The sequence below is a fragment of the Cannabis sativa genome, chromosome 3 (assembly GCF_029168945.1).
Source record: "Cannabis sativa cultivar Pink pepper isolate KNU-18-1 chromosome 3, ASM2916894v1, whole genome shotgun sequence".
In the NCBI taxonomy this organism is placed as follows: domain Eukaryota; kingdom Viridiplantae; phylum Streptophyta; class Magnoliopsida; order Rosales; family Cannabaceae; genus Cannabis; species Cannabis sativa.
The window spans coordinates 50,181,096-50,242,043 of record NC_083603.1 but is presented as its reverse complement, the minus strand read 5'-3'; the positions used below and the strand labels follow the sequence as shown (position 1 = coordinate 50,242,043).

Sequence of the window (60,948 nt, the reverse complement as noted above, 5' to 3'; positions counted from 1 at the left end):
GTAATGGAGTTCTTAAAATACAAAAAAATTACAACCCTTGTAAATTATATTTCACCAAGTTAAGTTCTGATAAAACAAGTCTACACACCACCGATCTCTGAACATTCTCATGCTATCGTCTGTAATGTTGTCCAAGGACCGATTCATCATTAGGTGTTCGATGTACTCAAGTGCATACACCCCGCAATCACCACTGAAAAATTAACAACAAACACATTTACAGACTGAACTGCATTTAAAGAGTAATGGCAAATGAAATAATAATATACTATATTAACAATTACCTTGTTTTACTTTGGGGAACCACCTCACTTGGCATGCGTCTAGCATGCATTGATCTGAGTTGGCTACTGTCCCCTAAGTCCACATTCAGAATGTTGTTGTTCACTTGATCATAATAGCCAGTAGACCTCAGCAGATGTGGAAACAACTCAGTCTAAGGTAGCATGATGGCATCAAACTGTGCGTCGGTGGTGCATGATAAATCATTATCGTACACCCGAATCTGCCACATATCAATATCTACCTCAACAACAACCCAATGTTTCTGATGATCGAAGTACAGGACGAAGTATATGAAGTTCAAATCCTTCAAACATGGCATGTAACGGCTCTCCATACCCAGATAGTACTTGTTCACTGCATCTGGCCATTCGAACGTACTTCTGTCACCAGTCTGGCAGCTCCAAATGCCTATGAGGAATTGTGGAAGTGTTGTGTCCAAAATCACACCTGGCTGAGGGTACAACTCTGGAAAATGATGGCGTCTCCTCCTCATCAAGTGTGATATGGCATCTATGTGCTGCATAAAAAAAAGAGAAGATTAATCAATGTCGTAAATAAAGTCGCGAAACGTCGCGAACAATGTCGTTAGATAAATTTGCCGAGTGTCGCGACAATGTCGCGACATGTCGTTAAACAGAACGTACTAAAAATGTGACCATGTCGCGAGAATGTAGTGAAAATGTCGCGACATGTCGACAAATAAAACAGAAAGAAAAAACTTCTGTATCAGCAACAATGTCGCGAAAATGTCGCGACATTGTCGCTAACACATCGACAATAAAATATATGTTGCAAAAAAAATCAAAAATACTAATTAATTATTAAATACTTACATCATCGTGAAGCCACTCCGCCCTAAGAAACAAAGTTGTGAAGAACTTGACATCGCCAACACCGGTGTGCACATTCCTAGGTCGGGCATTGGGAATGTCTCCAATCAACCACCTCTTGAACGTACGAAGCAATCTACGGTTTGCTGGTCTCTCCGGGTCTACGTTCTCTGGAAGAACTCGCCTCTTTTTCTTTTCCGCAGTGTAGTCGTTCAAGTACTTTGGCGGCTTCCTCTTCCTCACAAATGGTACATTTTCTGGGGGTCCAGGTAGAAGTAGGACTTCGTCCTGTGATTGTGTATCCCCAATGGCCGTGATAATTGCTTCCAATGGAGTTGACAGTGCCTCGTTATCATCTGTTTCCCAATCTTCTGGGAAGACATCTTCGTTATCACTCTCCACTTGTTCCTCATTTTGCGGTGCAGGTGTGGGCTCTCCAGGTGTGGGCGCTCCTTTTACCATAGCCATCAACTCGTCCATCTTAGCCAGTAGAGTCTCCTTCAGATCTTTCTGACTCTCTGTGAAGGACCGCCTCATACTGAGATGGCTATTTACTAACCCCGTCTGTGCCAACATGACGGCTTCCTGCTGGGACTCAAGCTTCTCCAGCCGGGCCTCAATGCTATCCAACCTCTTTACAAGGTCAGTGTCCACAGTTGTACTGGTTAGAGCAGAAGGACCTGCTGAAGTAGATGACTCGTGTACTTCAGGTGCCGGTGGTGGTGGAACTAAATTTGCCTTTGTCACGGCCTCGTTGATGGTCTTCGCTTGAGTTTCAAACACAGACTCCTATGTACCATCAACGTCTACCGTTTGTTCTACATCCATCTCAAAGCAAAGAGGGGCTTTACCCTCATTAATACTCTTGAAGTATGCCTCTTCACTGGGCCGGGGAAATAAGCACTTCTTCACCACCAACTGAAACAAAAAAGAAAACACAGAATAATTAAAAACTGTGAAAAGAAGTCAAAAATTATGATAATCGCAAAAAGCAGCACAATGTCGCTACATGTCGATAACATGTCGCGACATATGTCGCGATAAGCGATGCAGCAATTTCTTTTGCGACATCGCATAATGTCGCTAACATATCGCGAACAATGTCGCAAATGTTCATTTTCAATAAATTTAAAAAAAAATACAGAACAGTAAAGAAACATACCCGACTGTTGAATAACAGTGCAATGTCGGTTGCCTTAACATCTTGTTTCCGTTGGCCCTCCGGTGTTTTCCAGCTCAACATTCTGGGGAACTTGGTCCCGTTGCAGTGGGCATACTTCTTCCCCAACTTCTCAATTGCTTCGTATGCCCAGTACTGAAAGGCAGGTACATAGCCACTAACAGTGTACTTTGCCTCCTGAGCAATCTTCTTCCCCTTCTTCTTGTCAACATTATCCTTGTAATGTTGCATATTCTTTCCTAATGTCTCCATCAGCTTACGAAAAGCGCGCTCGCCCCACGGATACTTAAAGAAGAATTCGAGATCGTTAACAAACTTCAACATCTCAGGCCAAACTTGGACATTGCCCTCCTTTGATACTAATACACCTTCAATGAAAGCGATCAGTCCAAGCTTGTAGGCATCATCTTTATCTTCGCACCTCTCAAGTTGGAGCATAAGGGAGTCCAACTGAACAGAACTCTTCCCTTCAAAATAAGTCCGAACTAGATGGTCGTTGGACTTGGCGTGTATTTCCTCGTCTGTAGGGGCACTACCCATAGGTAAGCCAGTAATGAGTCCAAACTCTATCCGTCCGAATCTCATGTCATTTCTCCCTACATGAAACCAAACCTCATCCTCCTTTTCTGTGTCCACTTTCATTTTTTGTAAGAGGAGGCTGTGGACCAACGCGCCGGAGAAAGTCAACTCTCCAGCTTCCCAAAAGTGTCCGAAAGGACTAGCCTTCACTGTGTCAACCAAATCCATCTCAGTAAACTTGGCCTTGATATATCTGAACCTATCTGTACCCCGATAGGTAAGACGTCCCGTGAAATGAGAGGAAATTGGAAGTTTAAGTTCAGGAGCCATCTGCAAAATTGTCAACAAATTTGTTAGAAGTATGTCGCGAAACATGTCGCAGTATGTCGCTATACATCGTGAAACATAATCCTAATCAAATCGCCAAATATGTCGCTAATATATCGCTAATGAATCGCTAAACACAAAAGGAGGATGAAAAACTAGTCCTATGTATAACTGTTATATATCGCTAATATATCGCAAACATGTCGCCAAACACACATACAAGTCGATAAAAATCATGAAAGTAACGTACTAAATGCAATATCGCGAATTATGTCGCTAGTATATCGCCAACACGTCGTGAAAACCACGGTTATCAGAAAATCCCCAACTTTTCTAGACGATATCGCGTTATGTCGTGAACATAGTCGCGATACGTCGCAAATTTTGCACAAAAACCAGAAAATATACCAAAACAATGAAATTCAAACGAAATCAAACAAATTGAACATAAACTAACTACATTACTTTAAAATGAAGCACAAATAATTAAAAAGTAATGAAACAACAAAAAAGTTTAGAAAAATACCTTTTTTTATTGTTTTGGATCTGGGTTTCGTTTGGGGGTGTCGCGAAATGGGGTTTCTCGATCTCGTCTCCGGTGCTAGCGATATCTTCTGCTGGTCGTCTGGGGTTTCACGATTTCTTCTTCGAAGAGTTCGCGATGTCGTCTGAGATGGGTTTCGCGATTTCCTCTGGTCGTCTGGGGTCGGGTGGTGAGGGGGTGGTCCGTCAGTGGAGAAGAAATGGGGTGGGTGTCGTGGGTGGTCCGGTGAGTGAGGGGTGGTCCGTGAGGTGGTCCGGTGAGTGGGGTGAGTGGGCTGTCTGGTTTGAGAGAGAGAGAGAGAGAGAGAGAGAGAGAGAGAGAGAGAGAGAGAGAGAGAGAGAGAGAGAGAGAGTGAGAGAGAGAGAGAGAGAACTGAGAGTTAGAGGGAGAGTGAAAGTTTGAAATGGGGAGGGTAATGTTGGGATTAAAATTAATTGGAGAGTATTTTTTTTATTTTTTTTACCTAGTATATTAAAACAATATATGCTATTTTGAAGCATATATTGTCAAATTTCCCATTCATTACCATATTAGTAGCACAAATAATTTGAGCAAATTTTAAAAAAAATTATTTTACATTATTTATTTAACTAAGAAAGTTTTGTTCTTAAATTATATAATATATGATACAATACTCTAATTTTTTTTTTAGTTTTTAAATAATTATAGAAAATTTAAAGACTTATTTTTTTAAAAAAAAATGAAGCTCGGTTTGGTCGGTAACGTGAATTAAAACGGTCAGTTTTTTTTACATTTATATACTGGTCGGTCGATTTTTCGGATTATGACCATGAAAATCGAAAACCGAATTTTAGATTTTTTGTGTGTAAAAAACCAATCAAACCGACCGTTGCTCACTCCTAATGGGTACCATAACTGTAGATTAGGGCAAGTCCAATGCATTAGACTCTTCGAATGCTTGGCAGGTGCTGTCAAATAAAGAACCACGTTTGTCGAATGCTTTAGCTAGGGGTTTTTTCTGTGGGGGTGGTGCAGTTTTTGACCATTTTTTCAAACAAACCTGCACATGCGGTTTTTCTAATTTCCCAAACCACACCCACACATCGAAACTAAAAAACTGCGGAAACCGCACCGCAAAAAATAGTACAGTGCAGTGCGGTTTTTGCGGGTTGGACTATCACCAATAATTAAACTACTACAAATACAACAAAGCTTGAGAAACACTTGTTAAAATTACCATAAAGCTTGAAAATAAATATGAAAAAAAAATTAAGTTTCAATAATATAATAATTAGTGGATTTTGGGTTGGACATTCGCATATTAGACCTAAATAAATATAAAAATTAGTATTTTTATAATGTGCGGTACGCTGCGGTTTGAACCGTACATTAACAATTCAAAACTGCAAACTGCACTGCACCACGTGGTTTAAGAAAAATTCAAACCGTGACCGCACCGCAAAGAATTTTAACCCGCATTTTTTTTTGCCGTGCGGGCAGTTTGAGCGGTTTGACGAACACCCCTAGCTTTAGCATTGAAATAAATTATCAAGGCAGTTGTTGTTGTGAAAGAACGACATATGAGTAATTTTTTAAAAAAATTAAATAATTTAATACTCTTAAAAGTTAAAAAAAAAATATTAAATATTGTTTGAGACTATTGTGTTAATTTGTAGTGTTGCATAACATTAGAGTATTTTAGAATGAAGATGCCACAAATAATGCTCTTATATTGCCATCGCATTATGTTATAACTATACAAACTTACTATCATCATTTTCTCTTTTTCTTATTTTTTTGTTTCTTTCTTCAATGTGTCCCCTTTACCTAGACATAACCCCACGTAAACTACTTTACTAAAACATCTCCCTTGTTTCTCTTCACTTCTTCAAAACAAAACAAAGATAAAAATAAAATAAAAACTCTCTCCGAGATTTGGAAGAAGAAAAAAAATGAACCAAGGAAGAGGCAATGTGCCCCACGTAGTTGTGGTCACATATCCAGCTCAAGGTCACATAAACCCACTTCTCCAATTTGCTAAAATCTTAGCTTCCAAAGGCCTAAAGGCCACTCTAGCAACCACCCATTACACTCTCAAATCCATAACCACCAACACCACCACCACTACCACAGCGGTTGGATTTGAACCCATATCGGACGGCTATGATGGTGGCGGATTCGAGCTAGCTTCGAGCTTAGAAGCCTACTTGGAGTCATTTAGAGCCATGGGGTCAAAGACTCTAACAGAGCTTATTATGAAGTTTAGTGAGACAGATTGTCCTGTGACTTGTGTCGTTTATGACTGTATGCTTACTTGGGTGATTGATGTGGTTAGACAGTTCGGTATTGTTGGTGTCGTTTTCATGACAAACTCAGCTTCTGTGTGTTCCTTGTATTGTCGTTTAAATCGTGGGGAATTGTCGTTTCCTGTTGAGAAGGGAAAAGTAATTTCTACTATCAAAATGTCTGGACTTCCTCCACTTGGGTTTTCTGAGATGCCCAGTTTTCTAGCTCAGCCTGGCGATCTATCTCCTTATTTGGCTCTCATAATGGAAATGTTTCAGTTATTAGATGGTATTGATTGGGCGTTTTGTAATAGTTTCCAAGAGCTAGAAACTGAGGTACTTCTTACACTTGTATACCTTTATATAATAATAGAAGAACAACATTTATATGATATTTAAAAGAAATAAATTATATTGGCAAAAGGAAACTGTGGTTGTTGATAGATGACTTTAAAGATTTTGCTCTGTAGTTTATTATTATTATTTTTTTTCCTGAAAATATCTGGTAATGTAGAAAGAGTAAGAAAATGGGGGTTAAAAAAAATTACAAATTAATAATTATAAATTATTTAACATGATCTTTCACATCAAGGACAGATAAGCATTCATTCATTGCAAAGTTTTCTCTCCTTTTATGTAGACTCTTATTTTTTGTCCTCGTAGTTATATGTAAAAAATTGATCGTTTATTAACAAGCATGGGTGTTTTCTCATAGTTTTACCTTAATTTTTCATGTATGGACAAAAGGGTAATAAATTATGCAATATATAAATTAAAGTATGCCACTTTTTAAGTGTGTGAGTGAAAAAATAGATAAATAATTAACACTATCGAACCAAATGTTAATATTTAACAATCACTCTATATTATATGTAAACACATAATTCTCATTTGGCTGTTTCTGTTGACAAAAGCTGATGGAAGCCATGGTAGGACTTTGGCCCTTAAAAATGGTTGGTCCAATGGTGCCATCAGCCTATCTAGACCAACAAATCAAAGGAGACACAAGCTACGGAGCCAGTCTATGGAAACCAACAAGCTACAAGTGCTTAAGATGGCTTGACACGAAACCACAACACGCGGTCATATACGTGTCGTTTGGAAGCATGGCAAGCCTTTCAGCAAAACAAGTTGAAGAGATTGCATGGGGCTTGAAATCGATCCAGAGGCCATTCCTGTGGGTTTTAAAAGAGCCTGAGAAGAAACTCCCTAAAGAGTTCCTAAGTTCAATAGGTGAAGGTGAAACTGAAGCGGGAATAGTTGTAACATGGTGTGACCAACTAGAGGTGTTAGCTCACCAGGCCGTCGGTTGCTTCTTGACACATTGTGGATGGAACTCGACATTGGAAGGACTGAGCCTCGCTGTGCCTATGGTCGGGGTGCCACAGTGGAGCGACCAGCCGATGAATGCAAAGTTTGTGGAGGAGGTGTGGGGGGTCGGAGTGTGGGCCAAGAGAAATGATGAAGGGATTGTGATGAGAGGAGAGATAGAGAGAAGTGTGAGAGAAGTGATGGGAGGAGAGAAGAGCGGAGAGATCAAAAGGAATGCCTTGAAATGGAGAGAGGCTGCTGTGAAGGCTATTAGCACCGGTGGAACCTCATATAAAAACATTGATGGTTTAGTCGAATTTCTAAAAGCGGAGAAGAATAGAGGTTGAGACTTTTGGTGGACATAATCTTCAAGAAATTTGAATAGAACTGTGATTGTGATAGTATGAATTTGTTAGTGTTATACTTCTCTGGGAAAGTATTTTATTTGAAAGAAATCATGAGATTTATTCAATGTGTATTCATAAGCTTAGAATTGCATTTACATTTCTATAACCAGATGTGTATTGTAGAGAAACTACAAGCCTGAAAATCAAGAGAGAAAAATCCATGCCTTTTTCTATGGTATAAGCTCACATCTTACAAGAGTTGTTGTCTTTACATACTTCACCCTGAAATGAGAATTTCAAACTGTTAAGCATTTCAAATAAGAAGGGCTGTTTTCTTCAATAGTGCAATCAAACTTCAAAGAGCAAGAAAAGGAAAATCTTAATATGCCTAACCTTGTTCTTTCGCCGTGCTTCCATTATTTGTTCTAGAGGCGGTCGCCCTAAAATCAAAACCAGGAGACATACTTGTAAACATAAATTGAAGAAAAGGAACTAGTCTATGTGATGGAATAATAATGTTTAGACAATTTAATGTACCCGTGATCGGAAGACGATACTTAGCCCAAACACCATATACAGCATCAGCTATCTTCCCTATCTAAAAAAATGATACTTTATAACATTAGCCACAAAACCAAGATAAACCAGGTGTAAAAGTCTATGCAAGACTATTATATACTTAGAACGAAAGTAACTTACAGGTTCATATTTGGTTATGGCATAAACCCATCCAAGCCCAACTTCTTCATATAGTTTTCTAAATGCCTGGTGAAGTTTTAAATATTAGATTGAAAAATGAATAGATGCATTTTCAAAACAACAATTGTAGCTATTCTGTTTCAAAATTTAACCTCTATAGCTTTGTAATTTTGTGCAAAAACTCAAATGACTTTTAAGGTAACAAGAGAGACTTACTTCAACATCTGTGACTACTGTTCCATCAGAGAGAATTGCATGAATCTTTCCCATTGCCTAAACAAATAAGACAATGTTAATATTTATAGAGTTTATCTCCATGGGATATTATGATCAGTACACAAATAACATGTGATATGATAATAGCTTGAGTTTCAATTCTTGGTCACTTACAGTTTCAAAGTCAAGTCCCTGATTCTCCTGTGGAGAGTAATCCTCTGAACAAATGTCAACAAATTTGATGGTGCCATAACTTTTATTCCTCTCCCTAAGCATATTCACCTAATTAACAATACAATCACCTTAATTTCACACAGAGAATCATCATCAACAACAAATAAAATGAATTTGTTTTTTGGGTTTTTGAAGGCGCAAAGTACAAACCTCCCTCATGCAAAGTGGACAGTCTCCATCATAGAGCATTTTGATTCTCCAATTCTCTGGTGAAGAAGATTCTTCATCTTCTTTCTTGGAACTTAAAGGGTTTGAAGCAACTTCACTCACTGCCCGAATTCCCCAATTGGGTCCTAACAAACCCAAAAAGAGAAAAAAAAAATGAAAATATAACCATATTTATCCAAACTAACTGCTACCCAATTGAGAGAATGAGCAACTTGAACTTACTTGATTGGAATACAGAAATTGGGGTGAATTTCAAAGGAGAGATCAGATGTGATTTGGGTGTGAGAGAATGAGAAATTGAGAGGAGAGATGGGTTGTTTTTGGTTCTTTTGGCTAATGCAGAAATAGCACCTGCTCCTCTTAATGCCATTAGTTTTGTGAAAACAAAAGAATACCTTTAGCAATTAACATGCAAATGTTTTATGTTTTGTTTGAACTTAGGAATGGAAAAAAGAAATGCATATTTTCTTTCTTTCTTTCTTTCATAAGGTACAAAAACTAGTTATATGCTTAACGTGGAAATCCAAGCTTCACTCCATAACAGTAGCAAACAAATGGCCCTCCTTATGCCACATGGGATCCTTTAACACTTCCCTATGCCACGATGGCATTCCTCCTAATGTCGTTTGTCAGAGATTGTGGTGTTGTACTAAAACGGGACCGTAGCAATACTCTATATAATTCCGTTTCCAAAAATGAAAATAATTAAAAAAAAAAAAGGTCATTCTATTTCTTAACACTAATTAGTAATTTTTTATTAAATTATTTACGTACTTCATTATACCAATAAATAGGATACTTTGGGTATTGTTAATATTTCTCTTGCAATCTTACATTAATATAAGGGAAAGCACATAAAAAGTGTAGGTAGGATCGGTCTAAGCATAAGCACGTTAAGTTTGCGCCTAAGACCTATTTATTTTAAGAGCCTAAATAAAAAAAATATCTTTCAAAAAATGAATCTTACAAATATATTAGAATTTGGATTAACTTTTACAAAAATACTATTATACGGAATTTTTTTCAAAAATACTGTATTTTTATAAAACAACAGTGAAAAACAAAACAGAACAACTAAAAACAATAGTGGAACAACTAAAAAATAATCGTAGAATAACAGTGAAAACTTAACAAAGTACACAGTATTTTTTTTAAAAAAAATTCGCCCCACAATATAAAAATAAAAAAGTTATAAATTTTAGTATGTGGTGTAATTATCTCTTTTGAAAAATATATATTTTTTTTTTAATTTTTAAAAATACTATTTATCTTTATAGTAAGAGTCTAATTTTTCTTTTATCTATGTCTCATTTCAACTCAGGATCAATACTGAGTGAGTGTAGGCACTTTTTTATAGTTTTTATATATATATATTTTTTTTCTATATTTATATATTAATATAAAGGGAGTATATAAAAAGTGTAAGTGGCTTTGCATAAGTTTTTCTTTGTATTTTTTTAATTCTTTGAGAATAATATACTATAAGAAAATATATTATTTAACTAAATTTAGTTTTTTTAATAATCTCACATTAAAAGTAATTTTTTTCTTCTGTCATTTAGTTTGTCTCAAAATTTATATTTATTTTTCATTGATTAATTGATTAAATTAGTCTTATTCTATTTTATAATTTTTTTTAAAAAAAAATTAATCATAGTAGTTTTTTATAAAAATTTAAGTGATTATTAATGTTATGTATAACATATAATAATATATATTATATTATTTATATAATTGTATAAGATTCTTTATTATTTTTAAGTTTTTATTTAATTAATTTAATTTATTACTATATATTATTAAAAAAATATATTAGAAAAGATCAAATTTAATTATAATTACTTAAGTCTAATGTTTTTTTTTTCATTTCTATTTTTTTTTGTCTTAATGTTTCAAGTATTTCTTTATTTTAAATATATTATTATTTATAAAAAATGTAAAAAAAAAAAAAATTGATAGAAAAATTATTAATTTTTTTTTTCATCATGCATTGGAATGGTCTTTCCTCCCATTTCAAAATAAAAAGTGGTGAAAAGAACATGCCATTGAAATAACATTTCAATACTTAATATGTATCCAAACAAAACAAATAGAATAAAAATTATTTCTTTTCCATTGCATTATATCTAACCAAACGCCAGCTAACAACCTAAATATTTATAATTACTGTAAAAAAAGTTGTTCTTAGTTAATATTTGTTTTTGGAATAAATTCACTAACTTTATTAACTAATCAAATCATTAATAACAATAGAACGTGCTTCAGAGGAACAATCCTCCAACCGAAGCACACAACTTGGAGAGAAACAAGAATCTCTGGCTAAGCAGTGAGCCAGCTTGTTTGCAGATCGTTTGACAAAACAAAACTCAACATTGTTTAAAGATAAAAGCAAAACACGAACATCATGCATTAGAAGACCAAAAGAAGAAGACATAGAGATTTTACTTTGAATAGCTTGTATGCAGACCAAGCTAGCTGACTCCAAAATCACTTGTCCCCAAGACTGACGATCAATCCAACTTAAAGCTTCTTTTATGCCAACCATCTCAGCAATTTCAAGTTGAACACTCCCCAAATGACCCCGATTGAAAGCTTCCACCACATGGCCATGGTTGTCACGAGCTACATAACTAACCCCAAACCTGCCTTCATGCTCAAATAAAGCGTCATCAACATTAATCTTGATCTTTTTTGAAGAATTTCTTTTTTGACCGTCTTTGAACTGATCAAGTAGATTTCTTGCAGATGTAACCACATTTGCAGCAATCTAATTTTTTTGCTGCCAAACAAAGTCATTTCTGGCACACTAAATGACCCAGCTGACCATAGCCGCCTCCTCCAACTCACCATCTCTTCCACAGCATTGCAGCACCAACAACCAGTTGCTGAAGTTAACATCTATGTCGCTGCGAACATCCACACTTGTCCTATTCCAGCAAGCTCGAGCATAAACACACCCAACTAAAGCATGAAAAATAGTTTCATCCGAAGTGAGACACAAGGAAGAAAACAAAAGAAATTACATTAAAAATAACATTTTACCTGAAACGACATGTCGTATATACACGCCCTAGCGTATGACAAAAATTTGGCAGCCAGTGCCAATCACAGCGGTTGAAGTTGAACTCATTTCGGTACTGCGACGCTCTCTTGATTGATCTTCTCTTTCTCTCTCGCTCGCCCCACACCTTAACCCTTCACCAATCATGGCTTTCATCCTCAACAAAACTGCTGTTGGCTCTCAATTGCGGTCTCACTTTCAGGTTCTCTCTCTCTCTTGCTGGTTCTAAATCTTTCCTTTCAACATTCAGGGAGCAAGAAACAATGCCCTTTCCCTCTCGCGTCGCCAATTTCATGTAGAACCAGGAAAGCGCAAACTAGCTGTGAGATCTCTCTCTCTCTCTCTCTCTCTCTCTCTCTCATTGTCTATTTTAGCTAATTCATTCTGGGTTCTCTTCGAAAGAATTTCATATCTTTGTAAAGAGAAAACGGATGAAGTTTTCCAGTTTGTGGGTTTCCTATAAAGCTTTCATTTTACTAGTTTAGGGAATATATTTAGCCCAAATGGAAAAATTAGGATTTATTTTTTCACCTTTGATTTTGATTTTAGAATGTTATAACATTATCGCCGGCTAACTTGGGTATCGATTTGCTTTTGGGGTTTTATTAGCTCATAATTTTAAGCTGAATTTTCTGCAGCTCTTGGCTGAGGACCCATCTTTAAAGCGATTCAAGTCACATAAGCCTAATGTGAGGCGACTTATGAGAGTGGGAGATGTACTCACTATAGTTGTTGTAGCAGGTAATGTTTTTTATTTTGTGTTTTTGCTAGAATTCTAACTTAGTATCTTGGTTTTGTTGTTAATGTAAAATTTAGCAGAGCCAATGCCATTATTCTTTCTTTTGAAGAATATAATTTGGTGGTCCATGCCAATGGCTGGCCTGAACTTGTTGTGCTTCCATGATTTTTAGGCTTTAGGAAACTTTTTTGGATAGAGGTATTATAGAACCAACAAGAGTGGGTGCCATAGAAAGGAAATAAACTTGAGATGGTTCAACACGATTGTGGTAGTGATCTTTGGAACAATTCAGATTCATTAAAGTTTGGAAAATGTAAAAAAAAAAAAGTTTGGAAAATGTGATGGAATACTGCAATTGGCCCTAGTAGTGTACAGTAATAGCATCTGTGGTGTTAGAGGCACAATCTGTGATCATCTGTTAAGGTTGCAATAGATCAAAGAATGAAAGTGAGGAAAAAGAAGATTTGTAACTTAGATTCATTGTGCATAAATGTGTAATACTCGCAATTGAGTATTCATCTGTGACAACAACTTTACTGGATCATTAATAAGCTTTCACAAAGAAGTTAACTTGTTTGAGATAAAATATCCTTTTTCCTCTTTGCAATTAATATAAGTTGATAATCTAAAGTACACATGTTTTCCTCCACCCATGGCATTAAAAGACAACAAGAAAATTAAGAGTAAATAGAAAGATGTGAGGGTATAAGAGGATATACCCAATAGAGGAACCGTTTCCAAATTCTTTTTAGCTACTCGAAACCTTTTTTATCCACTTCATTGCATGTTGCAACTTTCAACCTCACATTTCCAGCAAAAAAACAAAAACAAACTTTCAATCTCTCACATGTAATATGATGTTTGTTTCAGGCTGTTGCTATGAAATATATACTAGAGCAGTGATGCGAGAAGAGGCTCGAAAACAAGCAAATCCGGAAAATTGAAGTGCATAATGATGAGTTTATGTGTCTCTCTTTGGCCTTAATAGTTCAGGCAACTATAGCAGGAATATTCTGACTTTCAAATGCAGAAAAAATGGCTACATTTACTTGATTTGAATTTATGTTTTCCAGCCTCTTTCTTAATAAGATTTGTTGTAGTGGTGTACTTCAAACTTGTCAATGAAAGCAACAAAATGCTTTGTTCTTCAAATGAGTGTTCTAAAAAATAATAGCTTTCTGGCTTAAGCCTTAACCCGAATGTGAATGTGAGTTTTTTATTCTCGTTATTATTGGCTTCTTGGGTGAGATGTTATGTTTTTTATACCATTTTAGTGCTCCCTGGTTAAACGCTAGTCATAAATACATACATACATACAGAAACTTGATGGGACCTATTTTCTTGCCATGGCAGCATTCTAGTCAATCATTGCTGGAGAATGATGATACTATAACCAATAATGATGCTGCGTTCTTTTAACTGTAAATTATTTACTTGGATAAATTTAAAACTAAATTACCATATTCTCAAAATCTTTCTTGTAGTTTTTTTGCCTCTTACCAGCAAACCTCCTTAAAATCAGATATGATGACTATCTAAGCTTTGTGTCCTCCCATACTAGGAAATATGGAAAATCGTGAATTTGTGCACAGAATGTAGTACTGGCTCCATATTGTGTTTTTTAAAATTTTTCTTTTTTATGGGGGAGTTGGTTTAGTTGGGGTTGGTTGGCTACTAATGGGGGACAATAATTAGGTGTTACAATAGGTGAATACATTTTAGTGTCGAATTTCCCTTTAAAAAAATATAGATAAAAGAATAAGTACCAAACAAAAGGGTACATTCAAGAATACAGAATAGGTTCTAAGTTAAGATTTTGGTTCAAAAGTTTGTTTGTAGGGGCAATCCATATTTTTTTTTTTAAAAAAAAAAAGAAAAAAAAAGTCGTACGGATTTTTTTTGTGGGCAATTCATTCAATCACTTCCTTTTATCTTCAAACCAGATTTAACAAAATTTGTAATCACATTATTTTTCACTTAATGATCCATATTATTTACATTTATGAATATTTTCGACAATTAAAAAATATTGTATACTGTTGTAGTAGCACTTTTTGGCAACTCAATTTAGCATCAGTCTAGTTCATTTTAGTGTTGTGCCTTTTGGAATGAAGCAATAGAATTTTGTTCCAGAAATTTTGTTAAAAAAAAAAAACAAGCAATAGAATGGGAGCCGTGTGTTTTGTAAAAATAATCTTTATGAAAATTTTTATTAGCAAAATAACTTATGGTCGCAAAATTACACTGTGCGACTATAAATGACCATTATAGTCGCAAAACGACTATGAATTTACACTATACGATCATCATGATTGCATAGAGTAAATTAAATAAAGTTATTTTGCAAATTTTAGTATTTCAAATGGTTAGTTTGACAAATTTTTCATGGGAGACAATGATAACCGAGTTATGACAAGGTGAAGAAGTAAATTTTCATTCTAACAATATACATTATCCTTTTATCCCCTCTTTAGATTTCAAAAATTGGATGTGTATTATCTCTGTTTATCATTAAATATTGGAGAAACACAATATATTAAGATAAAATCAAGATCTTCTCTCCAACTTCCTATCAGTGGATCTTCTCTCTTCTGCTTCTCGCCGTTTTTGCTGCCTGCAAAGCACAACACAGTAATTAAAAATTAGACCATAATATTTCAACATCTTCAATAAATGTCGACAAGGTATAACCAATGAAATAAAGAGTGTCAAAAATTAAACCAAAGTGTACAATTTGAGGGTGTGTGCGCGTGTGTCTAGCATTACTGTTATGGATAAACAGTAGAAGAAACACCATAGCTGTTAAAAGTCAACCTTTGATTTGAAGACAGAACAAAAGCATAATTTGGGTATATCATCAAGTTTCAATGTGGTAAAAATTTAAAATGCATATCTGGGAAGTCCGCGTAGGAGTTTGATTTCAGAGAAGTTTTTATAGCAAATTTTGTAAGGAACACCACATTTGCAATTAAATCCAAATAGCAAACCAAAATAACGGAAAATGTTCTAAGATAAACAGATCGCTAGACCTTCCGCAGTATTTCATAAACTTACGCGAAAGCCATATATCCAGTGCCTGCATTAACAGCTGATAAAATTGTTGCCTGAGCTCCGACAGTGGATAAAGAATCTTGCACTACTGAAGGGAGAGGATTTCTTCTGTCACCATCTATCTGGAAAAGGGGAAAAAAATTAAAAAAAAAAAATGAAACAGTGTCATCATCTCTTTTACGAGTGAACATAACTACCCTATATGCATGAATTAGAAACAAACCTTATCCCACTTTGACTTCTTGTTCTGTCTACCATCCCGGGGAACGGCATCAGCAGATGGCATTGCAGAAAACAGCCCAGAACCAGCAACCGGTGGAACACCTAAAGAAAATAGCTCAAGTTAAGAACATATTCACTTACTAAAAATCTAAATTGGTGCCTTAGAGAAGAAATTCTGAATTTGGATGTATTAAAAAATCATACTATAATGAAAGTTAAAAGCCAAGTACTTCTCAAACCTGGAACAGGCAAGTTAATTTTGGCTGCACTAGAAATAATTCCAGGTTGAGTGCCTCCTGAAAGAAATTCAACCTTTTGATTCTTTTTCCGCTCTTGCTCCTTCCTATCCATCTCACGCCTTATATCAGCCTCTGCATTGTAAGCCATCCATTATAAGCAACAGATCTAGATTAGGCTAATAGAACAGAAATTTCAAATGTAACATCCAGAACATAAAATATAAGATGTGGCTGAATTTCATAATTTAAAAGAAAAACGTAGGGTATGTATCACAGCAGTTTCCACCACCAATTGCTACACTAGAAAACTAAAAGATTATCCACTCTGACATCTTAGGGAATAAAGAAATGACTGATGCATACGAAATAGATATTTGCAAAACCAGCAAACAGCTTCTAAAATATTTGATCCACATACTAAACAGGTCCTGCCTCTTTTTTCTTAAAAGAAAATATTAAAAGAAGCCATTGTATTCTAGAAAATTAACTATCAAGATATAATTAAGTGGAAATTAAAATATAGCTCAAGAAAGATCATACGAAGGCAGTAGTTACATCATAGAAGAATAAAGGACACCATGCAACACATACATATCCAGACAGGCATTCTCATGCAGACAGCTGTTATAAGGATTGTACAGACCTATCTCATCGTAGTAGTCGCTTTTGTCATATCCATGAGGGTCAAATACTTCTTTACTGAAGCAAGATCCTATCTGGTCAATATCTTGATATCTCACTGCATGCAGCAGGAAGTCTGGATTCCGATAGTCCTTCCTATTGCGCACTTCTGCGTTGAAGCTTTTCCCAGCTTTCTTATATTCAAGAAATTTATTTATTTTTCTCTGCAATAATTTCAGAGAAAAGCGTCAAAAGAACATAATTTCTAGAGCACCATATATAAGCAGCAACCAGAGAGAGAGAGAGAGAGAGAGAAATCTGGAAGAAAAAAAGATAAATACTTACTCCTTCACACAATAATTGGGCAAATTAAAATTTCAGCCTACACTGGAGGTTACGAATTTAATTTTAGTCAAAAAGACGAACACTGTAGCAAAAGGAAAATTGTAACTTAAAAGCAGCAACATTAGAATAGCAATATGGAAATACATAAAAAAAAAATAAAGGTAAATAGTGGCAAGCTGCATAAAACCACGATTTTTTGAGGGCATAAGTATCCATTGTTTGTAAAACTATAATATTCTTTCAATTTCGTTTAGGACTCTGTTTTGAATTTATTAAAAAAAAATTGAAGTAATTGATACTACATGTTTCCGTCCAAACCAAATACGCTTATATGTGTCCAATTTAAGACAATAACAGAATCAATACTGATGAAACTGAAGAAAAATTATAGTTTTACAAAATTAGGTACTTATGTCGCTAAAAAATATAATTGCGCTTACAAACTCAAAACTTTGAGTACTTATGCAACTATTTACCCTAATATAAAAAACTACTGATTTTAACAAAGATTAACAATTTTTGCAATTAATTGAGTAATGCTGTTCCAAGAAGTATATACAGGTCACACTTATCAGGTAATGCATTAAGATGAGAATTTCTTATTTCCCAGTCTAACAACAAATTATACTGCAAAAATACTAACAACAAAACACAATCTCAACAAAAACTGGAGTATCACAACACCAAAAAAAAACATAGATATGAACTCTTAGAGAAAATGAAAGAAAACTTAAATTCAATAAGTGCAATTTAGGAACCAAAAGCTCTGGAAGAAGGAACTTTACCTGCAACTCCTCTGAGCATTTTTCTTTTGGTGGTGGTGGAAGGAACTTATCTAATGGATCAACCTCCTTATGTTCTTCTACCATAGACTCCGTAGCACCTCCAACTTCTGAATCATGCATTGCATAATTCATTTTATCAGATTGTGATGGATCTGATAATTGAGGAGTTGCTTGATTACTAGGTGTTGGAATTTGAACTGTTCCAGGAGGTGTTCTATCATGGAAATCACCTACAACAAACAATTTTAGCTGATTAGACTCACATATTGAAGATAAATGTGGAATAGCCCACAACCACAACATTAGCTGTAATAGAAAATATCATTTTATTCTTTAAAAATGAGTCAACAACCAAAAGAAAATACATACACACATACAAAGAATTTCATATTGCCTTCATCTTTCTATGTTTTTTTTTTATAATTCCCTTACGATCTTAATTTTTTGCAAGCACCTTATAGTATCACAGAAACAAGAAGAAGAGATATGCCCTCATCAGGATATATTTTATAGAAGAATTACAAGAGCATGAAAGCAAATTAGGAGTGTAAATAAAATCAAGCAGATATCTAACATTTTTCACATATATAGTGAACTAATATAATACTTTCTGTACATAAAAACCATATAAAAGGAAATGCTTCTCCTAAAGCCACCACTGATGGAATCCCTACTACTACATAATGTTCATGAGCTTACTTTATAAAATCTTTTTTAGTTTGTAGCTTATTAAACGATCTGCTAATGTAGTGGCCCATAGCTTTGCTAGGTCAGCTATTTTGTATCCTGATCGTACCTTCAGTATGGAGTCTGTTCCTACTGATTTGTTACCTTGTTTGGAAACTGAATTTGTTGGTTAATAAAGTTAATATTTTCCAGTCAAAAAAAACTAAGACCCATTGCTTCTAAGGAAACCTAACTCATTCTCAATATTATTACAAGCTCAGCCAGATATAACTACCAAGCACAACATGTGACATGATAAAGATTCCAAACTTGAATAGTGGTATAGAAACATGTGAATTATAAATACAACCTCAGCAAAAGGACCAGAACAAATAACCCTCACAAGTAACAAATTGCAGAAAAAATGCATAAGGAAAGAAAGGCAACAATGTGAATAAAAAATAGATATCAAACCACATAACCCACACTAAGTGATAGAAAATTCGTACCATTTACAGATTGTATATTTGTACCATACATGACACGATCACTTACTTCTATTTCCCCCTCCTGCAATCAATCAGCACCAAAATCAAAATAAGTATAACACTAACAGCATTCAACAACCAGCAGCAGAAACTTTGTAAGTTTGGCCATGCATCTATGTTGCTCAGTCATGCAACAGACCAAACAAAGGCAGCAACGTGCACCAAGGCTTAAAAGAAGAGCCTCTGCTATAAATAGCTCAATTGGTCCCCAAGCTCACTCATCTAATTCCCTTCAGTTTACACCATCAATAGAGAGTGAGCTTCGAAGTGCCAAAGAGAGAGTGAAACAAGTGCATGTGCATTGAGTTTCTTAGGGAAATACTATGTTTTTGATCCCTTTAGTAGTTTATTCCACATTTATAGCTTCATATTTAGCTCACAAACTCCTGACAAAAAATAAATATTTAGTTCACAAACTTACAGATTCATGTGCATTGAGTTTCTTAGGGAAATACTACGTTTTTGATCCCTTTGGTAGTTTATTCCACATTTATAGATTTATATTTAGCTCACAAACTCCTGACAAAAAATAAATATTTAGCTCACAAACTTACACGGGTTTCGATATCCCTCAATCACATTCACCCACTTCAACATAAGGCAGTGGATCATAAGCTACTACAAATCACGATTATCATCCTAACGTAGAAAACTCATGTAAGTATCCACACCAATTGATTCAAATTGCCCACTGAGTGAATGCCAATTGCAAAAGCATAAGTATATGATAAATACTGCAAAATGTTTCAGATAATTAATAAACAAAACAAACCAACTCCTTTGCCTAACTGACCTTAAACGCACAAATGTCCCTAGTTTTGACCCAACCAAAATCCCAAACAAAAATGGGGAACAAAACGTTCATTATTACAAAATTTATAGGCAACCCATCAAATTTCCCATCATTACATAAAAGTGACAAGAAAAAGAAAATACCTCAGCTTCTGGAGACATTGCAACTTCATCGTGACCGTAATCGACAATCGCAAGCTTTCCCCTTCTATTATGCGGCTGGTGCTGATGTGGTGGCGGGGGCGAGGTAAACGAAACTTGAGCTTGCTGTGGTGTGGAGGGACGAAACTGATTTTTACTGGGAGTATAATTCTCATCATTAACATCTTGCGGTGTATTATCATCATTACCAGAATCACCAGCCACTGTTCTATCATTATCCACCATAAAAGCATCTTCAGCAACATCTCTTGGGTCTTTATCATCGTTGTCTTGAAGCGATTCTCGTTGTTGTTCTTGATTGCTTTCATCTTCCTCGACATCCTCCATCTCATCATCCTCATCCTCGTCGTTGTACATGGAGAGCATAGCAATACCCTCTGATTGCTTCTTTCTGGTCGACATGGGAACTAGGGTTTGGAGATCTGGCGGATACAACAAAATTGAGGTGTTGAATGAGGACTTGAACTAACTTAAAACACTTTGAGTTTGATTCGAACAATATTAAATATTAATATTAAGGTATTTTTTCTCATATAGCTTTATTTAGGAAAAACTTTACTTTTTTACTCTCATATAAAAAATTAAATAGAAAAGGAAAACTCAATTTTTTTTTAAAAAAAATACGGTCTCTACAATAACCAGGGTCGGCCCTAGGCATAGGCGGGCTAGGCCTGTGCCTAGGGCCCACACTTTCCGGGGGCCCAAAATAAGTTTTATTGTATAGTATATTATTTTATTTTAGATCATGCATGTTTAACTTTTACTTAATTATATATAAAGATAATATATAATTTTATAAGTATGGTATAATTATTTTATGGTTGTATATAATTTTATTAATATGGTATATACAATTTTTTTATAATAATATTATATTATTTTGTTTTATTTTTTATTGTAAGTATATATATTTTGTTGTATGGTATATGAGATATAACATGTAAAAATATAGCAACCATTTCTTCAACATCCATATTCTTTGCTCCCTTCAAACCCCCAATAGTTCTAAGTTGGTGACACAAAATACCAAATGTTTTCCTATCCATACGAGTATTTTCTATACAAGCTAAGTCACTAGCATGTATCATTCTAAAAAGATTTAGTTGACGTAATTGGTGCCTACAGAAAGAACTTTCAAGAAACATATTTCTACTTATATGTCTCTTACAACAAATAATAATTATTTAGAGTATGAAAAGAAGTGTCATCTTATTTAACATCTCCATATATTGAAGTAAAATTGCTACAAATCTTTTTTTCTTTGCAACCAATGGAAGATGAGTCATATCTGCATCAAGTTTTGAAATAGTAACTCACTTATATGCATTACCAACTATGTAGAGTAAAAAGTATGTAAAAAAGAAAAATCACAAAAAAAAAAAAATACATTTAAAGAAATTACACTCATCAATAAAAATCTCATAAACAAACGATCAATTTTGTTTGCATACTTGACTAGACCAAACATTTCTAATTATGTTAAAACTCAAAGTTACAGCAACTTCCTTAAAAGCTACAGTTTAGAGTAAACAAGTTTAAATTCTTTTAGGGAAATAAAATTTTCAATTAAAGAGAATGACGTTTTTCTTTTCTATCAATAAATGAGATAGGTTTCTTATTTGTATCATAGTCAAGCAAAAAGATAATTAAAAGAATGAGTGATAAAGATGAGTAAAAGAGTGAGTGATAAAGATGAGTAAAAGGGTGATGTACTTATTAAATAGAAGAACACAAGTGAAAAGAAAGAGGGCACTGAGTAAGTACTAGAAAGAAGAAGAAATGTGGATCTTACAAAGATGAAAAGCCTACAGTGAATCATACAATGATCCATTATATCTGTTATATTCAGAAACAGAAGAAATTCGAACTTATATACAACTGCAATATCTATACAAAAAGGAACCGATTTAGCCCCACTCCAAATTGACCACATTCCAGATAAGCAAATAAAGCATGAGTAAGGCACAAAATGCTTAATTTTAAACACTATACCTTAGCCAGAAATTATCTTCCAGTATGTATGTTAGCTTAACATCCAACATTAAATTAGTCCATCATTGAGGACATAAAAATATCTGACCTCCAAATTTGGAGGAAACCCCAAACCCGAGATAAAATTAAGGTATCCTTTAAACAAGGAAATTGCCATCATTAGTGGCTTACACTGAATAGTGCTGGAAAGATATTGTAGTAAAAAAAATACACAAAATAGAAGAGACCCTCATTTATCAAGATATCATTTCACGTATGAGTATGAAAACTGAGCACTGGTGATAGTACTACGGTAAATCAATTGTATTTTACAATGTAGAAAACAAAATCAAAGTAAAAACCATGTATTATGTCTTGGCTCAAAACTTGAAATCACCATAAATATCAATGAAACATATCATTGCCCCCAACCCCTGCTCTGCTTGAAGGTTAGGCTGTAATTTCAACTCGAGCAAGAACTGAATCCAAATACAAACCAAACAAACAAAGAACATAAAAGAGAGCAAAAGCTTTTTTTCATTTTAGAGAAACAGAGCAGAATGAACATAATCTCAGCTTTATATGTTTAATTGTAAACTTAAATAAAATAAAAGTAGATTTTTAAATAACTGAGATTGAAGGGTTTATAGGTCACCATCTACAAAATGATCATTAAATCTAAGCATAACAATTCAATTCATGAAATTCACACAAGCACAAATATATTCCACAAAACAAATCTCAGAGTCAATTCAATAAACAATTATACCATCACAATTCAATGAAACAATCAACAAAAGCATCTCATCTAGAATCTTTCACTTTCCAAAACCCTCGTCCCCAACCAGAAAATGAGAGAGAGAGAGAGAGAGAGAGAGAGAGAGAGAGAGAGAGAAATACCTGATTTAGCAAGAATTGGTTGATGGAAGGAAGGAGATGAAGAGCAGAGGCGGCTAGGCTTGGTTGTTCTTCCTGTCGGGTGAGCTTTCCTGAGAAATGAAACTGTTATGTTATCAAGAGGAGAGGTGGATATTACCTCAATGTTGAGCCCATGTTGAGCCCATAGTAAAATGACTCCCCAGACCCAGCTACAAAAATAAAAATGTAATACCAAACATGGGTTCGGTTGGGCTTTAAATTAAGTAAACATGTATACCAAACAGCCCATAAAAGTAAAAAAGATAATCAAACTCATTCCTTATTCCTATTCCCTAATCCCATAAATAAAAACACGTTGTAATCTTCAACAATTCTATATTTGGTGTAAGTTAACTCATAGTAAATTCTTAGTAAAGTTGGACTTAGTTGATTCTATATCTTTGACACACTAATTTTAAATACAATACATTTTAAATATTGACATCAAAATTATAATACAGTGACTCTTAAATCTAATATCTTTTCCATTTGAAAAAAAAAATCTAATATCCTTTTTAAAATTCTACAATAGATTCAAAATACAAAAAAAAAAAATATATTAATTAAAACTAATATCAACTATTGCAATAAAGATAAATTAAATCTCAAAACATAATCATAATTCATAACCTAACAATCTCTGTTGGCTAATCACTAATTTTAGTCGTCGCACACACACATCTTATCTTACCTATATAATAAATACCTATCTAACAGAATTTCTTGTGGTTTAACAAAATACTATTAAAAACTTAGTTTTAAAGATGCTGTCAAATACTAACAACAATGCAGATGCAAAAGAATAAAGCATAACTGTTCACATCTTCTCTAAATAGGTTATTAGTTGGTAGTTATTCAATGAAGTATTTTCCATTTTGGTTCAAAACTTCTCTAAACAGCTCATTACTTTCAACGAAGCATTGCCTTTTTTGCTTCTATTACAATGCCAAATCAAATTTGAAACAACTATAAAGTATCTATCCAATCAACAACAACGCAGCATTGCTCCACATTGAATGCAAAGTAACTTATTTGTCACTATGAGAATATTTCCACTTTAAGTTGCTTAGAAACACCATAAATTAAATTTTATTTGGAGAGAAGTTTGTCAATGTCACCCAACACTTAGTCAAAACCAATACCGTTATTTCTCAGAACCCCGTAGTACTAAAAGAAAACAAAATAAAAAAATCCCACAATAATATCTATTTACGAACTATTATTAGCCATGTCACAAGGAACCAATACCATGTTATTCGCATGAAAGAACCAGTAATCCCATTGAACCAAAATCACAAAAACATAAAAGTTTCTTTCATTTCAAATGGAAAAAGATTGAGAACAAAATATCGGAACCATCTCCACTAGAACAATATCTTGTATGATTATTACTAGGGCTGTTCATTGGATCACATCCAATGTTTTTGGACCCATCCAGATCCAATCCAATTACACATTGGATGTTGGATTTCTCCAACCGATCCAATCCAATACTTTAGGCTCAACCGAACCGAACCGATCCAATGAAACATTGGATTGGATCGGATCCATCCAATACTTTTGATCCAATATTTTTTAGATTAGATTGGATCCATCCAATATTTTTAATGCAATATTAATTGGATTGATTGGATCCATCCAATCCAATCCAAGAGTAGAACTTGATTTTTTACCTAAAGAGCTAATATATTAGTTCAAAATCACACTCTCTGGAGAATAGAAATATGATACATTTATATATATATATATATATAATACAAAAAACTAAAGAAAACACTTAACTTTAACACTAATTCATTCAAATTTAATGTATGATGTTTCGTGGATTAGTGCTCCTCACAAAACAACTTGTCCCTATTAATGCATTCTGACAAATCCACCTAATGAAACCCTAATAAATTTTCTACAATTTTTTCTTTTCTTATATAATATCATGGAAGCCAAAAACATATTATGAGGTTTGTGAAAAAAACAACAATTTATCAAATGCTACAGGTCCTACATGCTCCTCTCTGGTACAGCATAAATCATTGTGTATTTTGTAATAACTTCTTAAATTCTAGAGCATAGAAGAAAATACATTCATTAAAATATCATTCATTAATAAATATGATAAAAACTGAACAAGCTTGAATTTAAAGAAACTAATTATAGCCATTAATTTTGAGATTGATATGAGTGAGTGAGTGCTACAAAAAATATATTTACAATCAAATATGTATCCTGATTTTTCAGCTCATCAAATTAACTATTATTGGTCACATCTTTTGACCAAGTTAATTAGACAGCTTAAGGGATAAAAATGAACTAATTAAGTCCTGATTTTTGGGCTTAACTATGAAAAATGAAAAAGAAAAAATTAAAATACCTGAGTTGCTTGCTGTCGTTTGCGAGGAAGAAGATATGTCTCCGTTAGATAATAAAACTCATTCCTTATTCCTATTCCCTAATCCCATAAATAAAAACACGTTGTAATCTTCAACAATCCTATATTTGGTGTAAGTTAACTCATAGTAAATTCTTAGTTATATTTGTTATATTTGCGGTACAACTACCGTATGCGGTACAGGTAGCAGAGCAGATGTGTGAAAAATGAGAGAGAAACCCATTATTGTTAAGTTTAAGTATGAAAAATGAAAAATAAGAGAAAGTTAAAAACCTGAGTTGGGCAGCGAGCGAGTCACGGTCGTCGTCCACCGATTCGCTGGGCAGCGAGCGAGTCACCGTCGCCTTCGTCAAATAGCTGGGCAGCAAAGATGGATGAAGTGAGAGAGAGAATACGATAGAGAGAGAAAGGGGCTGATGAAATTCACACAAACACAAATATATTCCACAAAACAAATCTTAGATTCAATTCAATAAACAATTGTACCATCACAATTCAATGAAACAATCAACAAAAGCATCTCATCTAGAATCTTTCACTTCCCAAAACCCTCGTCCCCAACCAGAAAATGAGAGAGAGAGAGAGAGAGAGAGAGAGAGAGAGAGAGAGAGAGAGAAATACCTGATTTAGCAAGAATTGGTTGATGGAAGGAAGGAGATGAAGAGCAGAGACGGCTAGGCTTGGTTGTTCTTCCAGTCGGGTGAGCTTTCCTGAGAAAACTCTTGTGTTATCAAGACTAGAGGTGGATATTACCTCAATGTTGAGCCCATGTTGAGCCCATAGTAAAATGAATCCCCAGGCCCAGCTACAAAATAAAATGGGGTAAGTTGAAAAATGCCTCTTTTATTCATCAATTAATCAAATTTACCTCTAATTTAATATTTATTTGAAACATACCTCTTTTATATGTATTGTACCTAAAATACCCTTACATAAGAGAAGAGAATCACATGGAGAGTATCTTGAAGTGACAGGGGTAAAATTGGTACAATGTTTAAAAAAAGAGGTAAAAATGATAGATTTTAAAAAAGAAGATAAAAATAAAAGAGGATAATATAAAAAGAGTATAGAGTGTAATTTCCTCAAATGAGGAAATTACACTCTATACCCTTTTCATATTGTCCTCTTTCATTTTTACCCTTTTTTTTAAAGTCTATCATTTTTACCTCTTTTTTTAAACATTGTACCAATTTTGCCCTTGTCACTTTAAGATACTCTCCATGTGACTCTCTTATGTCAGGGTATTTTGGGTACAATACATATAAAAAGAGGTATGTTTCAAATAAATATAAAATTAGAGGCAAATTTAGTTAATTGATTAATAAAAGAGGCATTTTTCAACTTACCCCATAATAAAAATGTAATACCAAACATGGGTTGGGCTTTAAATTCCCAATCCTGAGTAACCAAACATGTATACCAAACAGCTGATTAAGTAAACAAGATAATCAAATTATAAATTAATATTTTTTTATATATGTAATAAAATAAATATAAATTATATAATATATGAAGAGAGGGGTTTGAAATTGAAATTGAAATTCAATCCCGATGCATGCGTGAATGATGTGATGTTTTATTTTTTATTTTTTTTTTATTTTGGTTTTTAAAATATAATATATTTAATATTATAAATTTATAATATATTTATTTTAATATTAGATGGTATTGGATAACTATTGGATTGGAACAGTCCGTTGGATCTATTGGATTTACATGTCATCCAAGAACCGACCGATCCAATATTAGATTTTCAAAAATATCATCTGATCCAATCCAATCATAATTGGATATCCAATTTTGGCGGTCGGTTTATCATTGGATTGGATCATTTCTGCACAGTCGTACACTAACATATTCTCATTTTGGATTTGTTAATAAATCAAGGGTAATGCTGTCATGTCATATATTTTAAATATTAAAAACTGAAAAATAAATTTGAACAAATAACATAATTAAATTGTATAAAATATTTAAAATTAGACATTAAAACTGCGAGTAAATTATGGTAAAATTCTTAAAATTTCTACCTCGCTAATTATTAATCTTTAAAACTCAAATTTTAGCGGTAAAATTCCTTAATCTTTAAAACTCAAATTTTTGTATAATTCTATTAGCAATTTGCTATTTCCATCTAATTTTAGTTGTTAGTTGTCAAGGTAGATTGTCCACGTGTACACGACGTACACGTGGCACAATTTTATTAGAATAACTAATTTAATTATGTAAAAAAAAATTGAAATAACTAATTTAACAATAAAAATAAATTATTTTATAAATAAAAGTAAATAAACATTTTTTTCTTTCTCATTTTTCTTCTTCCTTCTTATCCATGTTTTTTTTTTCATCTGCTTCTTCTTCATAGCAACACTACCATCACCACCCCCTCACGAAATACATTTCTCACTCAAATCCATTCACAAACAAAACAAAACTAAAAAAAAATCAAAACAACTCCCCAAAATCCACAACCACTACAACTATTACAAATTATCAATCATAAACTCATAATAACATTCAATCTCAATCTCATAACAATCTGCAAGATATCAAATATCAAAAGGGTTAAAAAAAACATGTGATGGATTAAAAAGTCTTTTTAGAGACAAGACCAGTCTCCTTAAGTAAAAACTTACAAATTCATTCCAATAATTCCCAAAATTATTACAATAAGAGTATTTATATTGCTGAGAAAAAGAAAAAAAATACCTCTTAACAGAATTAGTTGCTCCACTCGCTCTCTTTGAGTGCCTCTCCTGTTGGGTTTTATGCCCTAAATAAAACTCTATTTCAATATAATCCATTTTATTCAACATCAATAAAGAAACAAAAGTATTTTTCATTCATTTGTGTATGTTTTGGTTCATCTTATCAATTGCTTGTCTATTTGATTTATAAATTCATCTAAAACCCTTTTCACATACTTGATCCTGTTTATTGTGTTGTCAATACATTGGAAAGTAAACATGACTATGTGAATAAAGATTCCTAGATTTATCAGACACATGGTTTTACTGATATGATAATCTACAACAGAGTTTACTTGCATTTGGTATAATGTTATGTTCTTTCCAAAGCATTGGTTAAAGTAAAGCTCAAGTTGGGTGCATAGAGTATGCATCGGAAGGGACCGATATTGAACTTTGACATAGATTTATCAAACTTACCGTAATATCTATTCAAGTCAATATCGCCTAGTTGATCCTAGATCAAATGATCTAAATCCTGATATGATTAGGCTCAATCTCAAGAGTGTTATTCATGTTATTTGATTTGTTAGTTAAGCCTACTTTTGGGTCAGGGTGATACGTACATTTTGGGAACACGATAATGCAATTGAGTGGGAGCGCTAACATAAATATGGAATCTATAGCTTCTATCTGGCGAATAGAGAGTAAAGGATGATTTCCTTCGAGCTTGACCAAACGAAAATAAATGGTGGAGTACTCATTTCACATAGCTGAAATATCATTTATACGGGGTTAAGTGTTTTAAGGATAAAATACATTGTAGGGTGTCACGGTAATTTAATCCCTTTACAGTGTAGATCATTCATATAGAGGATCATTGATCAAATTAGGATTATAACAATGGATAACTAATGACGCGTCTATATGGTGGAACATATAGAGCGTTCTATATACTGAGAGTGCAATTCTAAGTTCTATGCGTGGATTCAACGAAGAATTAACAAGTCAGTGAATTTAGGTTATAAATTCTTGATCTGCTTATTGGAAGCTCGGTTATATAGACCCATGGTCCCCCCACTAGTTGAGATAATATTACTTGTAAGACTCATTTAATTGGTTTTGATTAATCAATTATAATTCTCAATTTAGACTATGTCTATTTGTGAATTTTTCACTAAGTAAGGGCGAAATTGTAAAGAAAGAGTTTTTAGGGCATATTTGTTAATTAAGATACTTTGTATGGTTCAATTAATAAATATGATAAATGACAATATTATTTAATAATTACTTATAGTTATTAAATAGTTAGAATTGGCATTTAAATTGTTGAATTTGAAAATTGGCGTTTTTGAGAAAATGAGATGCAGAAATGATAAAACTGCAAAATTACAAAAAGTGAGGCCCAAATCCATATAGCCATGGCCGGCCACTTTTATAGGCATTATCATCTGATATTTTTATTATTTTAATGCCAAATAATTCAAACCTAACCCTATGTGTAATGCTATAAATAGATAGTGAAGGCTTCAGGAAATTTACACTTAACTTTCACATCTTGTTTTCTTCAGAGAAAAACCTGAGCCTTCTCTCTCTAACCTAGCCGCCACCTATACCCTCTTCTTCCTTGAATAATTTCGAACGTCTTAGTGATAGAGTAGTGCCCACACACAGCAAGTGATACCTCAATCATAGTGAGGAAGATTGTGAAGAAAGACATTCAACAAGAAGGAGATTCAGCACTAAAGAAAGGAGAGAAAGAGATCCAGGTTCAGATCTTGATAATACTCTGCGACAGAAAGGATACAAGGGTTAGAGATCTGAACGGAAGGAGACATTTTATTCTGCTGCACCCAATGTAAGGTTTCTCATACTTTATATGTGTTTATTTTATAATCGTTTTAGAAGTTCATATTTAGGGTGTTAATCAACATACTTGTGAGTAGATCTAAGATTCTGGTAAAATAATTTCCAACAACTGGCCTCAGAGCCATGGTTATTGATTTGCTTGCAAGAAATTTGGACTTAAAACGATTTGTTTGTGTTTTGGATGGTATCATGTTGTTTTGTGTGTTGTATGATGATTGATTGATGTTTGTGAATTTTTGTGAAAAATAATTGAATATCTGTTTCTGGAATTATTTTTATTGGATAGTTTAGAAAAAATTAAGCAATTTACTTTTTTACAGAACTCAATTTCGATTTAATTTGAATTAGTTATGATTTTTTGAAGTTTCGAAAAATATCAGAGTGATCACCTAACACACGTGCGCGCGGATGGCCTATTTCCTCGGCCAGACGCGTGTTAGGACAAGTTTTGTCCGAAGCAACACGCGCATGGGGTGTCTGAAACCCCATTCCGCGCGCGAAAATCATGCTGGACACCTCCAGCGCCGAGCTTGCTCGGCCGTGCACCCTCCCTAGCGCGCGCGGACAGTACGCAATGCATACTGTCCGTACAGCTCGCAAATTTTTCGTTTTTCTTCGATTTTTCATGCTATTTCATGGATTTAACTTCAATTTTTTGTGTAATTTTGTATTTTGATTTTTACTTTTCAATTTTCAAATCTAATATCAGAAATAAATTAATTTGAATTTTTTAAATTTAATTTTAGATATTAGTGTAATTTGAATTTGAAAACAAGTAAAAATCTATCTTTTTGCTTGATTTTATATTTTATTTTTAAATTTGATTATTTTATCTTATTTTTTAAATTTAAAGGTCAGATATTAAATATTTTTTAAATTAAATTCTTTTTTAAATTATTTGACCTTATTTAAATTTAAAATAAGATTATTATAATCATATAATTTTAAATAGAAGTAAGATATTTTGCTAACTTTTAAATTTGTTATTTTTTATTTAAATTAAATTATAAAATCTGAATTTTTTTTATATTTAATTTATAAAATAACTTTAAAAATTTAAAAGGTGGTTAGCAATTATTTTTGAAATGATATTTAGGGTAGTTGAAACCTAATTTTTCAAAAATTGTAGGTTTAATTTTAATTTTTTTTAATTATTTTATTTAAATACCGAATTTTTTTTTAATTATTTAAATATTTATTTTCGAAAATTATTATTTAAAATTAAATAATTCCTACATCCAACTATCCAATTCATCTTGTTGCAGGAGTATGTATTTTAGCTTGTATGTAAGTTTTATAAAACTTATTATTGCTTGATCTAAATTGCCATGGTTAACTTGTTGACAGATCTAATGATCTGATTTTAACCCATGGTTCAATTGTCAATAGGTCAAGTAAATAATTTATAACAGGTAAATTTTACAATCTTCTTTCATCTGTGTATGACCTAGCAACATGATAGGATCCATCCAAATGTGTGCCTGTGTGAGCCTATATGTTTAATTCTGTTATAGATGCATATAGGTTGTTGCTAAATAAAATATCATAGTTTTTTGATAGATTTTATTTAGGCCCATTTAGTTTTTGGGCCTATTCAATTAATAACAGTTGTTCATTTTAAGGTTAAATTCCTCTCTTTTAGGCCTTGTGTGAGAGTTGGGGGCCATAGAAGTGGGTACGACATACTGAACCCAGCTCCCCCTCACACGAACTACCCCAATTGTGAAGGCCCATTTGCCTGATTTGGATAACTGTACTAGGTTAATTAAATTAGTTTAACCTAATAAAATTGATTAGCAACATAATTAATTTCATTTATTTGGAATTAATTTAAGAAAAAACATAGTTTAATGAATTATATTCTAAGTTAAACTATATGTATTTTCTTGTATTTAATTAAAGATAGAATTATAACCAACTAGATTCTTTCTGAAGTTTAATTTAAATTTTTCATTAAATATTCCTACTTAAGTTGAAAATTAGTTATCTTTAACTAATCAACTTAAATCTGAATATCTTTTGAATTTCAAATTTCAAAATTAAGTTGAGGAATTTTAGGAATTGGTTATTAAGATTCTTTAGATATTTTTTAAGTTGATATTTTTTCAAATATTAACTTAAAATGGAATATTTTCAAATTAAGTGGTTACAACTTAATTTTATATTTAATTAAATCTAATTTGAAAGATATTTAAGTTGATTTTTTAGATCCTTCTAAACAACTTAAACAAGATATTTTCAAAATTGTTCCATTATTTTCGAATTTAAATAATAATTGAAATTTAATTAAAGTTGATTTTTTATTTAAACCAACTTTAATTTTTAATTTTTCATTATTATAATACGGAATAAATGATTAAATAAAATACATATTTTAAAATAATGAGCTTTAATCAAGAGACATTCGATCTCCATTGTTGGTTTTACATAGCTTTTGTTTTAGTGAGTAATCCTTCCTAATGGAGGAACGTTCATTAGCAAGTTAGCACCGTTTAATCTCGAAAGATAAGTAGCTTTGTAAGTGTTTTATATGGTATGGATCACCCTAATGGTGGCGACTATATTTGGCTTACAAAATATGGAACAATGGTGGAAGCTCATAAGATAGAATTGCCTTGACTCTCGCCTAAACGGGACAACGCTGAATTCCAATCTTGATCGAATAAAAGGTTGCTAGAATGATTATCATTTTAGATGAATTGACAACTCTATTCAATGGATGATGGTTTGACTCTCGCCTAAACGGGACACTGTATCAGTTTGTTGAAAACCTTGGAAAATAAACTATGTTAGATTTAGTATTTTTATAACATATGTGATTATTTGTTATTTTCTGAACATGTGTATGAATTTATGACCCAAAACCTTACTTCTTTTTTATTGATGTGTTGTAGTGCCAATATGAATAACCCTCACCCCGATCCACTCCTAGTTAATATCTTAGCAAAAGAACTCTATAGTGTGAAAATGCATCCTGGTAGTTGCATAAACTCGCACCTGTTGATGATGAATCTGAAGTTCCAAAAGGCAAATCTACTAGGAATTGATTTATTAAGAGAACAATGGGTACAATTCATTCTTAATAGTCTTCCTCTGGAGTATAATGAATTTGTTGTTTCTTACATGATCAACAATTTCAACTCCTCCGACATGGACAAGCTCGAAGCAGAATTACGAGCCCATGAACGGAGTCTGATTGCAATGGGACCTCCTGGGTTTGTAAATCTTAATCAGAGGGAAAGGATTAAGCATGAAAGCTCTAGCAAAGCTGCTTCTTCAAGTACAATTATCAGACATAATCTTCTATGTTCGAATTGTAATGAAAAGGGACATCAAGAAGAACGATGTCCCCGGCTTCTAAACAATTCAAACGAAGGTAATGCTTTTGTCTTTGAATCATGTGTTTTAGAGAACGACAAATCCACTTGGATTGTTGATTCTGGGTCTACTAACCATGTATGTTCTTCATTGCAGTTGCTTGAAACTTGGGAAAATCTGCTTCCAGAAGGGTTAAAGCTTAAAGTTGGTAATGGCGAGTTAGTGTCGGTCAAAGCTAGAGGAAAAGCCCACATCAAGTTTCAGCAAAGATTTTTAATTTTAGAAAATGTTTTATTTATTCCAAACTTTAGTAGAAACTTGATTAGTGTCTCATGTTTGCAAACACAATCTTATACATTGAATTTTTCGAGTTCTTATTGTTCAATTTCTCGTAATGGATTTCAAATATGTGTTGCTTCCATGGAACAAGGGCTTTATGTTTTAAGACCAAATACACAAATCTCACTAAATAGTGAACTTTTCAATGTAGCTAAACCTAGAAACCTCAAAAGAAAAGAGATTGATAATGATGATCAAACTTATCTATGGCATTTACGTTTAGGTCATATAGGCTTTGATAGACTCAAAAGGCTAACCAAAGACGGTCCATTGAAAAATGTCGTCTTAGGTGAATTGCCAGTATGCGAGTCCTGCCTAGAAGGAAAAATGACCAAACGTTCTTTCTCTGCAAAGGGAGAGCGTGCCAAACAACCCCTAGGGTTAGTGCATTCAGATGTTTGCGGACCCCTGAATGTCAAAGCCCGAGGTGGTTATGAGTATTTTGTCACTTTCATTGACGATTACTCTAGATATAGTTTTCTTTACCTAATGCAAAAGAAATCTGAAACATTTGAAAAGTTTCAAGAATTTCATGCTTTGGCTCAAAACCAATTAGGTAAAACATTAAAGATCTTGCGAACTGATAGGGGTGAAGAATATATGGATATGCAGTTCAAAGATCATTTAATTGAACTTAGAATTGAATCCCAATACACTTCCCCAGGCACTCCACAACAAAATGGAGTTGCAGAAAGAAGAAATCACACTCTTTTGGAAATGGTTAGGTCTATGCTGAGTTATTCAACTCTGTCTACGTCCTTCTGGGGATATGCTATACAGATGGCAAATGACATTTTAAATGTTGTTCCATCTAAAGCAGTCCCTAAGACACCCGTCAAACTATGGAATGGTCGTACACCTAGTTTGCGCCACTATAGAATTTGGGGGTGCCCTGCTCATGTCTTGAGAAAGAAAGAAGGCAAACTTGAATCACGAACTGAAGTTTGCATGTTTGTCGGAAATTCTAAAGAGACTAGGGGTGGACTGTTTTATAGTCACAAGGATAACAAAGTGTTTGTTTCTACAAATGCTACTTTTCTTGAAGAAAACTATATTAAAGACAACAAACCGAAAAGTAAAGTTGTTTTAGAGGAAATGCTTTCAGATATAACTCCTTCCAATGTTCCGTCCTCTTCCACTCAAGAAGAGGATAATCCCACTCCCTCAGTCGAACCAACTGAGAAAACTACTACCAAAGTTCCTGTTCAGAAAATCACCGCTCCTCGTCGTAGTGGGAGGGTTTCAACAAAACCAGCTCGTTATGGCTTGGATGGTGAAATCAATATGGTCGTTGGTGACGGTATTGATGACGACCCATTAACCTATAAACATGCAATGGCTAGTCCGCAACGGAAACGATGGTCAGTCGGCATGGATTCAGAAATGGATTCCATGAAAAAGAAAGTTTGGGAATATGTAGACGCACCTGATGACTATCATCCAATCGGATGTAAGTGGGTTTACAAGAAGAAAAGAGGCGCTGGAGGCGAAGTCGAAACTTTTAAAGCTAGACTTGTAGCCAAGGGTTATACCCAAAGAGAAGGTGTGGACTATGAGGAAACTTTTAATCCTGTTGCCATGCTCAAATCCATCAGAATTCTTCTCTCCATAGTTGCTGCTTTTGATTATGAAATCTGGCAAATGGATGTCAAGACTGCCTTCCTTAATGGCGTACTTGAAGAAACCATCTATATGGAGCAACCAGAAGGCTATGTTCTTCCAGGGCAGGAAAAGAAAGTTTGCAAATTAAATAAGTCTATCTATGGACTTAAGCAAGCTTCTCGCTCATGGAACAAAAGGTTTGATGAAATCATCAAGACCTACGACTTTCTTCAGAATGAAGATGAACCTTGTGTTTACCAACTCAAGGAAGACCAAGTAGTAGTATTCCTGGTCCTTTATGTTGACGACATTCTGATTATTGGAAACAATATCAAGAAAATGACTAACATCAAGGAATGACTTAACACTCAAGTCGATATGAAAGATTTGGGTGAGGCAGCCTATGTTCTTGGTATTCAGATTATTAGAAACCGGAAGAAGAGATCTCTTGCTCTCTCTCAAACAACCTATATTGACAAAGTTCTAGAGAGATTCTCCATGAACAACACCAATGGGGCGAATATGCCTTCTAGATATGGTATTCGTCTATCTAAGGAACAGTCTCCTACTGATCCTCAAGAGATAGAGGACATGGCGAAAATTCCTTATGCTTCTGTAGTTGGAAGTCTAATGTATGCAATGTTATGCACTAGACCTGACATCTGCTATGCAGTTGGAATCGTGAGCAGGTATTAGTCTAATCCAGGACAGGAACATTGGAATGCAGTTAAGTATATTCTGAAATACTTAAAGAGTACAAGAAATCTTGTATTAGTCTATAAGGGTGGTGCTTTAAGTCCCATAGGCTATACTGATTCAGATTTCCAGGCATGTCTTGAAGACAGGAAATCTACATCTGGGATGGTGTTTACTCTTGGGGGTGGAGCAGTGGTTTGGAGAAGTGCAAAACAAACCGCGATATCAGACTCGACGATGGAAGCAGAATACATAGCTGCAGCAGAAGCTGCTAAAGAGCTTGTCTGGCTAAGAAAGTTCTTCACCAGTATCGGTGTCGTGCCTGGAATGGAAAAGCCTCTGGTCCTACTTTGTGATAATAATGGAGCAATAGCCAATAGCAAGGAACCTCGAAGTCATAAGAGAAGCAAACACATAGAAATGAAGTATCACATCATCAGAGAATATGTGGCAAGAGGGGATGTACTGGTTGAGAAAATAGACACAGAAGACAACTTAGCTGATTTATTCACCAAAGTCTTGGTCGTACTGCATTTGAAAAGCACCGTCAGAATTTAGGATTAATTGATATGTACTGATTAGTTTTATATTAGTGCAAGTGGGAGTTTGTTGGGTTTTATGCCCTAAATAAAACTCCATTTCAATGTAATCCATTTTATTCAACATCAATAAAGAAACAGAAGTATTTTTCATTCATTTGTGTATGTTTTGGTTCATCTTATCAATTTCTTGTCTATTTGATTTATAAATTCATCTGAAACCCTTTTCACATACTTGATCCTGTTTATTGTGTTGTCAACACATTGGAAAGTATACATGACTATGTGAATAAAGATTCCTAGATTTATCAGACACAGGGTTTTACTAATATGATAATCTACAACAAAGTTTACTTGCATTTGGTATAATGCTATGTTCTTTCCAGAGCATTGGTTAAAGTAAAGCTCTGGTTGGGTGCATGGAGTATGCATCGGAAGGGACCGATATTGAACTTTGACATAGATTTATCAAACTTACCGTAATATTTTTTCAAGTTAATATCGTCTAGTTGATCCTAGATCAAATGATCTAAATCCTGATATGATTAGGCTCAATCTCAAGAGTGTTATTCGTGTTCTTTGATTTGTTAGTTAAGCCTACTTTTGGGTCAGGGTGATACGTACATTTTGGGAACACGGTAATGCAATTGAGTGGGAGCGCTAACATAAATATGGAATCTATAGCTTCTATCTGGCGAATAGAGAGTAAAGGATGATTTCCTTCGAGCTTGACCAAACGAAAAATAAATGGTGGAGTACTCATTTCACATAGCTGAAATATCATTTATACGGGGTTAAGTGTTTTAAGGATAAAATACATTGTAGGGTGTCACGGTAATCTAATCCCTTTACAGTGTGGATCATTCATATAGAGGATCATTGATCAAATTAGGATTATAACAATGGATAACTAATGACGTGTCTATATGGTGGAACATATAGAGCGTTCTATATACTGAGAGTGCAATTCTAAGTTCTATGCGTGCATTCAACGAAGAATTAACAAGTCAGTGAATTTAGGTTATAAATTCTTGATCTGCTTATTGGAAGCTCGGTTATATAGACCCATGGTCCCCCACTAGTTGAGATAATATTACTTGTAAGACTCATTTAATTGGTTTTGATTAATCAATTATAATTCTCAAATTAGACTATGTCTATTTGTGAATTTTTCACTAAGTAAGGGCGAAATTGTAAAGAAAGAGTTTTTAGGGCATATTTGTTAATTAAGATACTTTGTATGGTTCAATTAATAAATATGATAAATGACAATATTATTTAATAATTATTTATAGTTATTAAATAGTTAGAATTGGCATTTAAATGGTTGAATTTGAAAATTGGCGTTTTTGAGAAAATGAGATGCAGAAATAATAAAACTGCAAAATTGCAAAAAGTGAGGCCCAAATCCATATAGCCATGGCCGGCCACTTTTATAGGCATTATCATCTGATATTTTCATTATTTTAATGCCAAATAATTCAAACCTAACCCTATGTGGAATGCTATAAATAGATAGTGAAGGCTTCAGGAAATTTACACTTAACTTTCACATCTTGTTTTCTTCAGAGAAAAACCTGAGCCTTCTCTCTCTAACCTAGCCGCCACCTATACCCTCTTCTTCCTTGAATAATTTCGAACCTCTTAGTGATAGAGTAGTGCCCACACACAGCAAGTGATACCTCAATCATAGTGAGGAAGATCATGAAGAAAGACATTCAACAAGAAGGAGATTCAACACTAAAGAAAGGAGAGAAAGAGATCCAGGTTCAGATCTTGATAATACTCTGCGACAGAAAGGATACAAGGGTTAGAGATCTGAATGGAAGGAGACATTTTATTCTGCTGCACCCAATGTAAGGTTTCTCATACTTTATATGTGCTTATTTTATAATCGTTTTAGAAGTTCTTATTTAGGGTGTTAATCAACATACTTGTGAGTAGATCTAAGATCCTGGTAAAATAATTTCCAACATCTCTATCATCACGAAGTCGTTGAGCTACTTGGGTCTCACACGCACTTGATTCCCACGCGCTGGAAGCTCTTGGTTGATCATTGCTGCTTCTCCCTCATTCTCGTTCATGGAGTTCTTCATTGCAGTTGATGCTTCTCCCTCTTGCTTTTGGGCTGCCTTTTCAAACCAACTTTTCACCCTTTGATCCACCAGGTCTTGATTAATTGCTATTGGGCCTTGATCATGGGCTTTACTAACATTACTCCCCTCCTCAAAAACCACCTTGTCCTTAAGGTGTGAAGCATCATACAGTTATCTAAAGGTTGTAAAATCCTCCCATATAGCATCTTCCGGTGAGCTTAAGGACCATTGAACCAGCAGTTGACGAACTGGTTTAGAGTTGAGTAGAATAGTACGAGTAGCCAAGATAGCCAAGTGTACTATTAGTGGTTTGTTAGCGATGCTAAATTCTGGCAGCTAATAACTTGTGGGAGATTTGTTGCCATAGAATGGTTTGAGAAGAGAAACACGGAAAGTCGAATGAATTCTGCTACCTGGAGGAAGTGCCACTGTGTAAGCTGCGATTCCTCACCGAGCTATCACCGAAAATGGTCCAAAATATCGATGGCAAAGTTTCGTATTGAGACATTTTGCCGCCTTTGATTGGAGATATGGTTGAAGGTTGACTAAAACCTTATCGCCCACATAAAATTCAATGTCCTGTCTCTTTTCATTAGCTTGTTGCTGCATTCTATTTTGACTTTGTTGGAGGTTATGTTGGAGTTGCTAAAGTATTTCATCTCAGGTCAATATGTCTTCTTCCACCACTTGTATTGAAGTTGTGCCCCTGGAATAAGCTGGAATGGAAGGAGGCAGCCGACCATACACGGCCTGGAAGGGTGCCATTCCTATGGCAGAGTGATGGCTGGTATTGTAATGGTATTCCGCCCAAGAAAGAAATTTACTCCATTGTTTGGGGTGATTAGCAGTAAAAACACAAATGTATTGTTCAACATAGCGATTAGTGACTTCCGTTTGTCCATCCAATTAGGGGTGGTAAGCAGAACTCATCTGTAGTTTTGTGCCCATAAGCTCAAAAAATTTTGTCCAAAAAGCGCTAGTAAAGATAGGGTCGCAGTCAGATACAATAGAGTGAGGCATGCCATGTAGGCGTATCACCATATTTTAAAACAACTCAGCAACTCTTGTGGCTGAATAATGGTCAGGTAAGGCACCAAAATGAGCATATTTTGTGAATCTATCAATGACCACCAAGATGTTTGTGAGACCTTGGGAACTCGGCAAGCCCACTATAAAATACATGGCAAGGTCCTCCCAAACTCGTTCTGGAATTTGGAGTGGTTGCAGCAAGCCGTAAGGGGCTATTGGAGAGTATTTCAATGTCTGCCAGGTCAAACAAGCTTGGACATAATTCCTCACATCTTGTCGCATCCCTACCCAGAAAATTTTTGCACTTAACAGGAGAAGAGTTCGCTGAATTCTAGCGTGACCACCAATGGGAGAATCATGAAATTCTCGTATGAGGGCCTATTTCAAGTTAGAGCGTTTGCTAAGCACAATCTTGTTCTTAAAATAAAGGAGATCATCACGTACCAAGTATGATGAAAATTCTTCATTTTTTTTTGTAGCTGAATGTGAATGTGTCTCAAGTTCAGGCTAGTCAAATTTTCTTGTTGCAGTTCTCTCAAAATTCAAAACAACTAGAAGACATTACTGCTTGTAGCCAAGATTTGGACTCTTCATGTTGGCTTGATGAGGCATCAGCTGCCTTGTTTTCCTTGCATGCCTTATATTCAATGGTAAACTGAAAACCTAGTAATTTTTTGAAGGAATTGTTGTTCGTCGAGTGTTTGAATCACTTGAGTGCGAAGCTCCTTCAAACTCTTATGATCAGTGCATATCACAAAGTGGTGACCGATGAGGTATTGGCGCCATTTGGTCACAACTTCAACAATGGCTCTTAATTCTCGCATGTAGGCAGAGGTTCCCACAAACTGTGGTCCCAATTTTTTGCTGAAATAAGCAATTGGATGGCCTGATTGCATAAGCACACCACCGATACCTACATTAGAAGCGTCAGTTTCAACAACAAAGTCTTTGGAAAAGTCAGGTAGAGCAAGTACATGGGTGAGTGTCATGGCTGTTTTGAGGGCATCAAATGCTGAAGCAGTTTGAGTGTTCCAGATATATTTGTCTTTCTTCAACAAGTTTGTTAAAGAGGCTGCAATGGAAGCACAATGAAGGACAAATCGTCTATTATACCCTCTGAGTCCAAGGAATCCTCGCAGCTGCTTGAGATTTCGGGGTTGCGGCCAATTAACCATGGCTACTACTTTTTGCGGGTCTGCTCGCGCACCTTGTGTTGGAATATATTTTAATAGGACCTAGATTTACTAACAAGTATGTTTTTAACATCCTAAATATGAATTTCTAAAATAATGAAACTTAAACACATATAAAGTATTAGAAACCTTACATTGGTTGCAGCAGAACTAAATGACTCCTTCCACTCAGATCTCTAACCCTTGTTCCTTTTTGTCGCATAGTATAATCAAGATCTGAGTCCAATACTCCTACAGTTGTTTGGATTCTTCACAATCTTACACACTATGATTGAGGACTAACGTACTATAGGTAGGCATGCACTCAATCACTAAGGCTCAAAATTATTTGTGAAGAACACTCTTGGATTTCGAAATTAGGAAGAAGAAGAACAAGTCTCAAAACTCTCTAGTTGTCTGACAAGATGTAAACTAGGTTTAGAGTCATTAGTTGGATTATGAGACTATTCTTTTCTTTTTATACTAATTCACTTAGGGTTAAGATTGAATAATATGGAATAAAAAAAAATAAAATAATAGCAAAAATAAGGGGTAAGTGGTCGGCCATATGTGGGCCCTACACTAATTATATTTTTACTATTTTTCTTAACCATTTATCTATTATTTCACAAATGTCATATTTTGTAATTCTAATCTCATAAATGCCAAAACTATTTATTTAAGAATTATAATTAATTATCAAATAAAATTGTCATTTATATTATTTATTAATAAGACTCCACAAAGTCTCTTAATTAACAAATAAACCCTAAAATTCTATTTCTTCACAATTAAGCCAGAACTTGGTGAAAATTCATAAATAAGACATAGTCTAATTTAGAATTATAATTGATTAATTGAAATCAATTAACTGAGTCTTACAAGCAGTATTGTCTCAACTAGTATGAGGACCATGGACCAATATAACCGAGCTTCCAATAAGTAGATCTAGAATTTACCAAGTAAATTTCCTAACTTATTAATTTCTCCTTGCACCACTATAGATTTGGAATTGCACTCTCAATTATATAGAATGCTCTATATGTTCCACGATATGGATACACTATGAATTATCCATTTGTTATAATCCTAATAATCATTGATCCTCTATAAATGATCTACACTCAGTAGGGACAAATTTACCGTTACACTTTTCAATGTATTTTATCCTTAAAACACTTAGTTACCTATAAATGATATTCCAGTGAACTAATATAATCACTGAAATGAGTACTCAACCATTTATCTCTATTAAGTTAAGTTCGAAAGAAATCATCGTTTGACTTCTATGTCCAGATAGAAGCTATAGATTCCGTATCTATGATTAGCGCTCCCACTCAATTGAACTACCTTGTCCTTAATCTATATGTCACGAGAAGATTCATTAGTCAACTTTAACGAACAAATTGAAGAACACAAATAATGCAACTGAACTAGAACCTAACCATCTCAGGATTGAGATCATTAGATCAAAGATCAACTAGGTGAAATTGAATTGAATAGATATTACGGTAAGTTTATTATATCTTATCCAAGCTCAATATCAGTCCCTTTTGATGCATAGTCCATACATCAAACTCAAGCTTACTTTAACCAATGCCCTAGAAAGGACATATCACTTATTCAAGGTGCAAGTAAACTACATTGTAGATTATCCTATCAGTTAAACTCTGTGTACTGATAAATCATAAAAATACATTTAATCACACAAACTTGATTACTTTCTACTGTGTTGACAACACAATAAACTAGAATATCAATGTGATAAAGATTTGGATGAATTTATAAATCAAATAAATAACTAAATGATCATATGAACCAAATAACACATTAAATAAGTAATGAAAATAAATCTATTTCTTTATTGATAAATGAATATAAAATATACATTGAAATATAATTTTATTTGGGGCACAAAGCCCTACACCTTGAGCGGATACTAAGTGTCCCAAGTATTCAATGGTCCTCTAAAAAAATTGACACTTATTGCCTTTTGCAAAAAATTGATGCTGCCTTAACAATTGTAGTACCCGCTGAAGATGAATCAAGTGCTCTGCCCAAGTCTTACTGCAGACCAATATGTCATCAAAGAATACAATAACACAACTACGAAGACAAGGCTGAAAAATCTGATTCATTGCTGCCTGAAATGTAGATGGGGCATTTGTGAGATCGAATGGCATCACAACAAACTCGTAGTGACCCTCATGGGTTCTAAATGTTGTCTTGTGAATGTCCCTTCGATCCATCCTAATTTGGTGATACTAGGCTCGCAAGTCTAACTTAGAAAAAACCTCTGCTCCTCCCAATTCGTCTAGGAGTTCGTCAATGGTCGGAATCGGAAATCGATCCTTAATAATGACATTATTCAGAGCGCGATAGTCCACATAAAACTTCCATGTACCATCTTTCTTTTTAACCAACAAAACTGGGGAAGAGTAGGGACTAGTGCTTGTCTTGACAAAGGCGCAACTTGTCAAATCACGCACCATCAGTTCAATGATATCTTTTTGGAAATGAGGGTACTAGTATTGTTTAACATTAACTGGGGCAGAACCCGGCTTAAGGAGAAACTCGAAAGAGTACCCTACACCCGACAACAAGAATTGCCTGATCCAATTAGCTGTTCCCGACTTTCACTCCACCCCACTTTCGACCTTAGCTCCTATGCTTGCTACCGACCCTTACACCATAAACAGAATACCAGTTTCTGACCAGACAGAAGAAGCAACTAGAGTGGATTTCTTTGTGGGACCGACCAGTTGTAAAGATTCTTTTCATTATACTATTTAACTTTTTGACTGCTCCCCCCCAAAAAAGAAGAGCGACTTGTTCTTGCTCTAAAAATGAAGAAAGACTTGTCGGAAATCGCCGGTTAGGTTGGTCCAACCAAGAAAAACATGGGAGTCTTTGGGCATTAATGAACACAACACCCAGTCAGCTTTTTCCTTTAACTGTTCATTTCTCAAGGGTCTCCTTTCGCTCCTCTCACATTCGTTCGAATAAAAACCTACCTTTTTTGAATATCCATAGCTCGAAGGGTTACTCGAATCTTTTGTTTTTGTACTCTACTCGTTCCTTGAAGGTGGCAACTGTTTGGGCTCTTAAAACATCTTGAAACTCTGAAATCAATGCTTGGACCTCTCTCGGCAAATTGTCCTCCCAACTGTTGTTCATTACGTCTTGCGAGCTGTCAACTTTGGGTATAGCTGTGAGGCGACACACCTCTCGAACATCACCTTCATTGATCAGTGAGTGAAATTGAGTAAAAGTTAATTGATCTACACCTAAGTTTGCAGAACCAGCCAACTTCACCGTTTTTCCTTGCCATTGAAACTCCATAGTGAAAGCCTTATGATCATGTAAGCATGGACTGAGGGTTTGTAACCATTGCATTCCCAACACAACATCCAATCCCCATATAGGAAGCACATACAAATCAACTTGGAATTGGTGTCCCTATAGCCACAACTCAACAACATAACAAATTTTGGAACACAACAGAGAATTACCATTGCCTGTATAAACTTTGAAACACTTATTGTCCTCACATATTAGTCCCAACCGATGAGCTAAGTTTTCTTGAATGAAATTGTTAGTATTGCCTATATCAATAAGAACTTCCAAGGATTCTTTTCCCTATTTTGCACTTAAGCAAAAAATGCGAGGGTTAGTCGAGTTTGATAGTGAGTTCAAGCTTACCTCATCCACCAGTGAATCATCCAACTCGCTGCAATTAGTATTCTCAGCTACTAGTGATGCTTCTGACTCGTCTTCCTCTTCTTCTCAACACCAAACTAAGATTCGATTCTTGCACTTATGCCCGAAACTGTATTTTTTGTTGCAAGTGAAACGTAGACCTTTTTCTCTCTTCTCTCTAATTTCAGTTGGAGTCAATTTCTTATTAGGGAAAGAAACTGGACTTGTTTTAACTGATTTCGAACTAGGTGTGTTAGCCGATGTGAATCCAAGAGAAGCCGAGCTACCTGAAGGCTGGTTTTGAGGTGGAGAATACGTAGCAGATTTTGGAGACCACCCCAAACAAAATCCATCCCCCTTGGAACACCCCAACAGATCATCATTCGAATCTTTAGATAGTTGTGCCTTAGCCATAGCATCTGCTAAATCGACAGGTTTAGCCATTAAGAGTTCCCGTCGAATTTCCAATTTAAGACCCCAGACAAAAAAAATCATGAAAAGGTGTTCCAAAAACCCTGTGATTAGAGTCAATAGATCTTCAAATTCAGCCCGATACTGTTCCACACAACCTAACTGTGTAAGCTTTGCTATACGACCCAATGGATCATCGTACACTGATGCACCAAATTGGAGTTGCAAAGCTTGAATAAACGAATCCCAATCTACAAAGGAGCCACTCTTCTCCATCCATTGAAACCATATCAAAGACACACCCTCCAAATGAAAAGGAATCACCATCAGCTGTATATTGGAATCGATGTGATGGAGATCAAAAAATTCATTGATCTTGTAAATCCAATCATCGACATTGGACCCGTCAAACCGAGACACTTTCACTCGTAAATTCTTAAGGATGGAATTAACTTCCCAACATTCAGTATCCATGTTTGAACGATGCCTTTGGATTCGAGGAAACTCATGAACCGCACTGTTCTCCCCCAGGTCCGGTGATGTCGAATTCGACTAGCGTGGCAGCCACTCCTCAAGTCGTTCATCGATAACTATTTGTAGCTATGTTCTTAGCTCAATCATTTGAGATTGACCTCTTTGCTCCCATTTGAGATCCATCGCCTATAGCATTGCAGCAAGGTCTTCGTTCTTCAACCTGAGAAGAAGCAGAAAATAATGAAAGCACCAATTAATGGATTAAAACGTCCTTTTCGAGACAGGATCAATCTCCTTAAGCAAATACTTGAAAATTCATTCCAATTATCCCCAAAATTATTACAATAAGAGTATTTATATTGCTAAGAAAAAAAAAAAAAGAAATGCCTCTTAACAGAATTAGTTGCTCCACCAGCTCCCTTTCAGTGCCTCTCTATCATCACGAAGTCGTTGAGCCACTTGGGTCTCCCGCGCACTCGATTCCCATGTGCTAGAAGCTCCTGGTTGATCACTGCTGCTTCTCCCTCATTCTCGTTCATGGAGTTCTTTGTTGCAGTTGATGCTTCTACCTCTTGCTGTTGGGCTACCTTTTTAAACCAATTTTTCACCCTTTTGTAATACCTTAGGATTATGAGAAATGGATTAGCAAAACCCTAACTAGATAATTATGAATAATTGAGGAATTATATTATTATATAATTTAATATATGTAAATTTACATGATTTATGATATGTTAACACCCGTTGGTGAGCCATGGGTATTTTAGTAATTTTGACCCGAGAAGGGTAAAGTAATGGAATTAATATATTAACGTGCTTATGGGACTATATTATTATATAGTATGCATGTGTTGTCTTTTTCAGGTGTGTTCTGACAGGTTGGCACGGTATAGTCACAACCGGTTTCGGGCCGAACTGGGTTCGGGCTCGGAATGCAATTTGGATTGAAATTATTGGCATTATATTTATGTGTGGATAATCTGAAATTAATTGGGTTTAATTATGCATGAAATGACAATTATGCCCTTGAGAGTGTATATGCATGTAATATGGCCATAGGGGCAAAATGGTCTTTTGACCCTTATTTTATATTTAATAGAAGATGTGAATTTTGAGAATGAAAAAGAGAATTTTCTAGTTTCTCTCTCTAACATGACCCTCTCTCTCTCTAAACCCTCTTTCTTTTCAATTTGATTTGGAGAGATTTTCTTGGAAAATTGCTATGATTTGGAGCTTGATAGTTGTAGAACTTTGAGCTTACCCTTGGATTGAGTTTGAGGTAGCGTCCTATGACTTTAATCTTTGTTTTATTTCTGAAAAATTTAAGTGTTGTAAAAGCATGAGTTAGTGATGATGTTCTTGAGATTACATGTATAAAAGAATTGAAGTTAGTTTTGATGGATTTGAGTATGTTTATGCTTGAATCCTTGATGTGGTGTTTGATTGAGCTCTTGATGGAATTTTAGGGTTTATTTTCATGTCTTGAATTCAGATTATTAGTAGTGTTTGCAGCTGGAAAATATGTGATTAAATAGGTTAAAGTTCTTATTGATTTAGCTTGAATGTTGTTAGTTTAAAGCTTGATTTGTGCTTGTTATCTTGACTGAAATTATGAGATTAATATTGGATTTTGATGCATGAGCATGTATGTTAAACTCCCTATATGATTATTACAAGACCTATTTGGAGATTTGAAGCTTTAATTGGGATTTGTATGGGTTTTGATCGGATTAGGAGCTGAAATTCGAAGTGTTTGTTGCTGGTTTTCTAGGTTTGGAACTCAGGTGCCGTGGCCCGCCCCTTTTTGTGGAACCTGAGAATTTTCCCAGGTGTCGCTGCATGGCTTTTGCATGCCGCGGCCCGCCCTCGAGTTTTTGGGCAGATTCAAGTACAAACTTTGAAAATCCATAACTTTATGATCTGAACTTCGATTTGGGAGTTCTAGATACCGTTGGAAAGCTTGTTCTGAGATCAATGTGATTATCTGAATTTTAAATGCCATGAATATATTTCATGAATGTGAAATCAGGAGTTAACCCTATGTGTGAAAATCTTGGAATTTGTGCGACTAGGATTACCGGCACTTGGTCAGGAGTACCCAGGGATTTGGAATCTCTGCGATTACGGGACATTGGGTAAGACAATAGTATGCACATTGAGTTAAGCGCAGTGGCGCTCATATTGTATGTTGTGATTGTGATTAATTAAGAATTGGAATTAGGGTTATTACCCTAAAATGAACGTTTATTTGATCTAGGGTTATTACCCTAGTAGTGAAAAGAAATTGAATGTTATGCCATGATAAATATGTTGGAATAAAGAGTTATTCATCTAAGGCATAATTAAGGTAGACTCGGTAAATTAGTACTGTAATGACTGCTTAAGTAATTTGGATTAGTAAAGGCAATTAGCACTAATTTCTGTTATTTTTATAATTATTTATGAATTAAATTATTTGTGCACCCGATTATTAGAAATGAGCATTAGAGTTATAATTTCTCAATTCTGGAGATTTTATTAAACTCTAGGGGTATTTTATGAATTATATATGAAATATGTTATTTTTGTAATTTTTGCTCGGTGACAACGGAAAATGCGATGGATGGCTAGTTTGATCACATGGGTAAGTTTAGAACCTTATTTCTCAGTGGGAAATATTTTAGAGAAAATAAAATATTGGGATTAAGCGGGGTTATGGAATTTGACCATTTTACCCCTAGCTTTAGAAATACCTAAGTTATAACCTAAAGGGCATTTTAGTCATTTATTATTAAGGTGGTTAGGTGGCTGCCTAATTTGAAGACACCTAGCAACTAATGTTTTTAGCAAGAGATTGATTAATCTCTTTTCATTTGAAGCAATTAAGGAAATTAAAGAAAACCAAAAATTGAAGGAAACCCTCTCCTTCCCTTCTCTCTCTTCGAACTAGCCAAGAACAAGGGAGTTTGTCGCTGAACTTTGGTGATTTCAGCAAGGGATTCAAGGAGGTTTAAGCTAAGGTAACCCTAGTTATTTTCTAGTTGTGTTTTCTCAAGATTTTTATTAGTTTCAAGTAGTGATTTTACAAATTGGTGGTTGTTAGGGTTAGGAATGTTTAGGGTTTGAATTTTTGGGTTCATTTGAGTTGAATTTAGTTCCTAGCAGCTGGTTTTGATGTTTGGATTAGGTTTTGTGCAAGTTTGAGCTTTGAGTTCAAAGCTTTGATCTCTAATGGCATAATGTGATTCATTGAGTTTTTTTGTGAAATACTGGTTGGAAAATATTGTCTATGCATTGTTTAGGTACTCTAGAAGGTTTGGTTGCATTTGGTGGAAAATTGAGCAAGAAGTGAAAGTTTGGGGTGAACTGGTGCAAACCGGCTAGCCAGTTTTACCAGTACCTCTAAAACCAAATGCTTCGTTTTCTCGATTTTCATCCATTTCATTCCCGTAGTTGGGTGTTTCCCTATTTCCCAGAATTCATAAACATCAATCAAACATCAATATGACACACCATGAAACCATCCAAATCACAAACAAATCGTTTTAAGTCCAAATTTCTTGCAAGCAAATCAATTACCATGGCTCTGATACCAGTTGTTGGAAATATATTTTACCAGGAACTTAGATCTACTCACAAGTATGTTGATTTAACAACCTAAAATTGAACTTCTAAAACAATGAATAAAACACATAAAAGTTAAGAATAACTTACAGTGATGGCAGCGAAATTAAGTGTCTCCTTCCACTCAGATCTCTAACCCTTGATTCCTGTCTGTAGCAGAGTATAATCAAGATCTGAGCCCGAATGTTCTTCAGTTGGATGTGATCCTTCACAGTCTTCCAAACTATGATTGAGGTACTGAGTGATGTGTGTGGGCACTTCTCTCTCACAAGGATTTCGAAATTCTCTCTATTTTTCTCTCTTATTTTCGTGTATAGTGATTGCACACAAAGACATACATCAAGAGAAGAGAGGGGCGGCTTTCTATAGGAAAAGGGAAGAGCACAACTTTCCAAATAAGCAGTTTCCTCTTTTACTGTGTAATTGATTAACTGCCTTATTTAGTGTGATCCACCACTTTCCTATTTTTTCTAGGCTTTGATTAGCAATTACATGGCAATTAAAATTGAAAATAATAATTGGGAAACATGCAAAGGGTGGCCGGCCATGGTGTTACAAAGGCCTCACTAGGATTTTGCAGTTTCCTCAATTTTATTTCTATTTATCCAAAAATGCCATTTTTCCAATTCTAACCATTTAAATGCCAAAACTAATTATTTAATAACTAAAATAGATTATTAAATAATATTGTCATTTAAAATAATTATTAATTAGACATGCAAAGTCTCTCAATTAATAATTAAACCTAGATACCCTTTTATTTACAATTTCATCCTTAAACTGTAAGAATTCACAAATTAGAATAGTTTAACTTTTAGAATTATAATTGATTAATCATAAATCAATTATAGAGTCTTACAAACAGTATAGTCTCAACTAGAATGGGGACCATGGATCTATATGCTGAGCTTCCAATAAGTTGAACCGATTTACCAAGTAAATCCCTAACTTATTAATTCCTTGTTGAATCCACTCTTAGAACTTGAAATTGCACTCTCAGACTTATATAGAGCATATTATATGTTTCACGATATTAATATGCTATCTCATTTAACCATTGTTATAATCTTAATGTGATTAAAAGATCCTCTATATAGATGATTTACATCGAGATGGGACCAATTTACCGTTTACACCCCTCAATGTATTTTGCCCCTTTGAACACTTAGTTACCTGTAAATGATGTTTTAGTGATCTAATATATAGTCACTGAAACAAGAGCTCATCCATTTACTTCTATTTAACTAAGCTCGAAGGGAATCATCACTTTACTTCTATACACCAGTAGAAGCTATAGATTCCATATTTATGTTCAGCACACCCACTCAGTTATGCTATCATGTTCCCAAAATATACTTATCACCCTGACCCAAAAGTAGGCTTAACTAATAAATCAAAGAACATGAATAACACTCCTGAGATTGAGCCTGAGCATATCAGGATTTAGATTCTCTTAATCTAAGATCAACTTCTGATATTGACTTGGAAAGATACAACGGTAAGTTTATAATATCTTATCTAAGTTCAATATCGGTCCAGTCCAATGTATACTCCATACATTCGAAACTAGTATACTTTACCAATGTCCTGGAAAGAACATAACACTTACTCCAAGTGTAAGTATACTTCATCGCTGATTATCACATCAGTGTAAATCCAAAACACTGATGAACAGGGACCAAATCTTTTGAATCATATAATCACAATCACATTCCACTGTATTGACAATACTGTAATTGTGAATAACTATATGTTCTGGATTTAACTGATTTTGTGCATATATCAAGTATATATATTAAACCATAAACATGTAACATACATGTAATCATAAATCACTTCAAAATTCTAAATTGATAACTAATCAGATTGTAATGGGTTTTATTTAGGGCACAAAACCCAACAAACTCCCACTTGCACTAACATAAAACAAGTTGTGCATTACAATCAATCTTTTGCCTCGATCCTTTGATCAAGTGTAGTATATTTGAATCCACCCATATTTCTGGAACCAGGTTCATAAAACTTATGAAACATCCTTAACTATATGCTTTACTCATCAAGGGATACTGAAATCCTTACTGCCCATTAAGTACATATGAATAAACAGAAGACATATCTCTCAAATTTTAAAATTTGGAATTGAGATAATGCAGTGTAGAATTTTCTTCAGTAAAATAACTTTATAGTAATTTCGAATTTACAAAGTTATATCTTCTCTGATGAAGCTTGAATTATTATAGATGTGTTTTTACACTCTTCTACAATGATTCCTCCACCCCCAGAGTAACCACCATCTCAAAATTCTTTATGAGTATAGTTCCTTAATATCTAACATATAGGGCACTTTCATAAAATCTTTCTTGATTGTCCCCTAATGTGCCCCATTTGATTACATCTCAGATGGCTCCCACTCAATAGCAGATGTCTGGTTAAAAACTTTTAACCTTTTACTATTGTTTCTGGGAACATCTCATTGTGACTTATTATCTTAGTCTGAAACTGTAAGTTTCTCTAAGACTAGGTCAACAACATAGCAGTCTAGTATTTGAAGTGTAAAATACTTGCTAGAGATTAAGCAATCAAATCAAGATACCATAAAATGTTATGAGGATTAGAAATCTTGACTCAAGTCATTCGAATAGACTATGCAAGAATTCTTCTATGTTATTCTCATAATTCTGACAAGTTATTTCTATCCATGTGAATGGTTAGATTTGTTTTATCAGAGGTGTTCTTAAGTTCCTATCACAAATATCAACCAAACGAAGATGGGTAAAAATTTTTAATATTCTCCCACTCAACTAAGGTAATGTGATACATTATCAAAAAACTTTAATGGTATCATTAACTATTACAATAGTGAATCTAAACTGGAACATATAATCAAGATCAAGGATTTATTCTGATAATAGCTAATTTATTATAATATTTTCCATGTTTAAGTTATGTGTCACAAAAGGTACTGTGGAATAAAGTCCACCCCAAAGTTTATAGAGATTATGATCCACCCCTAAAGGTTGTAAATCCCTAAGTGTGATAGAGAGTCTGTGGAGTTGAATATAATCCAGAGTTCATTAGATATAAAAGATCGTTGAACTGCATATTATTCTTAACTTTTCTCCACCCCTATTAGATCCAAAGATCTTTTTATCAAACAAATTCTCAATAATTGTTTTAGAATTAACAATTATTCATAAACATAGAAATAATTTCTAGTGTTTATGTAGTAATAACTCTGTAAGGAGTTTAAATACCTATAGAATTTAGAAAATATCTGATTTAAGTTATTATAGAAAGAATCTATAATTTACAACTTAAAATTTTCCAAATAAAATTTAATTAAATATCAAAATTAGGTGGTAACTACCTAATTTAAAGATATTCCATTTTAAGTTTAAAACCAACTTAAAAATATCTTTTAAGAATCTTCAATAACTAATTCCTAGAATTCCTCAACTTAATATTAAATTCAAAATATATTCAAATTTAAGTTAAAAGGGAATATTAGTAATAACTAATTCATAACTTAAATATGAATATTTAATGAAATAATAAAAGTAAGTTTCAGAAAGAATCTAGTTAGTTAAAATTCTTTATTTAATTAAATACAAGAAAAATACAAATAGTTTATCTAGAAATAAAATTCATTAAACTATGTTTTTCTTAAATTAATTTCGAAGAAATTAATTATGTTGCTATTCAATTTTATTAGGTCAAACTAGTTTAATTAACCTAGCACAGTTATCCAAATCAGGCAAATGGGCCTTCACAATTGGGGTTGTTCATGTGAGGGGGGGTTGGGTCCAGTATGTTGTACCCACTTCTAAGGCTCCCAACTCTCACACAAGGCCCAAAAGAGAGGAATTTAACCTTAAAATGAACAACTGTTATTAATTGAATAGGCCCATTAGCTAAATGAGCCTAAATAAAATCTATCAAGTTATGACATTTTATTTAGCAACAACAACATATATGTGTCTATAACAGAAATTAAACATATAGGCTCACACAGGCACACAGATTAGGATGGACCCTATCATGTTACTAGGTCATACACAAATGAAAGAAGAATGTAAAAATTACCTGTTACAAATTATTTACTTGACCTATCATCAATTGAACCATGGGTTAAAATCAGATCATTGGATCTGTCAACAAGTTAACCCTGGCAATTTAGATCAAGCAATAATAGGTTTTAGAAAACTTACAAACAATCTAAAACACATACTTCTGCAACAAGTTAGATTTGGATAGTTGGAAGTAGGATTTATTTAATTTTAATATATTAAACTTTATTTCGAAATTTAAAAAAAATAAATTTCGGTTTTTAAAGAATGAAATAAAAAAAATATTTAAAATTAAACCTACAATTTTGAAAAATTAGGTTTTGAGTAACCTAAATATCATTTCAAAATAAATTTGCTAACTTTCCTTTTTAAATTTCATGTTATTTAATAAATTAAATATTCAATAAAATAGAAAATGGTAAATACATACCCTTTTCTGATTTTATAATCTAATTTAAGTAAAAAATAACAAAATTTAAAAGTTAACAAAAATATCTTATTTCCCCTTTTAAAATACCATGATTATAGTAATCTTATTCTAAATAAGGTCAAATTACAAAAAAAAAAAAAATTTATAAAAAAAAAATTACTTTTTGACCTTTTATTTAAAAATAAGATAAAATAATCAAAATTTAAAAGAAATAAGAAAAAAGGTAACCAATACTTGATTTTAACCTATTTTCAAATTCAAATTACACTAATATCTAAAATTAATTTTAAAATAAAATTAATTTATTTCTGATAATTAGATTTGAAAATTGAAAAACAAAAATCAAAATACAAAACTATACAAAAAATCGGAAGTCAATTCCATGAAAAAGCATGAAAAATCGAAGAAAACGAAAAAAAAGGCAGGTGTTACGGACAGCATGCTTTGCATGCTGTCCGTGCGCGTGATGAGGGGAACCAGACGAGAAAACTCGGCGCAATCTCCCCTTGAGCATGATTTCCGCGCGCGTAGGGAAGATGCTCACCACCTCGATTTTTTCCGATTTTCAAAAATTCATAACTAATTCAAATTAAATCGAAATCGAGTTCTGTAAAAAAGTAAATTGCTTAGAATTTTCCAAACTATCCAATAAAAATAATTCTAGATACAGATAATCAATTATTTTTCCCAGAATTCATAAACATCAATCAAACATCAATATGACACACCATGAAACCATCCAAATCACAAACAAATCGTTTTAAGTCCAAATTTCTTGCAAGCAAATCAATTACCATGGCTCTGATACCAGTTGTTGGAAATATATTTTACCAGGAACTTAGATCTACTCACAAGTATGTTGATTTAACAACCTAAAATTGAACTTCTAAAACGATGAATAAAACACATAAAAGTTAAGAATAACTTACAGTGATGGCAGCGAAATTAATTGTCTCCTTCCACTCAGATCTCTAACCCTTGATTCCTGTCTGTAGCAGAGTATAATCAAGATCTGAGCCCGAATGTTCTTCAGTTGGATGTGATCCTTCACAGTCTTCCAAACTATGATTGAGGTACTGAGTGATGTGTGTGGGCACTTCTCTCTCACAAGGATTTCGAAATTCTCTCTATTTTTCTCTCTTATTTTCGTGTATAGTGATTGCACACAAAGACATACATCAAGAGAAGAGAGGGGCGGCTTTATATAGGAAAAGGGAAGAGCACAACTTTCTAAATAAGCAGTTTCCTCTTTTACTGTGTAATTGATTAACTGTCTTATTTAGTGTGATCCACCACTTTCCTATTTTTGCTAGGCTTTGATTAGCAATTACATGGCAATTAAAATTGAAAATAATAATTGGGAAACATGCAAAGGGCGGCCGGCCATGGTGTTACAAAGGCCTCACTAGGATTTTGCAGTTTTCTCAATTTTATTTCTATTTCTCCAAAAATGCTATTTTTCTAATTCTAACCATTTAAATGCCAAAAATAATTATTTAGTAACTAAAATAGATTATTAAATAATATTGTCATTTAAAATAATTATTAATTAGACATGCAAAGTCTCTCAATTAATAATTAAACCTAGAAACCCTTTTATTTACAATTTCATCCTTAAACTGTGAGAATTAACAAATTCGACATAGTCTAACTTTTAGAATTATAATTGATTAATCATAAATACATTATAGAGTCTTACAAACAGTATAGTCTCAACTAGAATGGGGACCATGGATCTATATGCTGAGCTTCCAATAAGTTGAACCGATTTACCAAGTAAATCCCTAACTTATTAATTCCTTGTTGAATCCACTCTTAGAACTTGGAATTGCACTCTCAGACTTATATAGAGCATATTATATGTTTCACGATATCAATATGCTATCTTATTTAACCATTGTTATGATCTTAATGTGATTAAAAGATCCTCTATATAGATGATTTACATCGAGATGGGACCAATTTACCGTTTACACCCCTCAATGTATTTTGCCCCTTTGAACACTTAGTTACCTGTAAATGATGTTTTAGTGATCTAATATATAGTCACTGAAACAAGAGCTCATCCATTTACTTCTATTTAACTAAGCTCGAAGGGAATCATCCCTTTACTTCTATACACCAGTAGAAGCTATAGATTCCATATTTATGTTCAGCACTCCCACTCAGTTATGCTATCATGTTCCCAAAATATACGTATCACCCTGACCCAAAAATAGGCTTAACTAATAAATCAAAGAACATGAATAGCACTCTTGAGATTGAGCCTGAGCATATCAGGATTTAGATTCTCTTAATCTAAGATCAACTTCTGATATTGACTTGGAAAGATACAACGGTAAGTTTATAATATCTTATCTAAGTTCAATATCGGTCCAGTCCAATGTATACTCCATACATTCGAAACTAGTATACTTTACCAATGTCCTGGAAAGAACATAACACTTACTCCAAGTGTAAGTATACTTCATCGCTGATTATCACATCAGTGTAAATCCAAAACACTGATGAACAGGGACAAAATCTTTTGAATCATATAATCACAATCACATTCCACTGTATTGACAATACTGTAATTGTGAATAACTATATGTTCTGGATTTAACTGATTTTGTGCATATATCAAGTATATATATATTAAACCATAAACATGTAACATACATGTAATCATAAATCACTTCAAAATTCTAAATTGATAACTAATCAGATTGTAATGGGTTTTATTTAGGGCACAAAACCCAACAATTAGGGCATCCATCTAGCGCGAGACTTTCCGTTCAGGTCGGCCAGCACACTTGAATCTGGAGAGAAGGTAAGAACTGTATATAATGTGGGATATTCATAACTGAGTGTATGTATATGTTATGTGTATATGCATGCGTATGGTTTAGTTGCACTACCAACACTTGTACAAGTTATGGTACAGAGTGCATTGGTATAGTGAATATTGTTTATGAGTACAATACAGTTATACCAGCACAAGTATGGAAAAGTACTGAGTGTGTGTGGTATATCATTCAGTGGTACTCAGGGTACGAAACAAACCCTACCAACACTCGTACAGTGAGGTACATGGTGTATGTGGTATAGTAGCTATACCCTAGTATGGAACATTCTTACTCATCTATTGAGCCTTGTAAATAGGTGTATGGGTGCCTAAATACAAGTCAAAAATTATATGATATGTTATATGCTTTTCTTATTGAGTCTGTCAACTCACAGTTCTGTTTCCATGTGTAGGTAAAGGAAAGGCGAAAGCTGAACAGGAGTGAACCTGAGCTGGGATGAGGTTTTACATGTCGAGGCAGCGCGACCTGGAGTGTTCGGTCTCGGGACATCTAGGGATATTATTTTGGTAGTTGCTATGCGACCAATAATGTATTTTGGTATTTTGTGTATAAAAGCTTTTAAACGGGATCTTGTTACTTATAATAGGGTTGTAATTATAAAGTTTATTAATCAAAATAAAAGTTTTAATTTGACACGTTTTTTAAAAAATTTCTTTGATTAGCAAAGACAGCACTGTGGCGTGCCTTAGCATTAGGGCGTTACTATTTTGGTATCAGAGCCGCCAAGTGTGTCTACGGAAGCTTGCCAAGACATGTACAATCTTCATCAAAGAAAGCTCGGTTCACGGTTTAGTAAGCTTGCACTTATTTAGTATTTTAAATGATTATTAAAGCATGCTAGGAAGCATATTAGATTATAATTATTTATTTTAAGTGTGTTGCCTTTAAGTCCATAAGAGCAGTATTAAGCTTTATGATCGCTGTCTAACCTGCCTGACTTATGGGTTCGCAGGCTAACTGTTGGAAATATTTTACCAGGATCTAGATTTACTAACAAGTATGTTTCATTAACATCCTAATATGAATTTCTAAAACGATATGAAATAAACACATATAAAGTTAGAAAACCTTACATTGGGTGCAGCGAAATATAATGACTCCTTGCGTTCAGATCTCTAGCCCTTGATTCCAATCTGTAGCAGAGCATTATCAAGATCTGAACCTGGATCTCTTTCTCTCCTTCTTTGAGTCTGATTCTCCTTCTTGTTGATTGGATTCTTCACAATCTTCCACACTATGATTGAGATACCACTTGATGTGTGTGGGCACTCACTCTATCACTCAAGGCTGAATAAAATTTAAGAAGAAAAGAGAGGGAATGGTGGTTTCGGCTATGGTATAGAATAGAAGGCTTAATTTTTTGAAAGTGAATTTCATCTGAAACTATTAAGTGTGAATGTGAGCCATCACTATCTATTTATAGGTAACCACCTAGGTTTAGGTTAGATTTAATTAGCATTAAAATAATAGAAAAATAAATGGTAAATTCCTTAGTGTGACCGGCCCTAGATTGGATAATGGGCCCACTTTACAATTTTGCCATTTTGTCATTTTTCCATCTCATTTTCTCAAAAATGCTAATTTTTCAATTTAACCACTTAAATGCCGATTCTAATTATTTAATAACTAAAAATTAATTATTAAATAATGTTATCATTTAATATATTTATTAATTAGACTTAATAAAGTCTTTCAATTAATAAATAAGACCTAGAATCTCTTTTCTTACAATTTTGCCATTGCTTAGTGAAAATTCATAAACTAGACTTAGTCTAATTTTAGAATTGTAAGTGATTAATTAAAATCAATTAACTGAGTCTTACAAGCAGTATGGTCTCAACTAGTATGGGGACCATGGGCCTGTATAACCGAGCTTCCAATAAGCAGATCAAGAATTTACCAAGTAAATCTACTGACTTATTAATTCCTTGTTGCATCCACGCATAGAACTTAGAATTGCACTCTCAGTCATATAGAACACTCTATATGTTTCACGATATAGATACACTATTAATTATCCATTGTTATAATCCCAATAATCAATGATCCTCTATTGATGATTCACATTGCATAGGGATAAAATTACCGTTCCACCCTTTCAATGTAATTTATCCTTAAAACACTTGCCACCTATAAATGATATTTTAGTGAAATAATATAATCACTAAAATGAACGTTCTATCATTTATCTCTATTTTAGCAAGCTCGAAGGAAATCATCGTTTCACTTCTAAATACCTATAGAAGCTATAGATTCCATATCTATGATTAGCGATCCCACTCAATTGCACTATCATGTTCCCAAAATGTACGTATTACCCTGACCCAAAAGTAGGCTTAACTAACAAATCAAAGAACATGTATAATACCCTTGAGATCGAACCTAACCATATCAAGATCAATATCATTTGATCTAGGATCAACTAGGTGATATTGAATTGAATAGATATTACGATAAATTTAACATATCTAATTAAAGTTTAATATCGGTCCCTTCCAATGTATACTCCATACATCCGATACTGGTAAACTTTACCAATGCCCTGAAAAGGACATAACACTTATCCAAGGTGTAAGCATACCTATCGCTGATTATCATGCCAGTCTAAATCCAGTGAACTGAAAAATCAGGGAATTAAACTTTCGAACATATAAACATGATTATATTCCACTGTACTGACAACACTATAATCATGTACAGATACATATGTTCTGTACTTAATAGAATTTATACATTAAATATAATCATGAAATAAATCATGTGAACCATGCAACATAAAATGTTATTTGTGATCTTTATTAACTAGTAAATCTGATTATATTGAAATGAGTTTTATTTAGGGCACAAAACCCAACACTAAATGGAGGCCCAGCGAAATACAAGAAGTCAGGGTAACATGGTCGAGACCGGAGGCGGTCAGGGAAATCAAAATCCCCATAATCCCCATGGTCGCAGCCGTGGCCGTGGCAGAACTCAGGGTGGTCATCATGTAAATCCACTAAAAGCTCCTCCGGATTGGGAGCAGAGGTTTGCGGAAATGCAAGATCGAACTCGCCAGCAGGATGAAGAAATTCAGATGTTAAGGCAGCAAGGTCTTCCTGCCGTGCCTCCTCAGCAAGCTGCTCAGGCCGTTGCAGTTCTAGCGGTGCCAGCAGAACAACCTGTTGTTGGCAACCGTATGGAGCCGTTATACGAAAGGTTTCGCAAGCAAGCACCTCCAGTGTTTTTGGGAGGTCCTGATGTGATGAAGGCTGAGCAGTGGCTCACAGTAATTGAGCGAATTCTAAACTTTATGGGGGTGGTTGGAAATGATCGGGTGACCTGCGCCACTTTTGAGTTCCAAAAGGATGCTCTCATTTGGTGGGAATTGATAACCCTCACTCGGGACGTCACTTTTATGACATGGGAAGAATTCCATGAATTATTCAATGCCAAATATTATAATGAGCTGTCCGCAGGGCTAAGCGGAAAGAGTTCACTGAATTAGTTCAGACTGAGGGAATGTCAGTCACTGAGTATACTACAAAGTTTGACCGTCTGGCCAAGCTCGCCGTGGCTATCGTGCCAACTAACTTCAGTAAGAAAAAAAAGTACCTGGCCGGCTTGAATGTGAAGATTAGGGATGATCTGGTGATCACTACCAATGAAGTAACCACTTATGCTGAAATGGTTGAGAAAGCCCTGCGGGCTGAGGGTGCTATGAAATTCCTTCAGGAGCCCCGTGTGACTCCGAATGTTGGTGGAACCCCCATTTTTCCTACTCCTGCCTATGGTAGGGATGGTGGTGATTCCACCATAGATCAAAAGAGGAAAGTTACCCCAGCACCTGATGGTTTGGGGCAAAGCAAGTGGTTCCGTGGGAACCAAGGTAGAGGTGGACGTCAGGGTTACTCTTACCCTGAGTGCCCACGTTGCAAGAAACATCATCCGAGAGAGTGTAACCGGAAGAGATGCTTTCTGTGCGGCATGGTGGGGCATTTCAAGAAGAATTGCCCTCAGGCGAAGAAAGAAGAGCAGAAGTCAGAGGCAAAACCTGTTCCTGCTCAGGTGTTTGCTATCACCCAAGCTGATGCTGCAGCCAGTCCTTCTGTCGTGACAGGTGAGCTTCCCGTCAACAACTCCTTGTTTATAATATTATTTGTTTCGGGAGCTACACGCTCTTATGTGGCTACGCAAATAATTGATCTTTTGGGTAGGCCTTTTGATATTCTAGAAAGAGGGTTTGGAACCCTAATACCTAGCGGGGAGTTGGTTATCTCTAATAGGCGCATTAGGTCTATGTCGGTTAGGATCGAGGATAGGGAGTTGAGTGCTGACCTTATAGAACTGGAATTAACGGAGTTTGACATCATACTTGGGATGGATTTTCTGTCCAAGTATTAGGCCAGTATAGATTGTAAGCGGAAAATGGTGACTTTTCAGCCCGAAGGTGAAGATCCATTTGTTTATGTTGGATCAGTTCAGGGATCTCGGATCCCAGTTCTAACTGTACTAAGAGCTAGGGATCTACTACACAGTGAATGTGTAGGATTTTTAGCAATGGTGATTGATTCCAGCAGACCCGAAACATTTGGGCCTGAGGTAGTCAGAGTGGTTAGAGATTTTCTCGACGTGTTTCCCGAGGAGTTGCCGGGATTACTGTCGCAATGAGAAATT

General features: G+C 34.4%; 5 protein-coding genes across 18 annotated transcripts; 2 read left to right on the top strand and 3 right to left on the bottom strand.

Moving 5' to 3' along the window:
- Positions 1–292: 292 nt before the first annotated feature.
- Positions 293–3,144, bottom strand: LOC133036147 (uncharacterized). The gene is made up of 4 exons (XM_061112642.1): positions 2,278–3,144; positions 1,967–2,033; positions 1,119–1,882; positions 293–802 (listed from the first exon to the last, which is right to left on the bottom strand). Exons 1-4 carry the CDS (start codon positions 3,142–3,144, stop codon positions 437–439), a joined length of 2,064 nt encoding a protein of 687 aa, XP_060968625.1. The 3' UTR covers positions 293–436.
- Positions 3,145–5,435: 2,291 nt separating this feature from the next.
- On the top strand, positions 5,436–7,835 carry LOC115709637 (UDP-glycosyltransferase 74F2-like). The gene is made up of 2 exons (XM_030637787.2): positions 5,436–6,267; positions 6,846–7,835. The coding sequence occupies exons 1-2, from the start codon at positions 5,599–5,601 to the stop codon at positions 7,587–7,589; spliced, it is 1,413 nt and encodes a 470-aa protein (XP_030493647.2). The 5' UTR covers positions 5,436–5,598; the 3' UTR covers positions 7,590–7,835.
- On the bottom strand, positions 7,667–9,453 carry LOC115709644 (uncharacterized protein At5g50100, chloroplastic). The gene is made up of 8 exons (XM_030637805.2): positions 9,129–9,453; positions 8,889–9,031; positions 8,679–8,786; positions 8,505–8,561; positions 8,289–8,354; positions 8,127–8,187; positions 7,983–8,029; positions 7,667–7,871 (listed from the first exon to the last, which is right to left on the bottom strand). Exons 1-8 carry the CDS (start codon positions 9,274–9,276, stop codon positions 7,833–7,835), a joined length of 669 nt encoding a protein of 222 aa, XP_030493665.2. The 5' UTR covers positions 9,277–9,453; the 3' UTR covers positions 7,667–7,832.
- Positions 9,454–12,112: 2,659 nt separating this feature from the next.
- Positions 12,113–13,811, top strand: LOC133036146 (succinate dehydrogenase subunit 7B, mitochondrial-like). The gene is made up of 4 exons (XM_061112641.1): positions 12,113–12,169; positions 12,212–12,289; positions 12,606–12,708; positions 13,577–13,811. The coding sequence occupies exons 1-4, from the start codon at positions 12,113–12,115 to the stop codon at positions 13,648–13,650; spliced, it is 312 nt and encodes a 103-aa protein (XP_060968624.1). The 3' UTR covers positions 13,651–13,811.
- A 1,302-nt stretch (positions 13,812–15,113) lies between these two features.
- LOC115709640 (uncharacterized) lies at positions 15,114–26,196 on the bottom strand. Of its 14 annotated transcripts, none has more exons than XM_061112040.1 (12): positions 26,034–26,176; positions 25,686–25,825; positions 25,395–25,472; positions 23,009–23,097; positions 20,120–20,559; positions 19,145–19,205; positions 17,970–18,199; positions 16,862–17,063; positions 16,210–16,350; positions 15,981–16,081; positions 15,761–15,879; positions 15,114–15,320 (listed from the first exon to the last, which is right to left on the bottom strand). In XM_061112040.1, exons 5-12 carry the CDS (start codon positions 20,537–20,539, stop codon positions 15,254–15,256), a joined length of 1,341 nt encoding a protein of 446 aa, XP_060968023.1. In that variant the 5' UTR covers positions 20,540–20,559; positions 23,009–23,097; positions 25,395–25,472; positions 25,686–25,825; positions 26,034–26,176; the 3' UTR covers positions 15,114–15,253. The 14 variants fall into 14 exon arrangements, 12 of the variants coding, with proteins under 12 accessions (XP_060968023.1, XP_030493652.2, XP_060968029.1 ...); XM_030637792.2 differs by having other exon boundaries at positions 25,686–25,769; XM_061112046.1 differs by having other exon boundaries at positions 16,219–16,350; positions 25,686–25,769.
- Between the last annotated feature and the right edge of the window lie 34,752 nt (positions 26,197–60,948).

Bases quoted from the DNA above. Each gene is read 5' to 3' on its own strand.
- LOC133036147 (XM_061112642.1), bottom strand. From the start codon at position 3,144: ATGGCTCCTGAACTTAAACTTCCAATTTCCTCTCATTTCACGGGACGT. The intron at 2,034-2,277 runs GTATGTTTCTTT...TTTTTGTTTCAG, and splicing joins CACTGTTATTCAACAGTCGG to TTGGTGGTGAAGAAGTGCTT. The intron at 803-1,118 runs GTAAGTATTTAA...TTTTTTATGCAG, and splicing joins CGGAGTGGCTTCACGATGAT to CACATAGATGCCATATCACA.
- LOC133036146 (XM_061112641.1), top strand. From the start codon at position 12,113: ATGGCTTTCATCCTCAACAAAACTGCTGTTGGCTCTCAATTGCGGTCT. The intron at 12,170-12,211 runs GTTCTCTCTCTC...TTTCCTTTCAAC, and splicing joins AATTGCGGTCTCACTTTCAG to ATTCAGGGAGCAAGAAACAA. The intron at 12,290-12,605 runs GTGAGATCTCTC...AATTTTCTGCAG, and splicing joins CAGGAAAGCGCAAACTAGCT to CTCTTGGCTGAGGACCCATC.
- LOC115709637 (XM_030637787.2), top strand. From the start codon at position 5,599: ATGAACCAAGGAAGAGGCAATGTGCCCCACGTAGTTGTGGTCACATAT. The intron at 6,268-6,845 runs GTACTTCTTACA...TGTTGACAAAAG, and splicing joins TCCAAGAGCTAGAAACTGAG to CTGATGGAAGCCATGGTAGG.
- LOC115709644 (XM_030637805.2), bottom strand. From the start codon at position 9,276: ATGGCATTAAGAGGAGCAGGTGCTATTTCTGCATTAGCCAAAAGAACC. The intron at 8,355-8,504 runs GTAAGTCTCTCT...AAACTTCACCAG, and splicing joins CAGTAGTCACAGATGTTGAA to GCATTTAGAAAACTATATGA. The intron at 8,030-8,126 runs GTACATTAAATT...TTTTGATTTTAG, and splicing joins GTATCGTCTTCCGATCACGG to GGCGACCGCCTCTAGAACAA.
- LOC115709640 (XM_030637790.2), bottom strand. From the start codon at position 20,539: ATGTCGACCAGAAAGAAGCAATCAGAGGGTATTGCTATGCTCTCCATG. The intron at 15,880-15,980 runs GTTTGTTTCTAA...CCCCTTTTCCAG, and splicing joins AGAAGTCAAAGTGGGATAAG to ATAGATGGTGACAGAAGAAA. The intron at 15,321-15,760 runs GTAAGTTTATGA...TGTGCTTTGCAG, and splicing joins ACTGGATATATGGCTTTCGC to GCAGCAAAAACGGCGAGAAG.